The sequence below is a fragment of the Chenopodium quinoa genome, unplaced genomic scaffold (genome assembly GCF_001683475.1).
Source record: "Chenopodium quinoa cultivar QQ74 unplaced genomic scaffold, ASM168347v1, whole genome shotgun sequence".
NCBI classification, from domain to species: Eukaryota; Viridiplantae; Streptophyta; class Magnoliopsida; order Caryophyllales; family Amaranthaceae; genus Chenopodium; species Chenopodium quinoa.
Window position 1 is genome coordinate 1,860,593 of NW_018743196.1, and position 69,894 is coordinate 1,930,486.

The 69,894-nt window shown below is 37.5% G+C and overlaps 8 protein-coding genes and 1 long non-coding RNA gene across 13 annotated transcripts in view; 5 read left to right on the plus strand and 4 right to left on the minus strand.

The window, feature by feature from the left end:
• Positions 1-9,478: 9,478 nt before the first annotated feature.
• LOC110733101 (serine/threonine-protein kinase 19-like) lies at positions 9,479-16,843 on the minus strand. 2 transcript variants are annotated; one of them, XM_021913117.1, is made up of 10 exons: positions 16,644-16,841; positions 16,350-16,423; positions 15,616-15,696; positions 14,039-14,131; positions 13,687-13,806; positions 13,166-13,237; positions 12,751-12,828; positions 11,225-11,612; positions 10,302-10,424; positions 9,479-9,888 (listed from the first exon to the last, which is right to left on the minus strand). In XM_021913117.1, the coding sequence occupies exons 2-8, from the start codon at positions 16,380-16,382 to the stop codon at positions 11,421-11,423; spliced, it is 669 nt and encodes a 222-aa protein (XP_021768809.1). In that variant the 5' UTR covers positions 16,383-16,423; positions 16,644-16,841; the 3' UTR covers positions 9,479-9,888; positions 10,302-10,424; positions 11,225-11,420. The 2 variants fall into 2 exon arrangements, with proteins under 2 accessions (XP_021768809.1, XP_021768810.1); XM_021913118.1 differs by lacking the exon at positions 15,616-15,696 and having other exon boundaries at positions 16,644-16,843.
• A 636-nt stretch (positions 16,844-17,479) lies between these two features.
• Positions 17,480-19,047, minus strand: LOC110733102 (H/ACA ribonucleoprotein complex subunit 3-like protein). Of its 2 annotated transcripts, none has more exons than XM_021913119.1 (4): positions 18,907-19,047; positions 18,691-18,763; positions 18,346-18,388; positions 17,480-17,815 (listed from the first exon to the last, which is right to left on the minus strand). In XM_021913119.1, the coding sequence occupies exons 2-4, from the start codon at positions 18,742-18,744 to the stop codon at positions 17,718-17,720; spliced, it is 195 nt and encodes a 64-aa protein (XP_021768811.1). In that variant the 5' UTR covers positions 18,745-18,763; positions 18,907-19,047; the 3' UTR covers positions 17,480-17,717. The 2 variants fall into 2 exon arrangements, with proteins under 2 accessions (XP_021768811.1, XP_021768812.1); XM_021913120.1 differs by having other exon boundaries at positions 18,911-18,985.
• Positions 19,048-19,717: 670 nt separating this feature from the next.
• LOC110733103 (protein CHROMATIN REMODELING 8-like) lies at positions 19,718-26,508 on the minus strand. 2 transcript variants are annotated; one of them, XM_021913121.1, is made up of 7 exons: positions 26,192-26,508; positions 25,089-25,643; positions 24,512-24,908; positions 22,688-23,540; positions 21,771-22,380; positions 20,995-21,462; positions 19,718-20,633 (listed from the first exon to the last, which is right to left on the minus strand). In XM_021913121.1, exons 1-7 carry the CDS (start codon positions 26,279-26,281, stop codon positions 19,950-19,952), a joined length of 3,657 nt encoding a protein of 1,218 aa, XP_021768813.1. In that variant the 5' UTR covers positions 26,282-26,508; the 3' UTR covers positions 19,718-19,949. The 2 variants fall into 2 exon arrangements, with proteins under 2 accessions (XP_021768813.1, XP_021768814.1); XM_021913122.1 differs by lacking the exon at positions 20,995-21,462.
• A 2,435-nt stretch (positions 26,509-28,943) lies between these two features.
• On the plus strand, positions 28,944-30,550 carry LOC110733106. Its single transcript, XR_002513560.1, has 3 exons — positions 28,944-29,185; positions 29,636-29,689; positions 30,360-30,550. It is a non-coding gene; the product is annotated as an uncharacterized LOC110733106 (long non-coding RNA).
• Positions 30,551-31,240: 690 nt separating this feature from the next.
• LOC110733104 (programmed cell death protein 2-like) lies at positions 31,241-37,387 on the plus strand. Of its 2 annotated transcripts, none has more exons than XM_021913123.1 (11): positions 31,241-31,605; positions 31,822-32,052; positions 32,145-32,228; positions 32,359-32,492; positions 32,591-32,685; positions 33,398-33,486; positions 33,568-33,664; positions 34,988-35,133; positions 35,223-35,293; positions 36,676-36,790; positions 36,893-37,387. In XM_021913123.1, the coding sequence occupies exons 2-11, from the start codon at positions 31,828-31,830 to the stop codon at positions 37,058-37,060; spliced, it is 1,224 nt and encodes a 407-aa protein (XP_021768815.1). In that variant the 5' UTR covers positions 31,241-31,605; positions 31,822-31,827; the 3' UTR covers positions 37,061-37,387. The 2 variants fall into 2 exon arrangements, with proteins under 2 accessions (XP_021768815.1, XP_021768816.1); XM_021913124.1 differs by having other exon boundaries at positions 31,241-31,597.
• Positions 37,388-37,797: 410 nt separating this feature from the next.
• On the minus strand, positions 37,798-44,047 carry LOC110733107 (uncharacterized protein At1g03900-like). The gene is made up of 3 exons (XM_021913125.1): positions 43,258-44,047; positions 38,949-39,233; positions 37,798-38,095 (listed from the first exon to the last, which is right to left on the minus strand). Exons 1-3 carry the CDS (start codon positions 43,783-43,785, stop codon positions 38,027-38,029), a joined length of 882 nt encoding a protein of 293 aa, XP_021768817.1. The 5' UTR covers positions 43,786-44,047; the 3' UTR covers positions 37,798-38,026.
• A 12,843-nt stretch (positions 44,048-56,890) lies between these two features.
• On the plus strand, positions 56,891-66,442 carry LOC110733108 (biotin carboxyl carrier protein of acetyl-CoA carboxylase 1, chloroplastic-like). Its single transcript, XM_021913126.1, has 8 exons — positions 56,891-57,275; positions 58,480-58,524; positions 58,606-58,772; positions 59,246-59,546; positions 59,668-59,739; positions 60,369-60,434; positions 60,530-60,634; positions 66,286-66,442. Exons 1-7 carry the CDS (start codon positions 57,129-57,131, stop codon positions 60,551-60,553), a joined length of 822 nt encoding a protein of 273 aa, XP_021768818.1. The 5' UTR covers positions 56,891-57,128; the 3' UTR covers positions 60,554-60,634; positions 66,286-66,442.
• Positions 66,443-67,561: 1,119 nt separating this feature from the next.
• LOC110732906 (auxin-binding protein ABP19b-like) lies at positions 67,562-68,504 on the plus strand. Its single transcript, XM_021912893.1, has one exon. The coding sequence runs from the start codon at positions 67,797-67,799 to the stop codon at positions 68,427-68,429; it is 633 nt and encodes a 210-aa protein (XP_021768585.1). The 5' UTR covers positions 67,562-67,796; the 3' UTR covers positions 68,430-68,504.
• A 1,121-nt stretch (positions 68,505-69,625) lies between these two features.
• LOC110733109 (E3 ubiquitin-protein ligase Hakai-like) overlaps positions 69,626-69,894 on the plus strand; it is a 6,155-nt gene continuing 5,886 nt past the window's right edge. The window contains exon 1 of the mRNA XM_021913128.1: positions 69,626-69,894. This exon is cut by the window's right edge and continues 12 nt beyond it. The gene's annotated coding sequence lies outside the window, so the exon portion shown is untranslated.

Sequence of the window (69,894 nt, forward strand, 5' to 3'; positions counted from 1 at the left end):
TGCACAAATATAATGAATCGAAGGTCACTTCTAAGTTCCTTTTAAAGAAAAAAGCAGCCAAAAAATATATTTGTTGAAAGATATGCTCTTTTTCTAAAAGAAGAAAATTGCCTTTGATTGCTTAACAGTAAAGTTCAGAAATTCAGGTTTTAGAATAAAGTGTAAAATGTCGTGACTTCTTTTTAAAATTTTTTTTTTATAAAAACCCTTTTGTTCAGGCTTTAATTAATTTGATTGTTACATGATTTTATCCAAAAGGACAAATATCATAAAAATGATAATTAGGGGCTGGAAATTGTTTCACAAGCTTAAGGAAAATAAAGTAGGACGTGTAGCTCATAGCTTAATCATAGGATTATTAGGATCAAGTGAAGGCGTCACGTTACCATTATGAATTTTGTGACCCCTCCTATTTTTCACACTTTAATATAGTTAAGAATAATAGTTATATATAATGTTAATATATACTTTATTCCAACTTTTTAATAAAAATTATATAAATGTAACATATATGGTATAAAAAAAATATGAATGAACATAAAAAAAATAGTTTAATGGGTTCATGGTACACCTAGGTTTGCCCTTAGTTATTGCTAAATAATTATCCTATTAGCCCTTCCCCGATTAATTCTTGTTTGATTTTGTTAAATTCGTTTTCATTATTGTTAATTGTCAATTGTAGATGTTATATGGCTGTATTTAATGAAATTTAATGTCCTTTAGGACTTCTTTCAAAAAACAAAAAAAAAAAAAAAAAAAAAAAAAACTATTTTGCAATTTATTTACAACAAATTATTAAAATCCAATAATAAATTAAACCATAGGTATCTTATTCATGTAACAAAATTTTCTGAGACATCCTAGCATATCTAATGTAACAATATACAATATTACTAGTTAATACCAGTATATCTCACAAATTAATAGTTACACTTTTCTATTTCAGCGGTTGAAATTGATTATACTCTACTTTATGTTTTATTGAAGACACGTACCGTGGCTACATAATTAGTTCATTATCTTAATTACTCTTTTTACATATATCATTACACATTTAATTAGGTAGTACAATTTTTCTAATTTTTTTATTTCAACATTTCACCTTTTTCATTTCTTTCTTTTAATTTTCTGTCATTTCCTTTATTATGTGATTGAAAGTCTTGTTTTATATAAAATAAATTATAATCATTAATTCAAAAGAGTAATTTTAAACCGAATGTATACATGATTTATGATTATATCCCATCCATCTCTACAAACGCGATCAATTTGTATCATTCATATGTGAATTACACTATTTATAAATCTTTTTCAATCAATTAAGGCTTGATGTGAAAAAAACTAAGCTTCATGCTCAAGATGCTTTGTATATATATTATTAATGGTTTACTGCTCACAAACATTATAGTAGAAGATTAGTATCGTAAATAGTTACACATAATATACAATAAAAAGGATATCCTAAAAGTTGAATTGATTTGGCAAATAAAGTTCCATTCTTTGAGGATCACAAGATTCCCGCCAAACTTAACTGTATAAATGAAAAAGATTTATGTCATTTTCAATATCAATTTAAATTATTCGACCAATATACTTTAAAAATACAATTAATTGATATCCATAAGCATATTATATAATTTATGTCATAAAAAAGCATATTATATATTTATTGTAGCATATATAGTGTGAAATTTTAATCCAATCATGCATGGTTGCAGTGATATGTATGAGCTGTGACAATCAAGGCAGTTGTACAAAACCAATACTAATTATTAGTGTTATCTTGATAAATTATTAGGGACATATTGATGATCACAATGACATTACTAGCTAACACTTGACAACAAGCTAAGGTTGTGCAAAATTATCATCAAAAATATTTGAAACGTTGATTAATTGATATGATGTTAAATGAGTGTGATTAAGATTGGTATAAATGAGTTATTAGGTAAATTATTTGGTGTAATTTGGAAATTATTTATTTTGAAGAAGACACTTGCATGATAAAAAATATGAATATATGATAAATAATTTAAGATAATTAGATTACTGGTAAACAATTTTTTTTTGGTGTAGTTAAATTAAGTTGGGATGGTGTTCAAATTGAAAAACCTAAAAAATTTGTTTGTTCAATCATTATTTATTTCTTATTATAATTTTCAAAGTCATATGCTAACTTTTTATTAGGCATAATTAAATGGCTATTGACTTTTATTTTTTATTTGAGTACTATATCAAGCATGAAGTACTTTGTATGTGAATCCCGATTCCCTTTAAAAAAAAAAAAACACGGAGTACTTAGTGATAGTTTGTATGTGATTAGGCTTGACACCATTATTATTAGGTTAGGCTCCCACCACACCGTACCATACCAGGCCAATTCCCTTCTTGGCTAGGCACAACACATGAATGCGTGATTGTATGTTGCTAGCCAATTCTCAAAACCTCGACCACGACCATGTCTCATCCAATTATGTATGCAGTAGATTTGTGAACCATATCTTTTTTTCTTTTTTGTCTTTAGTTCTATAGGTCGCCAAATAACAAAACACCCATGCCATACTAGCTATACATACACTCAATTACAGAATTATTGTGTTAAGTCTTGCTTTGGTGGAGGTCATGCCTCCTTGTACTAATAGTGTGACACGTACCCTTCTCATCGTGAATGGTAGCCTTAGCCATTAAACTATGTCTTTATTATCGGACCAGATAACAAACTTTTAATTTAACGATGTAATACTAGCTAGCTATATAGTTAATTGTAAATATTGATAAACACCTATTCCTTAAATATATACCAAAACCGCAAAACCCTAATATACAATTTAAGCACTATACTCACCCATCTTTTTTAACTATACCAAATTTCACTACCCTACTAGTTCAATCATCAATATGCAATTAGTATAAGGAACCCTAATTTCACAAGCTAAGACTAATAATAAGGACTAACTATACGTTAATATCAATTCTCTTGTTGTTTGCATTGTATAATTTGACACATCATACTATGTTGACGAAGCATCATGTGGCACTATTACACAATTGACAGCTGTCCAAATGGGAATGATTTAGGTAGAGAGAGAAAGAGTAAGAAAGAGAAAGTGAAGATTTTAGTGAGTCATTCACCAAATTAAAGTGAAGAAGCAAAAGGCTGCCTTAATACACTTTGGCACGCCAATTGCAAAAATCTCAATAATGTTGATGTTGCGCCGCAAATATACGTGTTTGTGCATGTGTGGACTTGTTCTAAAATTTAGCTATCCACTTAGAAAAGGAGAGTGTGAAATGATAGAGGTATCTCCCATGCATAATTATCACATGATATCAACTTCTTTAATTCTTGAGTAATGATTTGTACAAAAAAATTGTAGTGTCCAAGGCCTCCTTTCTTATTGTTACTTGTCCCAATTAACTTGCCGCGACATAGAGCTTTCTGAGAAACACAACGAGTAAAAACGACGGTTGAATCTATATTTAGCTAGTACAATAATGAAAATTTTGAAATATAAGCATGTTATTATTAGCTCACTGTATCACATTAATACATTAAAGCTATTTTAGATTAGAGTTCAAGAATCAGAAAGTGAAAGGGTTGCAATTACAAAGAACGTATAATTTAGTAAGATTTCTAATCCTTCAACTACAAGTTTAATGTATTTCTGAAATTTCGAAATTTGCATGACCTGATTTTTTTCTTTTAAAAAAAGTTACAACATGGTGTGTAGATCATTAATTTATAACTCTAATACGTGGAATGCATGCTAATCCATTATAATTAGTTAAAATATGGAATGACCTCGGCCTTATTTTATTTGGAGACTTTGCTTATAATTCTGTTTTAAGTATAAATTATCTATGACGTATATGCAATCTACTAATTTGTACTTCTTACAATTAAGGACCAACATTTACATTTTATTAATACTGATAATTATCTTCCATAAACTTTAGCAAATTATTAGTGACATAATGTTAAATTTATAATATAGTAGAGTGATCCATTATATAAATACTAAACCCTTGTCATCAAATGTAAGTTATTAATCATGTAATATATACATTATTGAACCCTAAGTCCTAATCATCATTAAAGCACATCCAACATGCTTTGAATTTTTTAAGCATACGTGATGCCCATGCGTTTGAGTCCCACATTTCCTCTTTTCATTATTTTCCTTTTTTTTTAAAAAAAAAAAACATAAATATTATTTTTTTTTGATAAAAAAAACATAAATATTATTAAAAGACCCTTAAATTTAAACAAAGGAAAAAAAAAAATAGGATAAAACAAATTGCGGCAGTCCGTATCGTTATATAAGCCAAGGTTTGGGTAGGGTTTGCTCCTCTTGATTGGGGAGAAAAATCCAATTAGCAGCCAATTATCTTAATACTGGCAGAAGTTAGCTAGAAAATTTTATAATATTTAGCTATATAATTTTAAAAACGAAATAATACCCAAATAAAAAAATAAAAAAATCATCATAGATATTGGATTTCCCATAAGAGCATAAATTAATAAACAAATCATCATCATTATTTTTTTTTACTGAGTAAATTCCACTAGAAAAAATAAACAACTTCATTTGCACATTTCATTATAATTTCTTTAATTATTTAACGTATTAGGTTTGATCTTTATACCAGTATAATTTTAAAATGAACATCGACTTCTTAAAAGATTGAGACTCCTTTACCCGATCCCGAGTTTTGCTTTTGATCTCAATCATTTTGGACGGTCTCCATATGGTCTCATGTTGGTATATGGGCATGCAAATAAACAACCATTGCACCAAGCCACCAACTCATCATAGCTACGTAAGTATAACAATAATGTGGAGCAAACAAGAACAACTAAAAGTAATTATGCTTCTTAAATTGACACAAGAATTAGGCGCTTTCATTTATTGACCACAATCAAGCATCAAATACAAATATATATAGGAGGACTAATATAGCCCCACATTTTTACGAATTCAATAACTATCAAATTCCCATTTATGATAATAGTGATAATTAAACATCAAATCAACTTAGCTATCTACAACCCGTGATCAACAACTTATTAGTGGACCCACCAAACCCTAATCTAAGGTTTGCATTTTTTTGAAAGGTAGAAAGCAAAGTATAAGCTACCTGAAATGGGAAATTTTGAGATATTATACCACATTTAACTTCAATTTACTCATAGATAAGAGTAGTAATTTTTTTGTCATATGCATATTATTGATGATTATACTATGTGATATTTTAAACGGTCATCCTCTTGTTTTATCATCCTTCTCATGTTGTTTTACTTGATTGTAACTTATCTGAACTAAATTGAACTTATTTTAGTTGTAATTTGTATTTGCATAACCCTTTTTTTTTTTCCTTCTTGAATTTACCTTATTTAAATAGAACGTACCCAATGAGCCGAACTAAGTAATACCCTCTTCATGTTTATTTACCTTATAGTTAAGCCCAAGTTGGCTCAACTCGTTTATTAGCTAGGATGTTATAGTGCATTTTAAATTATACAAAATATTGAACAAGAAACTACAAACATTATATTGTTTAAACTCGGGTAACTTATTAAATTAAACATCATACATGAACGAACACCAACGAGGAGTTGAGTTTTAGCCGGTTTGATCTATCCTGGGTTGTTTATTGAAAATTACAATCCATCTACACTCTAAAAATCATGGTAATACATTGATTCTACCTCAAACAAGGGCATTCCTTGTTCATGACTAAATTCTACTCCGTATTACCACTTAAATATTTATCATCTATGAAAGTGACAACTTTTCTTTAAAATCTTTACACGAGTTTTTGCAAAGAAGAGGAGTAGATACGCAATTAAATCATTACACTTAAATTCATTACCATTACTACTACTCGTATTAATTATCACCTAACCAACATACTCCATATTATAAAATCTTTTATTATACCTAGTCCAGTGGCAGACAAGATCTATAATGGTATTCATTTGACTATTGAGCAAGGAATAAATTCCATAAATTAAATGAGCTAGTAGTTATAGAAGAGACAATATTCTAAAATTCCGCTTTGCTTTAATGACATTCAATTCATGTAACACCATTTTAATGATAACTGGGTCATTAAAACAAATATGCAGATTGGATTGCAACTCATGTGCTTGGAAAATGACATATCAAGCATTTATAAGGGCTACATATAAGAAAATATAATTGAAAATGTTAAATTAAATTAGACATTAATATTAATATTCAAGGACTTATGGTGTTCTGTTGAGCTCGCTTTGTTGTTTGACAAAGCATATGTGATCTCTGCTCATCCGTCCATTCTCTAAGTTTAATGGAATATGGGGTGCAAAGCCGACAAAGATGTTGTATCATATCTCATGTAGCATGTTCAAAGGCAAATAGTTAAATTTTCAAATCAGTTGTTTCAAGACGTGAGCTGAGATGACTGAGTCATATAATATCGATATCATTTGCCCTTTATGACTCTCTCTATACCAAATAATATATATACTAACAGTAAGTCTCTTTTATCACAGGCAACACACTACGAGAGTATGAGCTCATACCATATGTCCATATCCATACTTTAAAAGTGGGATCTTTGTAAAAGACATTAAGCTCCTTTTCATAAAGTTTATTTTGTTGGTTTGCTTTTGGCTGATCGTGCACAACGTTTTGAAAGATTTACTAATGACTAATATTACTAATTAGCTAGTATTTTTTCTGAAGAAATTAAAGTTTCACACATGTTATTTTCATTAAAAAAAAGTCTATGAAGTGTTTGTGAATACCAACTACTTATAATTAGCTTTTAACGAATAATTAAACATCTTAATGAGTGAAATTTAGCTAATTAAGCCATTAAGATGTGTGTGGCAAAGGTTCGTTCAATGAGTATGAAATTATTTATCAAAGTGGACATTCAAATAAACAAAATTCGAATTAAAAAGATTGACAAACACGTACTTTAGGTAAGATAGATTGATGATATTATTGGATTACAGTATTGTAAGTCAACATCACGCTTAAACATGGGACCTTTAGATACAACACGTCAACTATTAGACCAGTCTAATTCAAGCTCCTTATGAGATGTACTCGTAAGGTATGTATCTTAAATCAATGGAATGACGAATAAAACTCTGAAAATGTAGACATTTCCTCTGTCTAATGTACCTTCAAAGAGTGTAGCCTTGTCCAACCAAAATTGTTACCTCATGCATATGCAATTAAACATCATTCATGCCAATGTCGAAAAAATAAAATCCTCATATATAGATGGTCCTCACATTATATGTACTAATGTACTACTAGAATTAGTTAAATTCAGCAAATAATTGCATGAATCAAGCTGGTTACAATTTGGATGAAAATACTGCTATATTGAACATTAGTGAGTTAGTGTAATTCCAGCAAGAAAGAGCTACAGTTGTAAAGCTAAATCTTTTGTGTATGAAATAGTTAAGAACAGCTACATTTGTATGAGGCTTCAAACCTAATCCCATCATTTTTTAAGCCAAACTTAAAAAGAAAAAAAAATCGATTTCTCTTCAATCTAGCAAATACCACACTAAATTACCGATTAAGAGGAAAAGATTATTCCTCTCACGTACGTTAAAGACGATTTTGCTAAGATTGGAAAAGAGTTTCTGTTTTAAAAGAAGGAATGTCGTTTCTCTTAAGAAGCGTAAATAGACAATTTCTATAACAGACAGGTCATTTCTATTATTTGTAAACTATTTCTATTGTCTTTTTATGGTTGCTTAATAAAAAGAAAATTATCAGAAGGGTAATCCTACTAATTGAAATTAAGTAAAAAAATTTCTAACTAATCATCTAAAAACAACTTAAACACCAATCAACAACAATTTATGGATGTCAGTTATCTCCCTAACTAACCAGTGACATGAACAACAAAGACAGAACAATCAGTGTAGTTAAAAACAGTCTAAATCTTACATGTATATATTTATATTTATATCTTCTTTTTTTTTTATTTAATCTCTTAAGTAATATTCTGATTTTCTGAACTTTAGCAATTGACAGGACTACACGCATCAATTGGCTGCTGATAACTTGCAAAGTTATACATCTAATAGTATTATTTGTGATATTGTTTAATTAAGAGAAACAAAGGATAAACGTGTTTAGCTTTAGGATTATAAAATCAACTTTTAACGGATAGAAAACCAACTTTATTGAAATTGACATCCGTACACTTATATGAGATAATATTATTAACAAAAAGCAATTAATTATCCTCTCAAGTAACTAACTACATCCTACAAGGTTACGAAAAAAAGAAATCGAATAACTTTTATTCTCATTTCTTCATAAAGATTTTCGTGAAACTAAAATCATACTACGTATTTGATTTTACTAACAATTATTATCTAGAACGCGTAATAATGAATGAGCAATGTGATTCAACTAATACTCATTATCCCTCCATTTCTATAAGTAGGGGGTGTGGTACAAGGGAAAGAGGTAATTGCGGGGTTTGGTAAATTTGTTGTTTATATCACTTAACTGTATTTCTTATTCATATCAAAAATGGGATAACAATTATTTGTTCTATCCCATATAGGTTGAGAAAGTTTATACTACCTCCGTTAACTTTTATTTGCAACTTTTTTTGTGAGATATAAAATATTATAAAGTTGCAAATAAAAGTTAACGGAGGTAGTATATGATTTTGCGAAACACGTTCCAACTTCCATATGAGTTATGACAGTGTACTATGGGTTATGCTCCATATGAGTTATGACAGTGTATTAAACACGTTCCATTTTTTATTTTATTTTTTTTGGGTAAAAAGAAGGGGGCTCATTTGAGGAGGGAGATAAGGGAAATCCCTCAAATGAGTCCCATAATACTTGATCCCTAGTCCTCAGGAATGCGAGATGGGAGCGATGCCACTACTCCATCACCTCAACCTCTTAAACAAGTTCCATATGATTTATGCTCCAACTCTAAATTTTGGGTTACCACTCAATATAACTCAAAAATGATTTAGAGTTGTATCAAAATGGGCAGTAGTATGCGACTTCCCTGGCATAATTTGAAATAAGCCTATTGCCCTAAAGAGGCTTACCAGTTACCACCACCAAATACACAATATTCTGATCATCAGTCGGTGTCACAGAAATCTGCTTACAATCCAATAATTGCACATTGCACATTGCACCTATAGAAAACAACCTATGCTGTTATAGTCTATCGGTTTCCATGTCAATATCTGAGAATTTTCAGAATAAAAACAGTTACATGCACTATCACTTGCAAAGATCCACCACTTCATTTATTTGATGTGAGTGACAATGGTCACCTTCAAACTAATACATTCATGCTAATCATGCATACATTACAAAATATAACTAATCATATGATATAAAAAGCCTTCACCGAGATTCCAATAAGCTTAACATGAAATCCTTTGAACTTATCAGTCTATCACCACTGCAATGCGACATCAAATATAGAAAGCAAGAATCCAAAATTATGATTGTGTCTGACAGACCCCAAGAGGCCCTGACACTTCTGTGGCTGTCATTTATGTTTAATCAGGAATTAAGCACATCCTAATCTATCTATTACAGGCTAATTCTGTACAAAATTGTTATATGACAGTTGACAAACAAGTCTGAAATGACACACCTCCGTGAAAAACAAACGAGAAAAAATCTACCCAAAGATTACAGACAAGATAGAAAAACAGAGCTTTACACGGCATGCTAATTGCTAAATAGCACTCCCCGCCAAAGCTATCATCTACATGACAATCTCCTAAGAGGTAGCAAAAGAGGCTTCCCAAGTACTTGACCAGATGTTCATGAGATGAAAAAAAAAAAGTGTCTTGGATAACTTTAGACAGGAGATAGATTGGTCCCTGTTGCAGAAATCGTGCATAGGCTTAAAACGCAATGTTTATAGAAAAAGAAAACATCTTTGCTAATAAGGACAGCCCAATTAATAAAGTTCACAAGAAGGTAGATCCTCTAAAACCCACAGATTAATCATTCCTGGCGTAATGATAAGAATTCTTATGATCAGCTAATAGAGGTAGGGGAGTTGATTCTAGATAATTTTCCAGCAGGAAATGAGCAAAGTCATAAAATTATAACATAAAGAAAAATATTCATGTGCATTCCATAAGTCAGATTGTTAAAGTAGTAATAGGAAGAAGGGGGAAAAAATGTCACTATTCATTCTACATGATTAAGATCTTGTGTCTGAGACTCTTCAGTAAATTACGAAATAAGCCCAAGACCAAAGAAATAATGGGTAAGCTATAGGAGTCACCTCTATTAATAAATAGTGTTCCAGTATGTTATGAACAAACATACATGCCTAAACCCTGAACTCTGATTCCAAACGGAAGCTCTGTTGTCGGAATTGAGGCATCCCTCAGCAAAACGAGCCCACCTGAAATTGCAAAGCACAGAATGCATTGGTTGCCTAATTCATAAACAATTAAACACAGAGCAAAGACAGTTTAGAAGGAGAGATGAACAAAAAGGTGAAAGAAAATACAGGACGATGACTACAATGCTTGCCTCAATAAATTTCAATGCATAACAGCAACTTTGGTAGGCAACACTGAATGTTGGAAATGGTAATGAAGTTGTTTGTATTTAGGAAAGTCCCATGCCAATGTCCAAGTCAAAGCAACTCTTTCCTAAACATCCTCCAAGCATATTATATCTATAAACTTCTATTTAACACTCTTTACATTCTAGAGGAGGCAGTGTGGTAATGGAAATTAGGAAGAACAGGACATTCAATACCCCTTCAAAAACACCCCATCTAGCAAAATTACATATAAAGTCATTACCATCACCACCAGTCCACCACTCATTAACAACTACCAAATGAGTATAAAAAACTATAAAAGAGTGGAGTTGCTGTGGAACAAGAAGCTGTGACTTAAAGCAGCAAAAATTGCATAAATCTAGATACTTAGCCTCAGTGGCAAGATGGATAAGAAGAATTGTTTTACTCTATAGGTTACCATGGCAAGTTATCATGAAATCGTAAGGTAGTAAAGCACAAAGGCTTACTCATTGGTTTATTATTGGTAAGGATGGTAGAAAAATCAACAATGGCATGTGCAAACCACCAGAGTTTACTCAAAATGCAACTCAAATAGTAAATCTGAACTATAATAAACTATCAACAATTTAAAAATTTCCACTAAATGTAAAATGCTTATCAACTAATGCTACCTGTCCCAAAATTGTTCAACCAGCCAACATATTTGAGAAGTCCAAGCGAAATACACAGCAACATTTTGTGATTCATCATTATATCAATGGATTGCCTTAAAACTCGCCTTTGCCATCATTATAACAGCTTAACATTCTGGCCCACCGGATCCAGTGTTCTGATAGGGAAAATGTAAAAATGTACTTTGCCTGAAATCTAATCCTTCAAAACTCGAACTACTACGCCAGTTGGAGTCTGACATGTCTGCAGGTGACCTGAGCCAATTAAATCGCGAAGATGAAATCTCATATCAAGTGGAGAAAACCGAAGGCGCCTTTTCTCAAGTAATGCCAGCATCATTTCCTTGTATTTCCTGTGATTCAAGAATGACAGAAATTCCTTTCTGCCCTGGACAAACATCAAGCAAAAAGTCATTGGAGTCTATGTCTCTAATACAAGAAATACATGACCTTGTGAAGAGTGTGGAGTGTGGAAAGTTGAAAATAGATTTAGAAATCACTAAAAGTTCTATAACGTAAGACCTAATATATATAACAATTAAACAATAACATCCAAAGCCTTGTAATCATTTTTTGTAAAAAAAAAAAAAAAAAAAAAAAAAAGTTAATAACATTTTACAAAGTTAAGGGTTATCTCGTGTATGATATATGATTTCAATGGCATGCTCACTGGATATTTTTCCAAACCATTATAGTTTATAACTTGATTAGGATAAGCAAACGATTGATGATGAAAAGCAGAGACTCAAATATACAGATGTCATTATACAGAGAAAACTCAATAAGTAATACCAGCTAATAGAACACATTTTATTTTTCACCATTTTGGGAGATGCATTAAAGATATATGCAAGAAACCAGTTAATAACCATATTCAAAATGTATATAGTAAATAATGGTATCATAGCATAGAGTTGAATTAGAATACAAGATTGCAAAGACTAAGGCTCCATTTGTTTTGGTGGAAAACATTTTCCTGGAAAATGATTCTCCTTTATTTCTCCATGTTCATTTGTTTGTTTTGTTAAAGGGTAGAAAACAATTAAACCATAGGTGAAAAGTTACTTTTACAGAAGGAAAACCATGTTCCGTTTGTGAAAAAAGCATGCCACAGTTTCCTTTACTCCTCACTCCTCTATCCTCCTCTCCCATTTACTTCCATTTTCCTTTTTCTCCATAAGTTTCCTATAAACAAACAACAGAAAATGCTTCACACAATCATGTTTTCCATTGCAAATTGTTTCCTTCAGAAAATGGTTTTCCATTGAAAATTGTAACCTTTAGAAAATGATTTTACTTGAAAAATGTTTTCCATCAAAACAAACATAGCCTAAGGGTTTTCTACAATTTCAGCTGTCTTAACTTTAGAAAATACATCTCTTATTTTATAATCAAATGTCCTCTAACCAAGTAGACAACTATTATTAGTTATCCTAGATGGTACAAATGATTATCTAATCATATTGCATACTAGAAGGCTTTATAGCTCTACAATTCTAGGATGCAGGGAAAACATCGTTACATACCTGAGAGATCCCCTTTAGAATCGAGCCAATATTTGGTATAGCAAACCAGTACACGTTTGGATCAATAAGTTGTCGAGTCTACAGATACAACAATAGTGTAAAAATTTATGAAGTTATATGTAAGATTGCATATTGCACCATAAAATATACTTGCTACTTTCTTAGCTAACCCACAGCAGGAGAGTTCATCTGGAATTTTAATATATATATATATATATATATATATATATATATATATATATATATATATATATATATATATATATATATATATATATATATATATATATATATATATATATATATACACATATATATATATACATATATATATATATACATATATATATATATATATATATATAAATATATATATATATTAAAAAATAGGAAAAGAAAGAAAGAATTTACATACAATAATGCCTGCATTAACCAAGAGAGATACATATTCGTCCTTCATTTTTCCTCCTGCTGATAACAGGGAGCACTGCAACAAGCAAAAGGCAGAAAAAGAATGTTTTATGCAAATTCAGAAGTTAAAATAACAGTTTTGAGATTAACATAACCAGGTAATACTTCACTCAGGAGAAAATTATTATCAGAGCAGGAAAATTATAAGTCACTGATAGCTGAACATAGAAAGAAATGATTAAAAAGTCTACACCCACTCACTCGATAAATGAATAATATAAAAAACAAGTAATAAACATCATTTACACTTACACACACACACACACACACACACACACACACAAAAAAAAAAAAAAAAAAAAAAAAAAAGCACTGTTACAAAACCACAGAGAACATATAGAAGTAAAACTAGATACTCGAGTTGCTGACTTGCTGGCATTCACAATTAGTCAATCACTTAGAGCCACATACACCTTCAACTGAAAACAGCAACAAAGCAAATTATCACCAACAAACAGCACTTACAAGCTCTTGATGTGAAATGCTTGGCTCTAACTTGGATGTGATAACATGAGACTTAAACCAACTGAACACAGAAAAGTCACTTTCCTTCTTAGTTCCTATCTTCTTTGAAATATTATCTATCTACAAACAAGAAATCAATACAGAAAAATTATTAGAATAACACAATTATTCTAAGTTCAATAGTCGCCTAGTCAGTATACCAGATCAAGCCTAGGGGAGGCAAAATTCATTAGTTCACAAGATGTTTTTACAAAATGTTAAGGTTCATTGGTTCAACTCTTGCACTTCATAAGGCAACAGTAGTTACAAATCAAAAAGGAAAAACATTAATATGCAGAAGTAGAAAAATAACCTGCTGTATGTAGTCTTCAAAAAACATTACTGCATGATCATCCTGCCCTGTATTTAGTTTAAAAACACGCAGAACTTTATCCCTCTTCAACAACTGCAAATGAGATTTAAAAGGCTCGTTAATAAAAAAATAAATAAATAAATAAAGGAAAAGTTGCTATATCAAAAGCAGCTTAAGTCCTGGAAAAACTTTTATCTCTAAGTTCAGAATTGTTGCAGTGACAACATATGAGACTAAAACACCGAATAATAATCTTCGCCGCGATAGTCATAAAGCTATACAATGGACGTAATGCTTACATGAATATAAATATAACAAGTAACAAAGTCCAGGTGATTGATAATTGACTTAATGTCTCTAATTTAAGAGGAAGTATGTAAAAAGTGCCAACAACTGCTTACTTGACCAGTAAGAGATAACAGACAATTGACAAAAAACTAGTGGGGCTGGGTGATTTTCTTCCTCTGTTTTGTAAGAAGTAGGACTCCTTAAAAAGTAGATTAGGCAACCAAAAAACTTTCCAGTGCTCTACTTCAGAAAAAACAGGCAAAAATGAGAGTACTTAAATCTGAGACTGCTTTAAAATTGTTGTGAAATTGTAGTCATTCTAATACAAGGAACCAACTCAATCACAGAGAAGCAAGAATATGGACCAATACTAAGCAATACGAGTGTATACTAATCTACACATATTCCTACCGAGGCAAAAATTTCAAGAAAATGATACTTCTCAAGAACTTGAGAAGATCATATCACCAGGGAGGTCTCTTTAAGTTGTATTCACATGGCACTACAAAAATTCATCTGCCATAGCTAGAAAACCAGTCTACAACAATTAACAAAACTAAGATTAAACAAGGTTGTAACTAGTAGCATTATATCAAATTATTGCATGCCCTACAGACCCTACCAGATATCTTGGCAACCTTGCAACTATGACTACTCTAAAATTAATGTCACAACTAACAACTCATAACTTGTGCTCCCAGAACTATAACCATTCCACAAGGAACCAGAACATAATTGCAATAAAATAACACCCTGTAGACTTAAATTGCCATCATTGTACTACAATTAGGTGTCCCTACTTTGCTAAAGTTAGTTCTAATATCCCCACCTTCGCACCATAATCACTAGTATAGTACAGAGGCTAGCCACTAATATATTACAGAATAATTGGCATTGAACAGGCATTTTCTAATGTACTCGTCTGCGGCATTTTCATTATTGCAGTAAATAATATGAGTGTATGGCTTTTCTAATCATTGTAAATGGATATTTGAGAAACATCCTCTCTAGTAGTAATTTTCAAATTATTTAGAGTATTTCATCTCAGGCTGCAACTATTTGGACCTCCCCACATCCTATATTCATGCTAATATACTAGAATGATGTTATTGTTGTTGTAGATAACTGAACAGAGACATAGAAAATTAAAATTGATACATCAAGCACATCTTCCGGATTGCAAAAATTAAGACATCTGCTTGGAACCATACAACATTATGTGATCCAGAATACACAGGAGAATAAAATAAAAACAAGTTAATAAAAATAAGATAATCAAGGAATCAGACCTCCAATTCATGATCAACCTGAGTTCTATCTTTCACGCTACTATACAGTTGCGAACGTAAGATGAAGGGTTTGACAGTTACCTGAACATAAGAAAGCATAAAGTCAGTTAGCAAGACCTCTAAATCAAAGTTTGCTTCACCATTACAAGAGAAAGGGAATAACTTCACTTTCAACTTTCCCCTCAAGTACATCAAGAAACTAAAACTTTACAACTCCTATAAAATTTCATTAGAAAGTGTATCCTTCAATAAAACTTTCTACAATTTCAAGCTTTACATTGATGCAATGACTTCACAAGCATCATACATGTTTCTGTAAAATAATTCCAATTTACACATTCAAGAGAGTCCAGACCACTAAAATATTCGCAGCAGCATGCCTGCACTGCAGGTTCAATTTCAAATCATACAATCACAATCAATTGAACATATCATCAAGATAGAGAAACAGACATTTGAAAGCCATATCTTTCAGCACAAAATATAAATTGAACAATGAAACTCAATAACACCGCGAAAAATCCTAGAATAAACACTGCATATAGCATGAATAACTCTAATTAAGCAACTATCAATCTAACACAGAAAATTACAATCTGAAGCACATAATTTGGATTTGTTGCAATCTAAAGTGCGTAATTCGGATTTGATCATCAACGCATACTAATTAAAATGATTAAACAAAAATCAATAAGTAGAACAAAGCTTGAAGTTGAAGAATCATAATCACAAACCTTCTCAAGCTTGGGGAATTGAGCCCGCATCATCCGAAGAGCAACTTAAGTATCGCTAAACGTAAGACTCTTCTCTGTAAAAATCAAAAAAAAAAAAAAAAAAAAAAAAAAAAAAAAAAAAAAAAAGATTTCCAGAAATCAAATTGTAGAAAATTAGGGCTAAAACCTAGGTCAAAATCTGCGAATTAATCGTAATTCAATTCAACGGAAGATATGAAGATGAAATTGCGATTACAAATAAAAATTTGACAACAAGTGAAGATATTGAAAAGAGGTTGGAAATTGAGAACTTGCCAAGAGAGAGAAATTCTTCGTCATCGTCGTTGAGTTGCGAGTCGGAATCGGAGTCTGTGACTCGTTTTCGCTTCTTTTCGGCATTGGAAGAGGAAGAAGAAGGTCCAGCTTTATCCTCCATTGTAGTATTTCTGCGAGAAGAACACAAACTAAAAAGGACTAAAACTAAAGGAGATCCTACTATAGTCTTCATTTTAATTGGGTTTTTACAAGCCTACGCTACTCCGCTAAGGTCCGCTAATAAAACGGTACGAAAATCCTTTTAATCGTTTTGAAGAGTAATTTTTTTATCCGAATTAACCCCATAATTAGCTAAGTTAGTCAATCTTCCATTGCGAATGGCATCTCTAAAACAATAGCTAATAGGAATCTCACACTCCCTATATCATGAATAAGAGATTTGCATTGACATATTATGTGAATGTATAAGCTTGATCAAAACCTTATAATCCACCATAAGATGAACTCGCATATGTCCTACCCATACCAATAGACCTCGCAAGGTAGCCATTCGTATTTGATATATTAGTAGTTGTAGTTAATTACTTTAATGTTAAATACTACATGGTACATAATTAGAAGGTCTAGTTACGTACTGTATTATTTTTGTTAGGTGCACAATACACTTATCACTCAAAATACGTGAATGGTATGGACTATAATGTGGTAAAAAGAATGATCACGACGTACAAGCTTTACCTCCTAGCTGCAACTCCCAATAGGTTACAACTTGTTTGAATCCAATGTTTGCATTAGTTTAGCCTTCAATAGTCAACACTACCTTCTCCACACAACCAAAAAGCAGAGCGAGGAAGAAACAAATATATACTCTAATATGCAAGGAAACAAGGAATTAAAATTTGAAATATATCATGGTAAGACTTGTTCTTCGAATTACATCCTTAAAACGTCTACATCTCAATAATCTAGCATTCAAGATCGCAAAACATACTAGAGACAACGGCCATTCCATTACATATTTTACTCAATAAACTAACAATTCCTAATGCTCCTTGGCACTCATAAGCTGATTTGCAAGAGTCAAGCACCAAATGCACGGCATACAATCCATTATCAGTACTTTTGAGGAGCTTGTTGGGTAGGCAAGAGTCCAAAACGCTTCTTTAACAGAACTCTCTGCCTCGAGAATTTGTCATCAGGGGAAAAGCGAGCTGCATAGTCAATACATAACATAGTCAGGGGATGAATCATGAATGCATTTCATAAACAGTAATGAAAACCCAAAATGCTAAAGTAAATGATCTATTAGTTTAAAAGCCTATAGCCAACTTCAGGTATACGAGAGGTACTCGAATTTAATTAACTAGAGAGCATCACAGAACGCCCCATTCAGATGAACAAATGGTAACAACTTAAGTTTTCAAAGACCAATCAAACCATCCAGCTACTAAAACAATGGCAGTAATAATGATTAACATCTCGAAATCAACCTTGAATTCCATCAACAATTAAGAAACCAAAGCACATTCAAGCATAACAATCGAAAGAAGCCTCATCAAGACTACACATATGCAACAATACAAACTTCATCATCAACTAAATGTCAAAATTCAATTAAATTCCGTTCCGTGTTCTTCGAAAGTACCTTCTAGGGTTTACTAGCACATAACAATAGCAATAACAACACAAATTGTTCAATTATACAGACGCAATGTGTTTAAGGTGGTAGCAGCAATTTTACCTGGATGAGCAGATTGTGTAGCCTTACCAACAGGCGATTCCTTCTGAAATATCACATGAAATCAAATCAATACTTAGAATTAAGAACCCTAAAATGAAAATTTCATAAATATAATTAACTACCCAACAAGGATGCTCCAATTACAATGTGATACTATCATATTATATTCAATCCATACTTCACTTTTCATCAAAATTTTTAATATAAGAAGCAACATATCATCAAAGCACCAATATTAATTTACCCACACTAAATATGCAAATTAAACAAACAAAAACAAAATTCAAATTAAAAACGATTTGAGCTAATTACATGAAACAGAAAACAAAGAGGTAAACACAATACCTTAGTAGTGTAGACTTTGTCGCCATTATCGTTGATGTAGAATTGCAAATACATTTTTGATAATTTCTTTAACCTACTCAATGAAAAAAAAAAAAAAATCAAAACACACAAACAAAATATCAGGAATTAGATAAATTAAAAAACTAAAATTAATGTTCTTGAAAAAGAAAAAAAAAAATATATATATATATATATGAAGAAGAGAAGAAAATTCACCGACGAAGTGTTAGTTTTGTGTATTTGACGACTGTCCTCTGCAATTCTACACAACAACAAAGAGAAGCCCTAAAATGGTTGATATATTTATATGATTTCAAGTTTCAGGATTTTTCTATTCGCGGGACAATTATGGGCCTTATGCCCTTATCTATACTTGGGCCGTCAAAGTATTTGGATGGCTACTGTTAGGTCCGTTTGGAAACGTATAAAGGTAGGTCTACGTGTTATGCTAGCGTGTCTCATGTCTAGACGGCTAAGAAATTGTCATACTGGGTCAAACACGTGTCGTCCCAACCAACCAACTCCCCTAATCATCTCTCCATTTTTGTTGATTTGGTTAGAATAAACAAACCAACATCGAGACAGCCTATTGTGCTCATGTTCGATTCTTGATGAATTTTGAAATTGATGTCCACACATGGCCCACACCCCATCGGCATGCCTCTATTACCATGTTGGGCTAATAATGGTCTTGTGCTTGGTCGAGCTATGTAGGAGTAGGACTAGGAGTCTAGGAGGCACCGGTTGTGGCTGCTTAAGTGCTTATGCCTAAGACCTAAGGTGTTGTTTACTAGTTTTGCTTTTATTTATGTCTTTTTACCACCTCTCTTTGTCGCTCAAAATTTTTAAAAATTAAAAAATCAACAATAAGCCGACTAACTCAAGCCCTTTTGACCTTAATGGAGTTCTCTTTATCTCCAAGACAATTTTTAAAGCAAGTGAATGCTCTTCTCCTCCAAGATTGAGATTATAGAGCCCCTTCTCAATCGATTATTAGTTTATTACCCTAAAACTGAAAAAGGTAAAAGGCAACAAAACAATGCACTTCTTTATGATATGTAAGGATTTATTCTTGTAAACAATTATTATTTACAGATTACAATGAATACATCCGTCCAATAATTCTATAATTCTATGGCTAAAAGAATGCACTTCACCTAAAAATTTCCTACCTATAGCCAAAATTGTGAAATACATCAGAGTAGCTCTCTACTTCACAATCTTCTTGCTCCATTCCAAAGGATATCCATGTATGCAGCTCAAGAACGTGACAACTGATATTCAGGCTTTAGAACCCAAACTGAGCTATTCCGGTTTTTTTCTAGTATAGCAATTTCTTTCAAAAGATTTTTGAACAAGGGCAAATCTTTAGAAGGAATTCTATCTCTAAAATGTTCCACTATAGTGGCAGAACTGGTGCTCCCACCATTATTTTGGATGAATGTGCAGATATTTCGGATTAAAACTTCTGGAGGGACCCCACTGAGATTCTGAGATGCCCGAGAAGGCCTGGTTACACTGGAACCTGCCCTGTTAGAAGAGCTGGAAGCCAAACTAAACTGATGTTCGAGCCCATCACCGACTGCACTAGCCTGATTCCCTCGAATTTTGGCTAGCAACTCAGAGGAAGACAATGCTTTACCAGAAGCAGCTCCTGCAACAAATCCATTTGTACCAGTTTTGGGTGCCTCATCTTCTGATTTGGAGTTTCTTACCAACTGAGAGTTCACTGTTGACCCAAATGTCCGGCGAATAGATGAAGGCGCACCGGCAGCCCCAGATTTTCCTGTCCATGTCGGAACGGCTATGTTCTCCCTGCTTCTAAGCATTCGCGACTGACGAAGTGCTTCTGCTGCTCTCTGTGCAACTTGGGAAGCCTGCTCCTCGAGCCTCATTTTTTCCTCATCATGGGCATCCATGATAGCATCATGATTTATAGCACTCTGAAATAGTAAAAATAGGATGGAAATTACTCAAAACATATGGAAACCACACATCACAATGCAGCAATGCACAGATCCAAATGCAAATTGTTTTATATTTTAATAAAGGTAAGAAAAAAAGAGTGAAAGCATAAATGCAAAAAATTGCATACTCTGTATATCAAAGATAAAGGTTTAGAAAAAAAGATAATATAGCGTAATACCAGCATGAATCAGATCGGACACATGTAATTTTTTGGACATACATATGTCACAGCCTAAAACTCAAACATGTATGGCAAAAACATCACAATTCAAAACCAAAAGTATCCACTAAACGATTAGACATACAGAAATAGCCTAACAGGTTTATAAAACTTCCATGTATCCCATGTGTGTCAAAAAGATTCTTTAAGAAATTTGTTTCTTCGTCAGCATTTCGACCATTTTCAACACCTTCTTTCTCTTTGTTTCCGCATAAATCCTGCTGCGGGCTATTTTCTCTGTCCAACGCTGTGTCATTGGCACATGCAATTGTTGCTCCAGAGCAATTATCTTTTTGCTGGTCTTCTTTATCAGTGCTAATAACATTCAATTGCTCAGATAATTGACCAAAAATATGTGAAGTCTCAGTTGAGCCAGCATGTTCTTCATCAGTTAAAACAAAAAGATCCTTCAAATCTCTTGCTTTAAAGAATCTTCGCTGCTGCGGGTTTTTCAAGATCTTATTGGTCAGAAAATGTTTGTATATCTGCCTATGATACACTTTCTCTTCTATAGTTCCACGTGTGATTAACCTAAAAATGGTTACATCACGTGTCTGACCAACACGCCAAGCACGCTCCCTGGCCTATTATGAGTAATAATGTAGTCAGACATCATGGTTATCAGCATTGAGAAAAAAGAGTCAGAAACTTTTCTATTTGACATGAAGGGGAAATTTCATTGTAGTAAAGCCATACAGAATGGCATACACAAGCAGCACAACCAATCAGAAAAATAGCATTAGGGACAATGTTTTCAAAAACTTCCCTGAGCAAACATATTTAGAACAAAAACCAATGGCAAGAGCAACAAATAAGTCAGTGTATGAATGAAAAATATCACGAAAGTTCTTAAACGAGCAAGTATACATAACATGAAATAATATACACTGACCTGCATATCTGTTGATGGATTCCAATCTGGATCAAAAATTATCACCCTGTTTGCCCCAGTAAGATTTGTCCCTAAACCACCAACTTTGGTTGTGAGTATGAAAATAAATACATCATTTGAATTATTAAATTCATCAATTAATGCCATCCTCTGTTTTACTGCAGTAAGACCATCCATTCTCCTGTAGCTATACTCATTGGCAATTAGAAAATTTTCAAGGATATCAAGCATCTGCTGAGTTTGTGCGAAAAGAAGAACACGATGACCCTGTTCTTTCCACATATTCAGTACTTGAGCAACAACCTTCATCTTCCCACTGCGTTCAGGATTCCCATAGTCTGGATTATGTGAAGAGTGCTCTCTTTCAAGGAGATCAGGATGGTTACATATCTTACGCATCACATCAATACCATAGAGAGAATTTCTATTTCCATCAAATATTTGCTCCACCTCAGAGCTGGCTAGGAAAGCTTTATAAACAGAGCGCTGCTCGGGAGTCAGACTGCAGAAAAGGACATGTTCAGTCTTCTTCGGAAGATGGGCATTCACATCAGCCTTCATACGACGCAAGAGATAAGGCATGATTAGATCACGCAAGACAACTGCACACCTGGTCAATGAGAAATCAAGGACTTACATTAGTTACATTAAGTCAAGGATAGACTTTTCATTGCTCTGTGGTGACATGTAAATATGGCAACTCTAAACAACTAATTCTTTATATCTTAATTCCATCAATCCATCGTAATTCATAATATAACAGTTCAGGATAATTCATACATCAGCCAACACCAAAATCTACACCCTGCATTATTGGATAAGTAAAAGGTGAAACATCAATAAGTGCTCCATGTAAATTAAGTCAAAAAAGAGACAGATAAGTCATTAGTCTTCAAAATTACAGAGAAAAAACAAACCTGTAAGCTGTGGAGACTTGCAATAGAGATGCATTAGCATAACCCCCAACTTTTATGGGCACAGCGAACTCTGCTTCAAAAACAGGTAAGACTCCTAATTTTCCAGGGAAGACAAAATCAAACAAAGACCACAATTCCGACAGTTTATTCTGAATTGGTGCACCGGTCATTATGATACGATGAACTGTCTGCAGCTGCTTGCACACAATAGTAACTTCTGCATTAGGATTCCTGATACGGTGACCTTCATCAAGTACTGCATAACCCCATTCAACGTCCAGTAGTTTCTCCCCCAGTATACGAAGTTGTTCGTATGTTGTAATAAGCAATCCAGACTCTGATCTCAAAACCCGATTTAACAAGGCATCCCACTTCTTTGCACTTCTTGAGGAGGGAACTTTATCCTGATCACTTTCAAATGACCCTTCACTTTCATAATCACTCTCGTCAGATTCAGATTGCTTTTGTTTTCGACCAACATCAACAGCAGAATCATGAAGTATCTCAACATGAAAGCTACGATACCATTTCCGGGCTTCTCTCTTCCATTGCCTTAACAGTGTGACAGGGCATACTATAATACTTGGTTTGTACATATTACTAAAATGCAATGACCCAAGAAATGCTAATACCTGAATGGTCTTGCCAAGACCCATCTCATCCCCAATAATTCCTCCAGCTCTTTGACAATGCAGCTCCCACAGCCATTGAACCCCAACTTTTTGATAATCAAACAGGTTGACAAATATTGTTTCAGGGATCTTTAACCCACCTTCAAGTGTCACAGATGGAGTCTCGCCACCACCTCCATTCTCAGCATCCTGGGTTTCTGTGATTAAGTCATCCTGTACATCTGCTTTTCAAGGAAAGAGAATATCAGCGCAAAAAAATGTTAAGAGTTCAAATGCTTCAATATATCCTAGCACCATGTGGTTAAATATAAGAATCGAACAGACCAGGGAATTCACACATCCAATGTTGAGCATAACTCAATTTCAAATCTACTCTCTCCATCCCATAAAAAAGTTTTAACTTCAAATAAGCACAGAGATGAGAAAAAATATTATATGTAAACAAAAACATATAAGTAGTAAATAGAGAGAAAGAAGTATAACAGCATTGAAAGTAGATAGAGTATGGTGTTGGAAAGGCAAGTGAAAAAAATTACATCGAAAGGTCAATTTCCCTTTATCCCAAAATAGTAAGGGGTGAAGTTTATTACGGGACAGGTGGAGTAGCTAAACTGGGGGTATCCAGAATTCCAGATAAGATGTTTGATTGTTTGATAGTCAATAGTTTTAAGCATAAAACAGCAACATGGTTGAGTTTCAGCTCCCAAGCCAATCACACAATAGTATGCATTAGATGTAATTTAATCAACTTTTGCTTGCCCTGCCAAAGGCTTCTTTGTTGGTTGCCAAAAATGAAACATATAGAGTAGTCACAAGTCCACAACATGACATGATGTCGATTATACTCAAAATCATGCATGTGGCCAAGAGTCCAACAATGTGTAGGCACGATTTTTAAAAAAAATTAATTAATTAAATTAAAAAAAATATATATTATGAAAAAACCTTAAAAACACAAATCTTATGGACTCCATTTACTCTATTAAAGAAAATCCAGTAAGATTTCTTCAATTCAATGTTGAATTTCGAGGCTGCAAACAAGCCATTGGGTATAGCAAAATCCAGGATAAAATCCTCAAAATCCAGGATAAAAACCACTAAACACATGGAAATTTTCAGAAGTACAGATTGTTTATATATATAATATCACATAAAAGCACAAAGCAAGGCAACACAGCTTACACTTACATACCAGGTTCTTCTGCCACAAACTCCTCCTTAGCAATGCGTTTCCGCCATCTTTCACCAGGCAAAGGCCTTCTCTTCTTCCTTTTTGCATCATTACTCTTTTCTCCATCACTGTCTAAACTTTTAGGAATTTTAAAAGACTTATTTAATCTATTAAAAGCATGAGGTGGTGTATCAAGTCTTGGCAAATCTTTTGGCTCAAGCAGCTTAGACGTTGGACGAGCTTGCCGAGCATCTGTTAGTGACCTAACTGCTCTGGCAACACTCTCAGAAGCATGGTCAGCTGCGTCATTCCTGTCCTCCGGCAGGCTTGATGTCCCTGGTTGCTGTATTCGGCGTTCGAAGCCCTTAAGCTTATGAAAAGGTGTAAAAAGTCCTTTTCGCACAAGCTCGTCCCTTTCCTACGTCATAAGAGTAATTGGAAACCAGTTAAGCATAGCCTTGAATAGTTATGAGGCGAGTCACTGAAAACAAAATAAGGTTAACATGCACCACTATATAGAATGAAAAGATGACATTTTCAATGACCACACCCCCTCTCCGCAGAGTGAACAAACATTTGTGTATATTTAACAGCTCACCGTTTCAACAAATCCTCCAGATGCAGCATTCAGAACAGCGTCAAATTCATCATCCTCTTGGTATGAGACAACCTTCTTCTTCTTTTTGGACTCTTTGTTAGGGCTCTGTACCTCTTTCAACTTCCGCTTTGACTTAGACTCTTCCCTGACCAAATAATTCAACAACTTTTCCTCAACCCCAACAGCTTTGCCATCTTCACATATATTTGATAACTCATTTCGAAGTTCAGCCCTTGTCTTTTTCAGGCTTTTCAATCGATCAGCAGCCAAAGCATGCTGAAGGGTAGAACCATTAGGCATGGCCTTGTCAAAACCCTCATCATCCTCTTTGTTTCCACCATGACTCTCAGGTTCAATCTCGTCATTCTTTCCCCCACTTTTCGTTTGCTCAACAGAAGAAGCCACAGCATCTATTTCAACCTCTATGGCCCTTAATTTCTTCAAAAGTTCCACTTGGCTGGAAGAAGAAGCTTGAGTTCCCACGGAATCAGTGAAATCTTCTACTTCCGAAGTACCCCTCCCGCCATGAGAACTGTTTTCAGCATTAGTTCTAGCCTGCACATAAACACACAAAATCAATATTTTCCCCAAATTCAGCTTTTGTAAGATATAATACCCTTCTTCACTCCCACTCTCCATCAATCCATAATTTCAACAAAAATCCCTAATTCCAGGTACCCAATTGTCCACCCCGACCACCGCCCCCATAAACAATTTTGATCACTAAAACCACCACAGAACTACGATAACACTTCCCTACCTTCAACCCTTGATGTATCACCACCCGATCAATCGAAGGTGACATTGTGAAAAATTATAACCTCAATGAATAATTTAGCGGTGTGTGATCATCAATTGAGGATCACTATACATAAATTTTTAACTCGAATAAAGTTTTCCCATAATTAAGGACAAACTTAGCAAAATAATGTTGGCTTAAAACAATAAATTGTACCTGAAATTGATAGCTAAATGTACAAATTCAATCAAACATTCAGAAAATAGTAAAACCCCACATTGTATAACATCAAAACATAACATAATCAATCCAAATTAAAATTAAATTTGACAAAACTAAGATCGATTCAATAAAGAATTGTTACCTTATGTAAGATATCTCTTTCAATATCCTCGGGATTGACAGAGGTAACCCCTAAACTATTGAGCAAAATCGTGTCTTCTTCTTCCTCCATTGTATGGAATTTGATCGATTAAGTTTCAAATTAGGGCCAAAAGATTTTGAAATCAATTTCAATTTGGACAATTTTATCGGCAAAAACCCTAATTTATACTCTCTCTCCGTGCGCGCGAATTCCCTCTGTTCTGTTGAGCGACTTGCTTGAGAAATTGAAGCAAAGAACAGTAAAGGGTGATGCAGCTATGGGTCCCTGTCCATCCTTGTTTTTTTTTTTTTTTTTTTTTTTTTTAGAACATCCTTCTATTTTGCAAATATTCTTATTTTTTGTTTCAGCGACTTTTTTTTTTTTTTTTTTTTTGAAAGCATGATTCAGCGATTAAATATAAATAATTTTTATTTTACTTTTATTTTTAACAAAAAAAATAAATATTATATTACAACGAGAAGTTTTCAAAGAAAAATAAAAGTAAGAATTACAACGAGATAATTAAAATATCTTGGAAATTCCAAATTTGTAACTAAAAGAGGGCTCTTATGTTGTTGGACTTGTTGAAAAATACAACCATGAAACCAACCTGATCCATAGAAAGCAAATAACTATGAACCAAGAAAAGCAAAGACAAAACTAGATAGATAGAGGTCGGCTTTCATTGTTTATGGCAATGGTGTTTGCCAAAACCTTAGTGTAGGTTGGTGTAAGTGGCGGTGGAGAGTAGAAATGGAACACTAGATTATCCTCTTGCCTTCTTCTAATCTCAGCTAAACCATGAGCGATCTTGTTTGCACTTCTTTTTCACATGAAGGATAGTGACGATCCATTCCCTTTGAAGTAACTTTGCAACCTCGTTGGCAATTTTAGAAAGATTGTGGTTTATATAGTAGGAGGGTTCTGCAACATGTAAATGAGAGCTTGAGCATCTGTTTCTAGCTCCAAGGTACGAATTCCTCTTTCCCAAGCAGTGTTCAGGCCCTCCCCAATTGCGATCACTTCAAAAGAAGCAGGGCAAAGAGTTTGGATTTTGATTATACACTGATTTTAAAACAAACTAGTGTGTGATTCGGTCACGGTTGTCTATAACGCAATAGGTTCAACAATTTTCATTATACACCGATTGAATTTTTTTATTTTTTTTGAAAGAATTATAACTTATTGCTACTATGAAACATAATACTAATATTAAAACAAATGCAAAGAAGATTTAAAGAGAATAATCTCTATTGTCTTGAAATTGTTGAGCCTATTACGCTTACATATTTGTAATTTATTTATTTATTTTGCTTAATGAAAAATATATATGTATAGGTGTATATAGAGGACATAAATTACTATTGACCAAGATGGCAAAGAAACGTGATCTCGTATCCCTGAGGTCAAACTTGTGAGATGTTTTGTCAATTAACTAAGCAAACATACCAGTTATTACAAAAATGCGGTCTCTTTTACAAGCATTACGCCACGGTGTTTTCAATAATCCCGCTATTATTACATTAGAAAAATAGTAATTGGTATCATTATGAAGAAGTTAAAATTATAATCCATACATTTACTTTCATTAATCAACATCTACTTAAAGCATTTTCAATTGAGAATATGTGTCATGTGTTACTCATGAGTCATGACTTTAAACATGTTATAATGGATGCAAGAAAGATAAACAAAATCAACAAAAACACACAGACATTTACCCAACAATGTGCTGGCTACGTCCACAAGCAAACAAGGGGAAAGTTTTATTACTCTTGAGAAAATACAGATTATATATTCATACTACCTCCGTTACAGGTTATGTGTAACGATTAGCCATTTTTCCTCTCTACTTTATGTCAAATCGTTACACATAACCCGTAACGGAGGTAGTAATAAAGGTAAAAATAATTATATTATGCCAGCCTACTTCGGATGCTTGGTGGAAAAAGTTGTGGGGACTGCCTATACTTCCAAAATTGAAGCTGTTTTGTTGGAAGATTCTCCATCACGCCCTGCCTCTTTTAGATTCCCTACATTTGAGAGGTGGTCCGGTCAATCCCATTTGTGTTTTCTGTAGGGAAGCTCCTGAATCGACTTCTCATCTTTTTTGGGATTGTTCCTTTGTTCGACACCTTCTTACCTGCAGATTCCCATCGTGGGATGGCTCTTCCTTTTTTGGGTAGCCTTTTGAATTATGGTTCTCGGATCTGATTACAGAGTTCAGACTTCTTAAGCAGTGGAGGGGATTACGCTCTTTTTTATGCCTCTTATGGGCTATTTGGTTGTCGCGAAATCAGTTCATCTTTAGGCATGCGCTTTATTCTCCTACCACCATCTTTGCATTAGCAGATGAGTGGGTTTCTCGTAGCGATCATGTAATACCCCGTATTTTTAAGTCATTTACTAATTATTAATTATGGATTTTTCCGAAATATTTTATTATACAAAAAAAATATTTATTTAAGTCCATACATGATTTTACAAAAATATAATTTTGTTACGCGTTGTAATTATATGAGTCAACTCAAAGTTGTCGGAATTTCAACCTTCAGTATTTTACTTGAGTCAAACTACCAAGTACCAAACTATCCCTCCTCCCGTAATCAAGGTCAACCCTTACTACTCATATCCACAACATTTATTAGGCCGACATCATTTATTGGGTCAGCAGCATTTATTGGGTCAGCTGCATTTATTAGGCCGGCAGCATTTATTGGGTCAGCAACATTTATTAGGCCAGCAACATTTATTAGGTTGGCCGCATTAATTGGGTTGGCAGCATTTATGAAATCGGTTGGAATAGTGCCTGAGTTGGGGCTATATATAGCCATGAAACATGAGCTATTCCATCACACCTCCTACTTCTCTTCTTACTTTCCTTCTCCTTTCTCCTTCCTCCTCCATTTTCACCTCCTTTTTAAGCTTTTATTTTGTAGTCTTGAGCTCCTCACGAGCACCTCCTTGCCGCCACCTCCTTCCTTGCGTTGAACCGTAAATAAGCCATATATTTCTCATTTTAGTACTACTACTAAGTACTAGTAATACTACTACTACTATTACTCTCAACTTCTACTACTACTAAGCACTAGTAGTATTACTACTACAACTACGTCTACGTATTACTACTACTTCCTATATTATTATTATTATTATTATTATTATTATTATTATTATTATTATTATTATTATTATTATTATTATTAATATGACTACTACTACTCACATGTACTACTACTACTTACGTAGCATTAATACTACCTTCTTATTATTATTATTATTATTATTATGAATTATTAAAGATTATTTTATAAATACAAGTGTTAATTTTATAAAAGGGTTATAATTATAAGTTGTTCATGCACAACTAGTCAAAGTCGATAGTCTAAGTCCTTGTATCTATGGGTTGAAAAGTATTTGATTAGGATTATTGGTTTGTTGTAGGAGGTATTTCCGGTTCGTAACTAGGAACCCCGTGTTTGTTTTGCAAAGATCAAGGTACGTACACGTGGCTAGATATTTTATAAAGTGACTTTTATATGCGACGTGATTTATATGTTCAGTGATTTCGAACCATGTTTAAATGATTATGATATAAATTTCAGTGAAGCATGTTTTAATTGCTTAATCTCACATGTTTGAATATTTTATATGGTTGATTATAAACTTGTATTGATATTCATGAAGGAAGTTTTGTTGTTTAAATTATCCCGAGTATGGGATATTGGGAAGTTTATTTATCAGGATTTATTCCTTGGATCCTTGGATTTTTAACTCCCACTGTGCGGAGTAAGTTGAAGACTATGGACTTTGTATGACCTAGTCTTTCCCCTTGATAGCACTACGTAAAGGAGTTACTAGCTTGGGGGGTGTGCACACTTAGGTGGTAAAATGATTTTTGAAAATATGGACTGATCCATCCTATTTGGAATTATTTTTGGAAAGTTGGTTATTTCGAAAATTGGTTCTTTTGACAAGCTTTTATACGTGAATTTATATTCAGGAATGGTTTGGATAAATTATGATTTAATAAAGTTAAATCTTTTCGAAAGCATGTTTAATTAATTAAATTGATTTTACATGTCTAGCATTTGTATGTACTTAGCATTTTGGCTAATACGTATTTGTTTTGTTTTGGCTTGGCCCTACTTATCATTTTGATAAGTAGATAGGTGATGGCGATCGAACGACGTGAACTATATGCTGCATGGGGAGTGATGGGCGGTGATCACCTAGCTTAATCTAGTAGACATAGTATTAGTGGTGTAGTTTTTTTGAAAATGTATCAAACTATTATTACTACTATTATTATCATTAATGAAAGTTAAGTACTATTTTCCGCTGCAAAAAAAAAAAAAAAAAAAACTCTGTTAAGCCTTACGTAATCACGTGGCGGTAATACTCCCATGTTACTCCCTAAAGTTGGATTATTATTGTTAATATTAGAGAGTAATTTGGGGGTGTTACAGATCAGGCTGGTCTGTTCTCTATTCAGTTCTTTTCTGATCATCAGAGTCGGGTTAACCCTACTGTGCCTCGTTCTATTACTTGTCTTCGAGGCTTTTCGACTGACCCTGTGCAGGTTTGCTTGATTTTGGATGGAGCGTGGACTGTTGCGGATTGTTCGGCGGGAACGGGTTGGATTTTCCGTAGGTTTGAATCGGATGAGATTTTAGGAGGTGGTTCTAGGGCCCGTCGTGCTGCGTCCGCTTTCCAAGTTTCCAGGCTGAGCTTCATGCTTGTTTATGGGGTCTCCAGGCGGCTATTCATAGAGGGTTCCATAATCTTTTTATTTACACGGATAGCGCTACTATGGTTTCACTTCTTCAGCATGATCGGTCAACTGATGTTTCTTGCTTATGGTTATTGAGTGATGTTCGCCGGCTTCTTGGGGGACTTTCGGTTTACAGGATATCTAAAGTGCCTCGAGATTGGGTTACACCAGCCCATTGGCTGGCCAGACGAGCTGTGAGCGTAGGATTCTGTTTTGGTTCTTTTGATTTTTTGTGTGTTTGTTGTTTTTAGTTTGGTAGTTACTATTGTAAAAAAAAAAAAAAACTAGAAAATAATTATATGGTACATTGGTACTCCCTAAAATAGAATTGAAATCACACAAGCTCACTCATGTCCACACAACATTCGCAAGTCCCTTAATTAAATCACGTCTACAAACCCATATACGGAGTAGCCGATATAGGGCATAGACCAAAGTCTAGACCGTAGCACTATACTTCGTAGTTTTTATGTTTCGTAAAACTGGTACGAGTAAATGCTGCTCATTTGCACAGAAATTTGTAGTTTTTCAAGTGCACCCCTCTACTTCTCTCTCCTCTATTGAACCGTACTTTGAATTCTCCATTGAAGTGCCTTTCTGAGCTTTTTCTCCTCCATTGAAGCAGCTTCGAGGTATTGAGGTAAATTGATTTTCTTCATCAACAAACATCTGTGTTACAGTGTAATCGTTAATTTAATTGTTATTACAGTCAATTTAGGGTTCTTCTAAGGTTAAGTGATTATCGAACTATTGGTTATAATCTGTAATTTTGCTATTCATATTCGTAAGCGAGAGGAATTAAAATTGATAATTGAGTAAAATTGTTTATTTTCGTGTTTTGATTTTTGATTTTTAGGGTAAAATGTGTTTAGAGGAGTTGGAAGTTGATACAGGTGGTGAATCAATGCCAGAGCTGGAAAGCCATGAAATATCGGCTTCCGGCGACCGAGTTTTTGATGATGTTAATGATTATGACGATAATGATGATGTTGAACAAGTCCCTGTATGGCTTGGTTTTGTTGAAAAGCCTAAGAATAGCCGGTTGCTTCTCCGTGAAGCCTTTCCGAGCAAAGCCGGAGGTGTTCCGGTGTGTCTAGCTAGCTCTTTTGAACTCTAATGCTCTTATTTATTGTGTTTTGATCTATTTTTTGATGCAAGATTATATCCTTACTTGTTTAGGCGTGGTTGGATCCTGTGAATTTACCGACCGGGAAGTCGTGTCTTTGTGATATGTGTGGGGAGCCTTTGCAGTTCTTACTTCAGGTTTGTGTTGTGTTTGTGTTTCGTATTCTAATATGCACACCGGTTTTTGATAGGACATTGATTCGGTTTGCTTAATTGCACAACATTGAGTATGTTTTGTTCAAATGTGTTTATTTTGGTGCAACTACAGGTGTATGCTCCTATCTCAGAAAAGGAATCAGCATTTCATCGAACTTTATATGTGTTCATGTGCCTTTCTATGACATGCCTTCTTAGAGATCAGCACGAGCAATGGAAGCGTGGACCACAAGTGCCATCTCGAAGGTATCTTCTGTTTTTATGGAAATAATTAGCTGATTCTTTTTAAAGTATTTTAAGTAGTTCTTTCATCACTTAAGTTTGGGCGCAATGTTTATTTCTAGTGTGAAGGTTTTCCGCTGCCAACTCCCGCTTACGAATGCCTTTTACTCAAGTGAGGCGCAGAAGGATGGGAGTGCCAGACCATTAGGATCAGGAGGTATCTTGGTTTATGTTTTTATTTTGAAAATTCTGAACTATCTTGATAATCACCCTTACAATGCTCCAATATTTGATACACTGATTTGGAAATATGTTAATGTTCAATTCGAATGGAACATGTAGATTGTGAACAATTACATGATGTTGATTAATTGTAACATGTGTAGTGATAGGAAATAAAGGGGGCGAAGAAACTATGCCGTTTTAATATATTATTAGGAGGATATTTCATTCTTAAAAAATAGGGGTACAAAAGTATATTTTAATTAATGAAAGGTCACATAATAAAGTTAAATTAGACTTCATGGTTGGGATGAAAAATTAATGGATTGAACCCTATGGTTCAAAGTCTTCAAACAACAATTCAAAACAGAGATGTTTAATCTGAAATGTCCTTATTGAAAATTACTTGAACTTTTCTGATCACCATTTTGCTGTAAACAAACTTGGTAATCCTTATTTGAACTTATGTCAAAGACTACCTTGAGGATAAATTCAAAGAGTTTTGGACTTTTGGTCATGATGAGCCTACAGTATAGTAGCTTACTTCTGCTGCTTGTCACAATAATGCCTGTACTTTGTAACTGACATCTGTTCCCCCCCCCCACCTCAAAAATAAAAAGTTCTATATTATTCACTCTTTCGATTTGCTCTGTCCCAACCCTCCCAAGTGATTTAAATGTCTTCTGATTGTCACTTATGTTGTTTAGCTCCCCTTTGTGCTTGGTGTGGCACATGGAAAGGAAATAAATTATGTAGCAACTGCAAAACAGCTCGTTACTGCTCTGAGAAACATCAGGTAATTGCAACTTAATCTTTTTTGAATTTGAGTGACTTTGTAAGCTTAACCATTACTAATTTTTTCTCTCACTGCTTGTAGGTATTGCACTGGCGTGCAGATCATAAAGTCAAATGTCAACAACTAAGTATTTCTTCCAAATCATCTGATGATACCTCTTCAAATGAGGCTGTCACAGGTTTGTCAATGATCATATATCTAGTCTTCTTAATATGCAATTTCAAAAAAAATCAAAATGCTTTGTTTAATTTCTTAACTTAATTTGAATGATTTACCTGTAACCCCATGTGGCTATGATATATTGGATTCTGTGTGGTTGCTGGATTATTTTGTGTTATTTAAGTGCCGGAAAAATGTTGATCCTTGGAATTCTCTTGATTTTGGTGAATTTCTTGTAAATGCATATACCTTGCTGCGTCACTTGCATGGTTTAGAACAAGACTGTCTTGTAGTCTGACACTGCTGCTTGCCTGCACTGCAAGCTCTGTATCTCTGATCATATTTCAGCATAAAAAATGCTAATAGTCAGTTTATGCTCTAATAGCTAGCTAATTTCGTGCCTCAAACTGAAATAATGGTGGGAACCTGGGAGGAGATGAATTGAGTCTTTGTAGTTATCATTGAACTGAAGTGTGTAAATGCTGTTTTACTTGATCTCTCTTTGACCATGTTACTGTTTGTATATGTTTTCTCTGTTCCGTTTATTGCTATGCCTCATCTATGAGCCCACTAGCTGCTAATTGTGACCCGTGGGTTAATATGGGAGATTTGTTATACCATCAGATGGACAGATGCTTTAGAGGTGTTCACATTTATATTAAATTGCTTCTGGAATGCAGTGTTTTCACTTTAATGAAAGTCTTTGACTAGTGCACTTTGTATTTTCCTGATCAACTTTGAGAAGTTATTTTTGTAGAAAGGGCAGTTTAGAAATAATAGTGAAACTTGTAGTTGAATAAGCGGGGAAAATCAAAACTGATAAAAGCTGCTAAACCAAAAGGAAAATATGTAATATTAGGGCAGTAAAGAAATACGAATGATAAAATTATATAGTCATAGAAGGGGATGGGGAGGTTGCCAGACAGTCAAACAGAAGATGCATGCATGGGCAGGAACTTAACTTGAGAAGCTTATCTCCTTTCCATAATTAATGCCCTTCTGTCTTCACCATGGTGGTGGAGAACTCTATAAAGGAAGGACCGAGTATGGAAGAGAGAGAACAAGGAGAATATAGGGAAAGGGCCTTTGAGAGGAGGGCTATCGGGAAAAGATGGAAGATACAAGACAGCTGCTCATTTTTTTTTTATTTTTTTTTCGTACAACCAATTTATATGCATCTCACCATGAGGGAAGAAGGGGGGGGGGGGGGAGGTGAGTGGGAGGTCTCATAACAAGGTAGTTTTTGGAAGACATTCTTAACATATTTTTATTTGTAAGTTGTGTTGATATAGCATTTGTTGGATAAGGCTGTATATGATAATTTCTTGTTGATTGTGAACAGCTGCAAGCAAAGCTCTTTGGCCTGAGTTTGAGATCATAAACGAACATGAAGATAACTTTTCATTTTCTGATACTGATGAAAATGATTCATTGGTCTCAAGGCAACAAGTGGATGAAGCAGCTGACTCACTCATGGACAGCTTTGAGGTGTGAGCTAATGCTGTGTACGACTTTCTACTTTTAGGTGGTAAATGTTTCCCTGGAGTGGTTATAAATTATTCCTGGTTTCTGAACAGGGTGATGATGATCGACAGAGCTGGGCGACATTTCAACAGCATCTTGCTAAAGCCCCTGAACAAGTATTGAGGTAATCTATATTTATGTAGTACAGTTATTGCTTATGTACATTTTGAGTGTGTTACAATATGTATATTCTTATGGTTTATGCATTATATGTGATACTTAGATTTCTATCTGGAAACTTTGTTATCTTGTGACTACTTGTTTTCAGTAGATTACTAAAAGGATTTGAGTTGGGGTAAATCAGATTAGGTCATGATTAGCTTATGCCGTTTTTGGACCTCTGTTTTGATTCGCCGATTTAGCTAGCCATACGCCCATACCTATACCCATACCAGAAACTTATCTGACGCCTAGACTTTGAGTATGATCTTTAAGACATAATAGGAAAAATATCACAATATATGAGGTTTCCTCTAATTTTTTTCGTTTCCTAGGATTTGACTGTTATAGAGGACAGAGGATTTGTACTGCAGTCCAGTAACACATGCGTGTAGCCATAATCAGCTGGAAGATTGTTATGAGGAAACCCTCAGAAGGGTAAATATGTACTCCAACCATCTGGAGTATTGTCACTATGATATTCTAACAGTTATAAAAGTGTGCCCTGACAGAAATGATAGAAGGGTCAAGGGCTCAAGGCTATAATGAAAATAAAAAATAGTCACATATATATATATATTCCTTTTACTGGAAGATCAGAGTACGCAATTACAATGTTACATACAAGACATCACTTTTACTGCTTTACCTGGCTCTTGGGTTCTCTCTCGTGAGTAGTATATCTCTCATGAGTCTCATCTCCACACAGAAGCAAGTTTACCTTGTGTTGTAGTTGCAGGTGCATTTTAATAACCCATAGAAGCTGCAACTTCATTTATTTTGGAATCTATCTATATTAGAGTCAGTTGCTTTTAATTTTTTTTATTTTTTTAAATTTTATTTTTTATTTTTTTTATATTATTATTATTATTCAGGTGTAGTTTGGTTGCTCATGAATAACCAAAATGGGTAAGCTCGAATCTACCTCCCCATTCCTCTTGCAGGAGCCTGTCGGAGTAATGTGTTGTATTGTAAATTACCAAGCAATCACAACTTCACAAGCCTAAGCCTTCCCGTCATGTAACCTCTCCCACACACACATCCCAAAAGGCCCAAACAAACTATGGTCTCCTTTTTTGTCATTTCAACCACCTCTGAATATATATGTAGCTGATCAAACTGTAGACTTGTTTATACATCATGGAGAGATTCATTGCATATCTGATGGTTTAAACTGCTAAAGTGTAATGAAGACCTGACATTCTGGGCTGCATTACATTGCTCTGTGACATGAAGTTTTTGAAATCATATTTTCTCTGGGAAATATTGTTTGCATCATTGCATGCCTATTTTGTGGTTCAAATGATTGATGTTACAACTTATTTTCTTTTGTTTGCCCAAAAACAGATACTCTAGAGATGAAGGGGCAAAGCCTTTGTGGCCTACATCAAGTGGCCGACCATCTAAAGCTGATATACCAAAGTGCTCTTCCTGTGGCGGCACAATGAAATTTGAGTTACAGGTTTGTTTACATTCACTTAATTAGCCAAGAGATTCTCATGCTTGAGGCAATTTTTCCCAACAATGTATTTAATTGATAATATATCGGATGCTTTGTTTGTAGATCTTGCCTCAATTGCTGTACTACTTTGGTGTGAACAATGATGTCAACTCGCTGGACTGGGCAACAATAGTGGTGTACACCTGTGCTGACTCTTGTGAAGGAAATCCATCTTACAAAGAAGAGTTTGTTTGGGTCCAACTTACCTCGCAATCTTCAACTGATGCTTGATTACCACAATTAGAAGCTTCTTCCCCTCCCCAAACACAGACACACCCTTTTTGTAGTGATATATGTAGGAAACCTATGTGGCCGTGTGATGCTTGTCAAAGCAGTTAAAGTCCCTCAATTTTGTTAATTCCTTGTCTTAGTGATTTTATAGTTGAAAATCAAGAGGCTTATATTTTTGCTGCAAGGTTGCAGGTTGCTATATAGACTAAAACCACAAGATGTATTATTAAATCTATTCCAAACTACTGTAGCTATCAAGATTTGGGCTGTGCAAAATTTGAGTAGATACAAATTGAGTATGAAATTTTATATTGTTCTATTTGTGTATGTATTGATTTTTTTGGAACTTGACAATCCTATTTAAATCAAATTTATACTCCGTACTGAATAGTACACTACATGCTTTCATTGCCACAATTTGACATTCACATAATGCAAATCATTGACCCTTAAAAAAATTTCAATTCATAAATTAATTTATTTTAAAAAAAGTCATAACAAAATTGTTTTTTATTTTATATACAATTTATAAGTTATGTAAAAGTGTAAAAGTCAAATTGATGCCATTATTTTGAAACTTAAGACTCGCGGAGTAAATATTTCCTTTTAAAATTACACATACAATAATACAAGTATACAACTCTTGAAAATACAAGGAGCATTCCTACAAACTAGCTATTTTCTCTTATGCCATAGCACATTAGCAGATATACTCATCAAAAGGGTGCATCACAACATTCACAAGTAATCAAGTATTAGTAGCCATATAATAGGGTTCACTGAGGTTTATAAACATATATTTTGATGTATTATTTTGAAGAAATTGGTAAAAATTCAATAACTCAATAAACAACCTCCGGGTTGTAAGTCTCTCCCTCTCTCGCGCGCGCACGCATAGGCGCACTGTTCTCTCGTTTTGTAAACAACAATCTAATAGTACATATGTGGGAAACCAATGGAGTACATTTAAAACGCAGCCCATCCAGCAGCACTGCCATTTGTTGTCCCAGATCCAGCTTTAGAAGGAAGATTCCTCTGCAGATTGCATCAAGTACATTTAAATAATGCAGAATAAGCACAATGAACCAGCCACATGCTCTTTCAAATATGGCAACATACATCAAAAGGAATGTTCAACCATTTAAGATTAAAAAAAGTAAAAGGATACTTCTTACTCGTATATCATAAGAGAATGAAAAAGTTCAGCTACACCATCAATTCTCACTAGTAAGTTGTAAATATGAAGTGTAATCATGAAATTGAACAAGTAGTCTTGATGCTACCTTAAAACGTCAACACATACATGGTTGCTCTAACACCTAATGTTCTAAATTGACTATGAGATCAAGGTCCTATTAAGTGTCCAAATCCAAAAGAAAAGGTTTGCACTAAAGCCTACAGCAGAAACAGAACTCTTTCAAGAAAATTTTCACTCATATGACACACGACCTATTAATTTGAAAGTATCATGTCCTATCAATAATTCCACATAAGTACCAGGAATTTTGGAATTTAGCTTCACTCAGACATCATCAACATATTACAGATTTATCAACAAAATAGCCTAGAATAACCCAAATGAAACTGATTATAAAGGTCGATGGTAGCTTTAAGTCTAAGGAATTACAAAACCTACAAAGAAAGAATTTATAATTAATAATCAGAGTACCTGAATGAAAATTTTCCCTTCTTTCAACAGTGTCAATGTCATTTATTTTCCCACCAAAAAAAAGTGCGCGTGTGCACACACACACTATTGCAACATGTACTTTAGACATTTTTGGTAACTTGATCCAAGTGGAATAAGTTAAACGATGAAGTCAACTGTGAAACATAATTTTGGTAATTTGATCCAGTTAAAGAAGCACATCTATGCTGAGGGACTTACCTCAAGTTGTGAAAAATCAGACAAAGGATCCACAGCATGTCTTGCACTGTCTTTTGAGCCTTTGGGATTAGAAGTAAGCCTAGTGACTGCAGGGTCATTGGGTGGTGGTGGGAGTACAGAACGAATCTTCCCAGACCCACTTGGAGGTGGAGCAAGGCCCAGAGGTTTTGGGTTCCCAGACCCATTTGGAGGTGGAGCAAGCCCCACAGACTTAATCCCAGAAGAAAGCATACCTGATCCACTCGCTAGTTTGTGCTTCACATTTATCCGAATAGTTTCACCTTCCTGCAATCATGTATACACAAAATAAGAAGAATATGGGGTTTTGTCACACAACAAAAATTGCTGTAAGTCACCATTGCATATTGTAAACCCCCACCAATATCAAGGACTGCAAATTTCAAGCTTAAGCATCAAGCATTGTATCTGGTTAGCTAGTTCAGCACAAATTTTACAGATACGTTTGAAAAGATTGTAAGCTTGCAAAACTACATGGCCAAAACATAGTTGTGGGAAAAGGTGTTTAAATTTTCACCATATATTGCAACAAAACCTTTGAAGATTAAAAGCTTAATATGCTTAATAACTAAAGAGTTTTAATCTCCATAAAATCTTATGGCACTAAACGCCATTTACCATTATATCATGCAAATTTATTTATTACTGATTTAGTTCATAAGTTACCGAGCACATGCGCCATGAGAGCTGCCTTAAAGTACAATTCCTATCAAGCGGCGGGTTGAATCCTTTGCAAACGACTTAAATACACGACGGGGTATTGTAAGTGGCAGAGTGGCCTTGCTGCCACAATCCACTGAAATTCAGCCCTATGTCACTTCAATTCGTCCCTCCCCCCACCCTATTCCCTAAAAACACCTATAGTTTGGAAAACTACACTAAAAAATGCTAAGTACAGGTCTAAGACAAGTAACAAAGCCCAAGTGTAGGGATGTTGGATGGTGTAGGGGGGGCGTGTGGCATGTGCACAAGACATGTGCACCCAAGGACAAGGCATACATATAGATGTTTTTGTTATTCAAGGGTATGTCGACTTTGCCTTAAGACATGATGATTAAGAATGAATGAGATGGTTCCAGGTACTATTTACGACTCCCAAGGCCCTTTGGGAACTCATGGAAGTACCTAATCTCGCCGGGTGAAAAAATAATATAGTGATATACGGAAGCCAAATATAAAGGCTATTATACACGAAATTTGAGCAATTTAGGAGGTGTCGGACCCGGTGTCGGAAATTCATGAAACACTACGAGATGCATCAAGGGGTCATATAATATTGTTTCGACCCATATACTATGTTACTTGGATTCGGATGAAGTGTCAAATTAGCCACGGGTGTCCAAGTATCGGACTCGCCGATTTTTTTGAAAAAAATTGTGTTTTTAGTTAAAAATGAAGTGTCTAAGTGTCGCTGTCGGTGTCCGACACGAACATGTGAGGTAAATGAAAGAGTCCGAGTAACGTAGCCCATATATGACCATTATTTCGGCTACATAAGGCCCCGTGAATAACCCATAAAAGAGGCATGTACGAAAACAAATAAATTGGATGCTTAAAGGCAAATCGGATAGTTCCACCCACCCAATTGGACTCCAAGAGGATATTAGAGTCCATGGTAAACATCTCGACAATTTTTATTTTCGAGCCAAAAATAGTCAAATTTTCCAAAATTAAAGCTATTATCCACGCTTTTTGAGCAATTTTGGAGGTTTAGGGAACTGATGTCGAAAAGTCTTGAGAAATTAGGGGGATACATCCAAATGTCATATAATGTCATTTGGAACCATATAATCATTATATATGGTCATAAATGTCCGTGGTACGCTTGAGTTTATGAAATCAGTACAAATTGTGAATGGGTAAATTGGATGCTTAAAGGCAAATTCGATGGTTCCACCCACCCAATTGGACTCCCGGAGGGTATTAGGTTCCATGATAAACATCTCGGAAACTTTTATTTTAGCGCCAAAAAAATTCAAAAATTTCTAAAATTGAAGGCTATTATCCACGCTTTTTGAGCAATTTGGAGGTTTTGGGACCCGGTGTCGAAAAGTTTTGAGATACCGGGGATACATCCCGAAGTCATATAATGTCGTCTGGAACCATATATAATCATTATATGTCGTCATAAATGTCCGTGGTTGGCTTGAGTTTATGAAATCGGTACAAACTATGAACGGGTAAATTAGATGCTTAAAGGCAAATTGGATGGTTCCACCCACCCAATTGGACTCCCGGAGGATATTAGGTTCCATGATAAACATCTCGGTAACTTTTATTTCTGACCAAAAAAAGTCAAAAATTTCCAAAATTGAAGGCTATTATCCACACATTTTGATAAATTTGGGAGGTTTCGGGACCCGGTGTCGAAAAATCTTGAGATACTAGGGGATACATCCCGAGGTCATATAATATCGTTTAAAATCATATATAATCATTATATGTAATCATAAATGTCCGTGGTAGGCTTGAATTTATGAAATCGGTACAAATTGTGAACGGGTACATTGGATGCTTAAAGGCAAATTGGATGGTTCCACCCACCCAATTGGACTCCCGAAGGGTATTAGGTTCCATGATAAACATCTTGACAACTTTTATTTTCGGGCCAAAAAAGTAAAAAATTTCCAAAATTGAAGGCTATTATCCACGTTTTTTGAGCAATTTTGGAGGTTTCGGGACCCGGTGTCGAAAAGTTTTGAGAAACTAGGGAATACATCACGGGGTCATGTAATGTCGTTTGGAACCATATATAATCATTATAAGTTGTCATAAATGCCCGTTGTAGGCTTGAGTTTAATCTCCATAAAATCTAATAGCACTACATGCCGCTTACCATTATGTCATGCAAATTTATTTATTATGGATTTAGTTCTTAAGCTAACACTTGAATCCAACATAATACAATACAACAAGAGTATCAAGTTCTCCGTATTGTTGGTTCCAACATTTCCAAGATCATTTAAAGTCAACCATTAGGATTCACAATTAATAAGGCGACAATGCTTACGTGCATGCATGACCAACAAGAAAGTAGGGAGTAATTCATCCCTCTGAAAAAACACACGCTTGGCCCTAGGGAAAATCACCAGATAAACACTCTTCATATGAATTAGTTCACTGCTATCAGTGACTATCCCTTCACACATAAATAAGACTTGATAGCTTCCTACCTAATTTACTCTGTATAAATTATAAACTACCTAAGGAACATGACATGAGGTCATTAAGTAAGTGAGATATTCAAATCAGCCTATATCTAATGTTTTAGCAAGACTCCTCCTCTACTTACAAACCGTAAATTTTAAGCCAAAAAATTTCTATCCTGGCAACACAATAGGTTAACTGTAAAACCTAACTCCTAACTAGCAATGGGAACAGAAAACTATCACCTAACATTTATCATTAAACTACTGCTCTACAGCCAAAATAAGAGCTTTCATTTCAAAGTTCCCAATTATAATTTGCATAACACTAACTAAAGCATAATTTAGATTCAAACTAATAACAGAAAAATGTTGCTTGACCTGAATAACATCCTATTCCTTTCACATATCATAAAAGATAAAGTTTTTTGCAGATTTACGCGTGTTTAAGTAGCAACAAGCTTCAATATTACCTCTGATGTCCATGCCCCTTACCATCGATTTTCAAAAATGCAATTGCAAAGTTTATTACTTTATGTTATCCTACCAGGGCTACCACTGGCACTCTAGCAGCATTTCTTCATTTCTATAGGATTTACTAACTGAGCATCAATACACCTCATACTTCCAAATCTGCTATTGCTAACTGAATGCCAAACTTTTAAATCCACCTCCCCTCTATTCCCCATTCAAATCAGCCATGATCAGCATCCTCAAGCATCGAGATCGAGAGACCATCACATCTTTGATTTATCTCCATTCACAGATCCTCATAATAACTTATTAACTTACCAATCCCCTCACTTTCTTAATTTCCCTGCACCTATCAATACTAATACATTTTCCATCGCACAACAATCAAAAACATAATTGACCAAAGTAAAATCCAATCTTTGCTTGATCTCTATCATCCGAATTTCTATCATCTCAAGTTTAGACTTCAATCGTACTTTGCATTCACTCAAAAATATGAAAATGTGATCACACATAAAGACTCACAGTTGATCAAGCACCTTAAATCTATAAAACCTACTCAAATTGCTAACAATAAACCAATGCAATCAAATTAACATCACATTTTGCAATCAATCACAATTAAAACAATATAAGCTCAAAATTCAGCCAAATTAGAAGATAAAAAATACCTTTAATCTATGATTAACAGCAGGATGAATATCAATAGAATTCTCATCACCACCATCAGTAGCAGCAGAAACCTCTTTCTCACTCTCTCTCTTAACATGCTTCTCATGATCAGACAACGCAACATTGAAATCAAAAGCTTCATTTCGCTCAGCAAACCCTAATCCAATGAAAGCATGTTTACCAGTACCATCCTCGATCTTAAGCACAAAGTATCGGCTAGAATCGAGCGCAGGTTCAACCGATTGATCGCGAAGTCCAGGATAAACGAAGCAAGCAGCAAAGAGATCGCCGGAAATCGGATCTTCGAGTCGAATTTCGGCGCGAGACTTGCAGGAAACGACGCGAAGACGACCGGACCAGATCTTATCGGATTGGAGCCATTCGCCGCATTTGTAGCCGCCGGAGGTGGAGCGAGGAGGGATCTTGAAGACGGAGACTTCGCGAACAACGAGGAGAGTGTGTTCGAAGGAATCGTCGTCGAATTCGTCGAAGGAAGAGGAGGTGGAAGAGCAAGGAGAAGACGCCATTGATGAACAGAAATGGAGGTCAGTGGATGAAAGTAATAAAAATGGTGGAGATAGAGAGGAGTAGTGGTCTGAAGTTGGAGGAGAGAGAAAATGGAGGTTGTTGTTATGAAAATGAAATTTGGTCAAATTGATTGGATTTTGCACCCAAGTGGCTCAATTTTTACACTATTTTTTTTGTTTTGAAGGGTAGATTACATAGCTAGGTTTTACCAATTACGGAGTACTTTTTATTTCATGGTTTCCAATTCCCAACTTTTATGCATCATAATAATTTACTCGTATGTTAAACTCCGTATGTACTCCATATTTTATTTTATGTTAATACTTTCGGAGTATTATTATTACTAATTGTTCAAGCGCCCGGGAAGTATAAATGCGCATTTTTTTTTATCAATATCATTAATACGCATTTCAATATTTTCTATATAGCCTAGGCGCCTACCTCTCATTCTCTCTTAGATTCGACACAGTTGCTATATTGTCTGGTTAGCTTGGTTAACAATGGTCAATTGTAGGAAGTATCAACTATCTCAATGTGATAAAATGACTAAAATACCCACGTTTCTTTTATTGGGAATGACAAATATAAGGGCCTAGATAAACAAACTAAATTTATCATGAGTATAAACTTGATTTCTCTCCACAAAATTGGTCGACAAGTTGGGTTTGACTTGCAAATTTACGGGTTTAATGCGTTTGGATTAAATTTATGGCACACTAAATGTCACCCTCAAATCTCTAAGTAATGCCCGCATTTATAACCTAAAAATACGTTCCAATCATTGTTATAAGGAACAAAGGGACTACTTTTTTGTACTCTATGCTACATAGTACATAGATAGGAAGCTAATAAGTGCGTTAATGAGATAAAATTTAATCCTTTAGCTAACTCTTCTAGGCAAACTACACCACCTTTTCTTTTTCTTCTTCATAGGTGTAGAGTTGGGCATAAGTGAAACTCGCATAAGAACCAATTGGCATAGTGCGAATGACTTAACCAGCACGGGCGTTGCACACTGATGGAACATGCACATGATTTTCAAAATTTGACACCAACACAACATGTCGATTTGCTTATCTTTGACCTATTACGAAATATCTGAAGTGTCCACATACATGGGTGTTTTCTTAAGAAAGACTGTTTCGAGTGAAAACAATGGGACCTTGTCGAAGGTCCGATGAAGTGGAGAAGACTAGATTCGATCCAAGTAATGTTGGGCCGAAGGTTTCCTGCACAGTAAACACACGTAAACTAGCCTCGGGGGTGTTGCCGAGGAAGGCCCCTCCGATGCTAAAGTCAGTACAGTGTGTAGAAAGAGAACACTATGCAAGAGAATTAATTGCTTGAGGCTTTGCTTGAATGAATGTACAAATGTAATATTGATGACTTTTATACCTCTGCATACATGGAGAAGTTGGGCCTTAGCCCAATTGGCTTGCCTTGAGGACTGATCTTTGACTTTAGCACAATTGGAGAGATGAACCTTGACCTTGGGCTTTTAATTGGATCATTTAATGCCTAGGCCCAATTGGACTAAATTGGACCCAAACAACTTGCCCCCCAGACCCGATTTGGAAGGATGACGGGTCGGGTTTGATTTAATCAGAAAAGGAGGGAAGTGAATGATTTAATTAATCCAAAAATTTGAATTTAAACCGTAATTAAACCGTAATTAATGAGATAACAACAGTTAAGGTGGATAATTGTGGAAGTTGGACGGATAATGGGCAGTTTAATCGCAAGGTCGTGTGTTTAACGGTTACTTAGTGGGGTATTTAAGAGAAATTGAAACGCGGACTCCCCGTATTCCCATTTCTGGAGATATAATTAGAGGCGCGTCATCTCTCCTCACTTATTCACCAACACAAACCCAGAATTCTCGAGAGAACCCAAGAACCCGCATCAAAACTTCGCAAATTCCCCGAGCATTAAGCTTAGAAACTGAGACTCGCCACTACCAATTCGTAAATCGGCAACTTTCGCTTCAGATTAAGGTAAATTCCTTTGATTTTAGTTTATTTTTCTTCGAATTTGAACTCCTTCCCTTTTTTTCGACTTTTTTCTTCGAAATTATCAATGGCGAGAGAAGTTAGGGGTAGAGCCCGTGCTCCAAGAAGAGCAAGGCCAATTCCCGATCCCAGGAACAGGATTGGGACCTGGAATGGACAAAGAGCAGAGTCTGACCCTGCTGAAGGGATTAGGGCGACTCCAATTTCCTCGGCTCCTCCTCAGAGAACGGAGGGGCCGAGCGCTTCTGGGCGGGACGATGAAGTTCCCGCTGTCCTTTGGGATATTCTTCCCGGGTTTTCAGAGTGGGAGGATGCCGAAGTAGCTTCGGCCATGATAAAGAACCGCCCCTACTCATGGTGGGTGGAGAATGTCGAACAGTATCGGTTTGCCGAATAAATTGAGTTGCATTACGGCATCCTTGAAGCTGATGGGTATTGGTGCCGAATGCCCGTGGCATCCGATAGAATCCATCGTCCACCCCCGGGGTATGTGGGGGTGTACACAAGACAACTTCAGTATGGGCTGAGGTTCCCTTTGGACGTATTCGTCCGAGACTTGCTGATCCGTTACAATATTTCCCTATGTCAGCTAACTCCTATAGCATCCGAAGGTTGATGACATACTTATGGGTCAGCAAGTTCTTCAGGTATGTGCCGAACCTGCACTGCTTCAAAAAGCTTCATCGGCTAGTGCCAAATATTCAAAGTGGGCACGGAAGTCATGGTTCTGGGTGGTACCGGATTGAGTCTCGGCCCCAGTACCTAACCATGTGGCCGAACGACTCTTCAGACAAGGACTGGAGAGGTCAATGGATTTGGGTTAGGGCACCCACGGACCCGGGCCACCCTTGCGTCTTCAGCGCTCCCCGGTACCTTGCTGAGCCTGATCCCGACAAGGGAAGTTTAGGTCCCCCCGCAGATATCGGCCCAGATCCAAACCTTAATCAACAGAATATCTTCGGCAAGCTGTCGAACCGGGGGGGCAGCGGCCGAATGCAGCATATCCCGGAGACTTGGCTCCCCGATACGCATTATGTTTTCCAAGAGAACATGCTAGCAGCTGTCGGCCTCAGCCGAAAGTTTAAGGATGGTAAGCTTCTTCGGCTGGGGCCGAGGCTTTTTAATTATCTCTTTTTCTCCTCTCACTTCGCTTTTTTATGCTGTGCCAACCTAACTGAACTGACCTTTCCCCTTTTCTTTTTCAGAGCGGGACGAGACCAACGTCGGCATTAACTACGCTCGTCTTGGCGTCAACCGAGAACGAGTTGTAACTGATCCGGCCCCCTCTATCACTGAACCGCGGCATAGAGAAGTTCATCTAGACTCTTCCCACTTTCAAATTGAGGCTGTTGCTCTGTATCAGAGGCAGAAGCCTTGGTGGAAGAAGAGAGATCCCTGGTTTCAGCTGCTGGACGAAGAAGCTGAAGCTGCCCGTACGGCCGAAGAGGTTGCACGGGTTATTGAAGCTTGTGAAGGAGGAGAAGGGTCCTCCAGGGCTGCTGAAGAAGAAGCTGCAGCTAGGGCAGCTGAAGAAGACGAGGCTTTGCTGAAGACCTCGGTGAGCTTTCAGACTTAATTTTGTCTGTTTCTGTTTGTTGTTTTGTTGTTTTTTTTACTCACATTCTTCCTCCCCCCTGTCTTTTACAGTCTGAAGAGAGTAATAGACACAGAGAAGGGAAAGCCCTTGTTCGTCCCGAAGACCAGATACAAGAAGAGTCTTTAGAATCAGACATGGACGAGCAGCCGCTTCAGAAAAGGCGACGAAGAATGGCCATCATCGGCCCGCATGACTTTCAGCGGAGGCCGATGACCATCGGCGTCGAAATAAGGGAACCCGAGGAAGGCAATGTATCGCCGAGGGTTCCCCGGCCACCACCTCAATCACCTCCAAAGACCCCTCCGCCACCTCCCGGGATGGAGGTGGATCAGAAAACTCCCGAACCTAAGGGAGGGGTCCAAGAGGAAGTTCAAGAGAGTGCTGCTGAGCACAGAAATGAGGATGCTGTGATGCCCAGTGCTGAGGGGTTTCACAGCAGACATTGCAAGAGAGGTTGAGGCTTTCGTCCTCACACCTGAAGAAGAAGAAGTCATAATAATTGACTCTTCTGAGAAGAAGGGGGATGCCGAGCCATCCAAGATTAAAGAAGCTCCATCGTCATCCTTCCCTTCCTTCCAGACGCTGCAGTCTGGGGAAATGGGTTTCTCGGCCCCTCGAATTCAAATCCCAGATCACATCTGGGACCTCATATGGGGTCAGAACCGAGAAGGTGCTGCAGCCTACTTCGGCGATTTTGCTGGCATGTCCGAAGTAGATAGGGCAAGAATCTGGTCGCTGAAGGCCACTGCTGGGATGGGCGAATCCAGCAGATCAGTTCCGGACCCAGCCAGGTCTAACCAACTGCTGATGATGCAGGTGATTCTCCTTGCCTTTATCTCTTTTTCAATTCAGCTCTTCAATTCAGTTTCAGTTATTATTATTATTTATTTTTTTTTCTGTTGACTTGTGCTCCTGTTTCAGTTCGTGCACAATCAGACTCTCATTGTAGAGCTGATAGATACCCTACAAGATAGGGTAGATGCTGCCGAGCACGATAAAAAGGTAGCTGAGGAGGAGTTAAAGCTTGCTAAGCTGAAGCAAGCAGCAGCTGAAGAGAAGCAACAGAAGGGTGAAGAATATGAGAAAAAAGCTGCTGAAGCCTTCAAAACCTTCTGCGATGCTATGGAGAAGGAAGTTTTTCCCCCACTGATGGAAGGGGGAAAATTCCTCCAAGAGCACATGGGAGTTGACATCTCCAAATTCAAGGCTACCATTGAGAGCCGAATCCAGGAAGGAGCTGCTGCATAAGCTGAAGTGCAGCAACGGCTAGAAGCTCTTGAAGCCAGCAGAATAGCTGCTGAAGAGATGCTCCAAGCCAGGGATGTCCAACTCTCAGAGGCTGCTGCTGCTGCTGAAGCACAGAGAGCTAAGCTCCAAGAAGCTGAGGATCAACTGATGGCCAAAAAGGAAGAAGTGGCCCAGGCTCAGACAGAGGCTTCCCAAGTTCAGCAGGAGCTGAATGAGCTGAAAGGTTCCTCCTCCAAGCTCGCCGATGAGCTGAAGAAATCCAAGGAAGACTTGGAGGAGACAAAGAAGAAGTTGGCTGATGCTGAGGCTCTACTCAAAGTCCGTGTCTATACCCAGGAAGAATATGAAATGGGTTTCAGAAACGGGTTCAGAGTGTGCCGAAGAGTCTGCCTTCATGCTGAGCCGAAGTTGGACTGGTCCAAATGTGCTGAATGGGTCCAGGATCCCGAAGACCCTCATATGAAGTATGCAACTCCAGTCGAAGCTGAAATCCTTAAGGCTGAGGAAGCCGAAGAAGAAGCTGAGAGAATGGAGTTGGAGGCTGAACAGAGAGAAAGGGAGGCTCGGCAGAGTGCAAAGCCTGCTTCTTCTGCTGTTGGGGCTGAGACCACCATGGGGCCCAACAATGCTGACCAGTCTGATCCTCGGGCTGAAGCATAGGAACTCGGGCAGTCATCTTCAGAATCTTGCGGTTCATCATGCGCTCAACTTTAGACTTGCCGCTTTCTGAATTTTTGCCTTATTTGTTTTTTGCTTCAGCTTGCCTTGTCGTACAAAACAGTTTATTTTTTTGCTTCTGTACGTATTTCGGCAGCTGTTATTTTCCGCTTGTGGGCGGCTGCCGATATAGTTTCTTAACTTATTTGAACTTGTAGCTCAATTTCTGAGCATAAATTATTAATTTGATGTTCTTTTCCTCAGCTGCTTTGTTTTTGAGTGCTTTACTGTTTCTTCAATTCTGCTGAACATAAACTTGCACTGGTAGTGCTTCTTGCCCCCCCCCCAGAAATTGAAGTATGGCTTCAGCTGAATAAACAATTTCTTTATTTCTTAAAAATGGGTATTCGAAACACAGGGCCAACTGAAGGCAATGCTTCGTATAATGGCTTTCTGGGATACAAGACTCAGTTAAGGCAATATCCCAGAATTGTCCATGGACTCATGCCTTTGGAGAAAAAATCTTACTGAAGCTTGACTTCAGCTGAAAGACTAGAGTTCTTTAAAAAGACGAGTTTGCCAGCAATCAGAAACCCAGTTACCCGAAGGCGAAGGTTTCAGACGAGGCTGAATAAACAATTTCCAACAGTTGTTGTTATCCTTGATTTTCTGTCTATCATTGAAAAATGGATATCCGAAACACAGGGCCAACTGAAGGCAATGTTTCGGATAATGGCTTTCTGGGATACAAGGCTCAGTTAAGGCAATATCCCATAATTGTCCATGGACTCATGTCTTTGGAGAACAAGTCTTACTGAAGCTTGACTTCAGCTGAAAGACTAGGGTTCTTTAAAAAGACGAGTTTTGTCAGCAATCTGAAACCCAGTTACCCGAAGGCGAAGGTTTCAGACGAGGCTGAATAAAAAACCCTTAAAGAGTAGATAGAACCGAGAAAACTTTGAAAGGATAAAAAGTTGCGAATATTTATATAAATGGCGGCTCCAAGGCCTTTCATTAATTCAAAATGTACTTACAAAGATTGTTCTGCCCCGAAGGGTTTACACATGATATTTTTTCAGTACATCAGCGTTCCAGTGATTTTTCAACTCAGTTCCATCCAACTGCCGAAGTCGGTATGTCCCTGGTTGAAGCTCATCACAGATTTCATAAGGCCCTTCCCATGCAGCTGAGAGTTTCCCATGGATTCGACCTTTCTGAACTGCAGCAGCATTCCGAAGGACAAGGTCTCCAATTTTAAGAGGCCTTGCATGGACCCTTCGGTTATAAAATTTGTTGATTCTCTGCTTATAAGCGGCCATTCTGTCTCGGGCTGAGTCTCTTACTTCGTCGAGGAAATCGAGAGATTCCCTCATCAGTCGCTCATTCTCAGCCGAGAAGTGGTGCACTCGTAGGCTCTCAGAGGCAATTTCCACTGGAAGAACGGCTTCGGCACCATACACCAGTTCAAAAGGTGAATAGCCCGTTGCCTCTTTTTCAGTTGTCCGAAGGGACCAAAGGGTTCCAGGGAGCTCCTCCAGCCACTTGGACTTTTGATCTTCCACCCTCTTCTTGAGGGCATTTAGGATCTGTTTATTTGCAGCTTCGGCTTGTCCGTTACTTTGCGGGTGGCATACCGCTGAATATGCCAGTTTGATGCCGAACTGATCTGTATACCGCTTCAGTGGTAAGTTATCAAATTGCCTCCCATGATCGAAGACAAATACTCTCGGGATGCCAAAACGAGTGTGATATTCTGCCAGATAAATTTTCTGACAGTTTGCTCTGTAATGTTCGAGGCTGCTTCGGCCTCGATCCATTTACTGAAGTAGTCAACACCAACTATCAGCCATTTTTTCTGGTACACAGCCTCTGGAAATGGTCCTAGTATATCCAGTCCCCATTGGGCAAACGGGAGTGGATTAAAGATCGGCTGAAGATCCCTTGCTGGCTGGTGGATAACTGGAGCGTATTTTTGACATTTTTCGCATTTCCGGACCAGCTCCTTAGCATCTGCGATCATGGTGGGCCAGTAATATCCATCCCTCAATGCCTTGTGGGCTAAGGTCCTTCCCCCAATGTGGTTCCCACAGATGCCGAGGTGAATCTCCCGTAGGATATAATCTGCATCTGTTGGTCCTACGCATTTCAGCAATGGGGCTGAGAAGGACTTTTTCAGAAGTTCCCCCCTGAAGACAATGAACCTTGAGCTGGTTCTCTTCATCTTGGAGGCCAAAGCTTTATCTTCGGGAGTTTCTCCCCAAAGCTTGAAAGCTAGGATGGGGTCCATCCAACTAGGCTCTGGGTCAGCGCAGCACACTTCAGGTGCTTCGTCGACACTTCTCTCTCGACGCACTTCTACATATACAGATCTGTTCAGCTCGGTAAGAGTTGAACTAGCAAGTTTGGAGAGTGCATCGGCTTGAGTATTCTGACCCCTTGGGATCAGCTGAACCTCAAAAGTTTTCAGCTCTGCAATGACTGACTTGGTCTTGGCAAGATAAGCTATCATGGAGGGCTCTTTGGCCTCGTAGCTGTCGCTAATCTGATATGCAACTAGCTGAGAGTCTGTTTTCAGGCAGACATGATCGGCTTCCAGGGAGATGCACAATTCTAGGCCGGCGATTGCTGCCTCATATTCGGCTTCGTTGTTCGAGGCCTTAAAAGAAAATTTTAGTGCATACTCGAAGGATTTGCCTTCGGGAGAAGTTATCACTACTCCTGCCCCCGAACCGTTTTCGGTGGAAGATCCATCCGTAAACACGGTCCAGACTTTCTTTTCATTGTCTAGCGCTTCTTGGTATGAGCATTCAGCCAAGAAATCCGCTAGAGCTTGAGCCTTAATGGCAGCCCTCGGACAGTAGCTTATGCTGAATTCGGTGAGCTCAAAAGCCCACTTGGCTAGCCTACCAGATTTTTCAACCTTGCCAAGAACTTTTTCCAACGGCTGATCAGTTAAGACCACTATCTGATGGCAATCAAAATAGGGCCTCAGCTTCCGAGCAGCTACTACTACCGCGAAAGCGACTTTCTCGAGTAGAGGGTAGCGAGTCTCGGCATCCGTCAGTGTATGACTGATAAAGTAGATCGGCTGCTGACTTTTACTTTCTTCCTTCAGCAGTACTGCACTAATGGTGGCTGGGCTAACGGCCACATACAGGTACAAAGTTTCTCCTTCTGCTGGGTTAGCCAGCGTTGGGAGTTGAGCCAGATGCTCCCGAAGCTGTTTAAAGGCGTCTTTTTGCTCTTCCTCCCAAACGAGCTCTTTTGTTTTCGGGAGTTTAAGGGCTTTGAAGAAAGGTAACCCCTTATCCGAAGCTCTGGAAATGAACCTCGAGAGGGCTGCCATTCTTCCGGTGAGCCGCTGAACATCCCGCTTTGTTTTCGGCTCAGGAAGGTCGAGCGCTGCTTTGACTTTAGAGGGATTGGCATCAATCCCCCTTTTGCTGACTATGAACCCAAGGAATTTCCCTGACTTCACGCCGAAGACACACTTCTTCGGATTCAGCTTCATTTGATGCTTTCTTAAGGTGGCGAAAGTTTCAGCCAGGTCCTTAACATGGTCCTCAGGTTTTTTGCTTTTGACGATCGAATCGTCGACATAGACTTCCATGTTTCGGCCCTTTTGATCGGAAAAAACTTGATCCACCAGCCTTTGATAGGTTGCCCCCGCATTTTTCAATCCGAAGGGCATCATTTTGTAATTGTACACCCCAGCGTTCGTGACGAATGCTGTCTTTGCTCGATCGTCGGGGTGCATGAAGATCTGATGATACCCCGAGAATGCGTCCATGAAACTAAGCAAGGCATGGCCACTTGTCGAATCGACTAGCTGATCGATCCTCGACAAGGGATAGAAATCCTTCGGACAAGCCTTATTTAGGTCCGTGAAGTCAACGCACATCCTCCAGGTACCATTGGCCTTCTGAACCATCACCACATTTGTCAGCCATTCTGGATATTGGCAAGGCTCGATGAAGCTTGCCTCCAGCAATTTTTTGACCTCGGCTGCGATGTCTCGGTTCTTATTAGCGGAGTAATTCCGCTTCTTTTGCTTAATTGGTCGACACGTTGGGTCAACATTAAGCTTATGGGAGATGAGGTCTGGACTTATCCCGGGCATATCAGCTGCCGAGAAAGCAAACACATCTCTGTTGTCCCGAAGGAGCTGAATAAGTTCACAACGGGTGTTCGGATCAAGGTCCATCCCGATTGTTACACATTTCTCAACGTCTCCTTCGGCCAACTCAACTGTTTCAGTCTGTTGGTCCATGTCCATTGCTGATGGACTGGACTCTTCAGAATCTGGCCTGCTGCCTATGTCAGCAGGTGTCTCAGTCTTTTTGTTCTTCGGCTGGCTCTCTGAGTCTTGCTGTTCAGTTGAAGAGCTAGCCTTTTCCCTTTCGGGCCCTTTACCTCTGGGTACAGATCCTTGGGCCGAAGCACTTAGGCCTTTCGGCTTTTTTGTGCTTGGCTCTCTTTCTTTTTCTTTCTCCTCCTCATCCTTGTCGTCATCTGGGCGACTACTGGATGGCTTTAGGTAGTTGCACCTTCGGGCGTCCTTTTGGTTGCCCTGTATCCTTTCGGGGAAGCCAGCGTCTGAGACGTAAATCATCAGCTGATGATAAGTTGAGACGACCCCTTGGATCTCATGAATTATGGGTCTCCCCAAAATCACGTTGTACACTGAAGGAGCGTCAATGACCAAAAATTCAATCATGACGTTCTTGGCTGCCTCATCGCAGCCGATGGTGATAGGAAGTGTCACCTTCCCATCTGGATAAGTTGAAGCCCCGTTGAACCTGGATACCGGGTAGGGTACCGACGTAAGGTGCTTGGGCTTCAGCTTGATTTGATTGTAGGCCTTTCGGAACAGAATGTTTGCTCCGCTGCCACCGTCAACAAGGACCTTACTGACGTCGTGGTTGGCCACCGTGGCGATGATCACCAACGGATCCTCGTGAGGGAACGTTATCCCCCGGCAGTCGGCGGCTGTGAACGTCATGTTCGGCACCGGCGATTGGGGAGACTAAATGTCAGCGTTGTTCACCTGGTGAGTCAAAGCCCTAAGGTGTCGCTTGTGCTCCCTCCGAGAGCATATTCCTCCCGAGATAACATTGATCGGAGAGAATTTCCCCTCCGGCTTTTTACTGTTCTTCCGGGGGAAGTCGAGGTCTTGCCGAGAGTCCTTTGCTGACTTCTCGGACTCTTTTTTCTCGCGGTGATCCGCGATGTATTTTTTCAAATATCCCTTCCGGACCATGTCCTCTATCTGGTCCTTCAGTTGGATACACTCCTCAGTGTTGTGTCCCGGAGATTCGTGGAACTCGCACCACTGATTTTTATTTTTTCGCTGATACCACTCTGGGAGTGGTCTCGGCTTTCGGTAACTCTGCTCCTCCTTCGTCACGCTGTAAATTTTGGCGCGTGGAAGAGAGAGCGGAGTGTAGGACTCGTATCTACCTGTGTATGAGGCAGATTTTTCCTTCTTTGGGTCGCTGGCCGAAGATTGCTCCGAGGCCTTTGACTTTCCCTTTGCCTTATGGCCTTGGACTTCAGACAAGGGTATTTGTCTTTGTTTCCCTCCCCCGAATTCAGGTTGGGTTTCGCTTTGTTCCATTCTTCGGCTCGGATGAACTTATCCGAGGCATTCAGAGCTTCCTCCAAGGTCTGCGGGGTATGCATGACCATGAAGTCTAGGAACTTCCCGGGCTGAAGGCCATTCTGCATTGCAAAAACGGCTAGCCCTGGTCCAGCTGAGAGACGCTGGATGACTCGTTACTGAAACGGGTCAGATAGTCTCGGAGGCTTTCGGTTTCCCCCTGTTGCAGACTCATGAGTTCTGCAGTAGTCTTCTCTCGGCGGTTTGCCGTGGAAAACTTGCTCCTAAATTTGGAGGACAGATCATCCCACCCTGTTATGGAGCCTTGCTTTACTCCCTTGGAGATCCACGCTTGCGCGACCCCCTTGAGAGTGGTTGGGAAATATTTGCACCAAGTCGCTTCGGATCTGGGGCAAAGATGCATATGAGTCTCATACGAGGCCACGTGGTCCTTCGGATCCGAGGTCCCGTCATATGTGATGTGCGACGGTATTTTAACCGTGGGCACGTGCTCTTCCAGTATCCATTGCTCGAATGGCGAACTGGCGGGTAGCATAACGGCCTTGCCCTTGTTCCTGGCCGAAGGGACCGCGCTCCGCCCTCTTAGAGAGGTAGGAGTGGTTTTCGTCCCTGGCTGGGAAGTCTGGGCCTCGGCCGCAGGGAACGAGAGGCGACTGTGCACGCTCGGTTCCTTGCCGCCGAGTCGGTCGAGGACGCTTCGGCGAACAGTCTCAGGTCGTTCTCGGTGAGTAGATTCTGGCCGAGAAGCTGAGCTGCTGCTCTTGTGCGTTTCTGGTCGGGAGGATGAGGATCCTTTGAAAAATTGAGGGTTCTTTTTCCTCTCTTTTTCAGTTTTCCAGGTATCCTCTTCCCACTCTCCCAGTTCCCGGGAGGAAGGAAGCTTCCCACCATCACGGTCTAGCTTCCTCCGTTGATGCCGGGTATGCGGAGGAGTTCGATCACGAGGTGGTGGCATATTTTGTGCCCTCATTGCCTCCATGAGCACTGCCAGCGCTCTTGCCACCTCTTCCGAGCTGGGCCCCGCCAAAGGGGTCCTCGGCCGAGTATGGGAATGAGAGCGCACAGTCGATGGTTGGCTTTGGGGCACTGAATGTGTCCTATGATCGGACTCACCCCTGCTAGACCGAGAGTGACTCGGCCTATGATGAGAGTTATGAATTACGGGAGAAAGGGAATCCTCCCTGTATGATCCTCCCCCCGAGCTGGCACCCTTGGGAGAGTTCCGGTCCGGCGAGGGTGATGGTGTAGGGGTTTTAGGCTTTTCGCCTGCTCCTTGACGGAGGCCTTTGCTCTTGCGGTTCTTAGCCATTGCTACTAAGATTATTGCAAGATGATCTTGGTTAGAAATTTGGCTTAAAGATTTTTGAAAGTCTTCCCCACAGACGGCGCCAAATTGTTTCGGGTGAAAACAATGGGACCTTGTCGAAGGTCCGATGAAGTGGAGAAGACTAGATTCGATCCAAGTAATGTTGGGCCGAAGGTTTCCTGCACAGTAAACACACGTAAACTAGCCTCGGGGGTGTTGCCGAGGAAGGCCCCTCCGATGCTAAAGTCAGTACAGTGTGTAGAAAGAGAACACTATGCAAGAGAATTAATTGCTTGAGGCTTTGCTTGAATGAATGTACAAATGTAATATTGATGGCTTTTATACCTCTGCATACATGGAGAAGTTGGGCCTTAGCCCAATTGGCTTGCCTTGAGGACTGATCTTTGACTTTAGCACAATTGGAGAGATGAACCTTGACCTTGGGCTTTTAATTGGATCATTTAATGCCTAGGCCCAATTGGACTAAATTGGACCCAAACAAAGACCAACACAATCGTTAACAACATAATTCTTTCTTAGCCCTTTCTAGACACGACCCATTAAAGTATCAGGCCCAATAATATTGGGTTTGCCTAACCCGACCCGTACCCAACTCTATTCAAGTTTGTGCACATTCGGGTTAATGCTAGAATGCGACACATAATGGATGATTAAACTTTAAACTCTTACATCGGTATTATCGGAGCTCCCTCACTAGAGGCTCACCCATCTGCTGCTGCTGCTTCTTCGATATCATCGACTCACATAACACAAACACACCAAACAAACAAACTACTACAAACTTCAACCATTTTATTAATTTGTCACCAACTTTTAATCAAATTCAACCACTACCCTTTTCTTCATTCATTAATTTTTGCAAGAATTTCAGAAGAATCTCAACAATGGCGATCTCAATGTCAGCTTCTTCTTCTTCTCTGAATTCAGCTATTTCTGAAACACCCACCTCTAATTTTCATAATTATCATCATTCTACTTCCAAAGTATCATTCTCTTTCACTCCTAAGCCCAAGCTTGGCCTCATTTCCAAGGTTAATTCTTTTCTTTCTCTTCTTTTAATTGGTTGATGCAATGAATTTTTCTCAACAACAATTCATTTTTTATGCAAAATTATTGTATTTGTTAATTAAGTTCAACTTGATTTCGGGTAGCAATATTGCTGTTGATTTTTGAGCTTGAATTTTTGTGGGTTTTGTTTGGGTTTTATGATTTAATTTGATTTGCTGAAATTTATGAATTGTTGAAAAATAAGAATAATATTAACATAGAATGTTGTGGTTGATGAAAAACCCAGGTTTTGTTATTTTAATCGGTAGTATATTATAAAATAAATTTTGAATAGTTAGCTCATGATCTTTTGCTGTGTATGTAGTCACACTGACTTTGTTATACTATTTTTGTTTCTTTAAATAATAATCTGTACTTCTGTACAAACACGAACACGAACTCAACACGACCCGTTTACTTGAAATGCCAGCACAGTGCAATGCCTATGTAGGCTATACCATATTTAAAGAGCTAATAGTATTGAACTGTATTAAATAATATTGATTAGAGTGTGACATTATATTAGCTGATCCTCATCCAAGTAGTGTTTATCATTCATTGAGAATGAGGTCTGTATATTTTGTTTCAAGAAGTGTGATGTGATGCCCTTTTAGGAATTTTATAGAGTAATTGATTGTGATTTGCGCGTTGAGTGAATGAGTGGCCTTATAGAGGTGTAAAGTTTTATTACATGGTCATGTTTACTGGTATCTTTTGCTTTATCCTAACTTCTAGAAAACAAAGTGAGAATTGGAGATGAAAGGGTACATTGCATATTCTTGTACATTATATAAATGACCTTTTGTCAAGTTAAGCTCAACTATGTCTAGAAGGGAAAGAGCTCTAGCACGAGAAGTTCAAAGCATATTTACATATATAGTTGTATCATTGTAAAATCAAATGATTTTTCCAATAGTAGAGGAAAGTTTTTAATGTCATTAAAATATACTGTATGTAACTATGCTAAGGTGTCCTGTTCTTGATAGTTGAGAAATTCGTGCCTAGAAACGAGTAAATTATAGGAGAAAAAGGTGAAATAACTAAGAGAAACAATTTGAACAATAAGATTTGGTTAAGGACTGTTGGTATATTGTTTTTACAAGTTTATTGTTGCTTGGTTTCGGCTGATCCAAATCATTTTTAATATGAGACTTATTATTGCAATAAATTTTTGTTGTCACCGTGTAGACTCTTTCAAACCGCATTGTTGCCGTTAAAGCCCAATTGAATGAGGTGAGTCTCCTTATGTCATATTGATTTAATGATCTCTTAAGCAAGTGTGAAGATCCTTTTTTGACTAATTTGTCTTTTAAGGTTACCTTGGGTGGCTCTAACCATGCTCCACCTACACCACAAGCAAAATCTGGACCAGCAGCCCAAGAAACGAAGAATGATGAGCAGCCTAGGGAAACTTCCCCGACTGTCTCAGCTTCAGAAGAAACAGTTTCTGATTTTTTAAGCCAAGTTGCCAGTCTTGTCAAGTATATAACTTTCTTCTTTCTCACTGACACTACTGACACAGTCATAGAGAATATGAGATGGCTTTAGAGAGGTTAGGGAAACCAGGGATAAATGAAGAAATAGTCAGGAAATAATCCGAAATATGGATGTGATAGAAGAAAAAATCAGCATTAATAGGAAAGATAGTGATAATGAACTACACAAAGAATAACCATCATAAAAATTCCATATCAATGTGGAAAGAATTGAATTGAAATACAAAAATAATATTAATTAATACTAAGTACAATATTTGTGTACTATTTTTTTGTTATAATATTATTGTCAAATTGAAAGGAAAGAAGGGAATTAAATAAAATGATAAAGAATAATAATATAGAATGGTTACAGAGATTTTTCTTTCGTTTATTTTTTTTAATTTTTTTTTTGTTATTTTCATTTTCAACCACTAGGTTTCTGAAATTAATTTCACCTTCTATATTTTGTGCTCTAGGCTTGTGGATTCTAGAGACATTGCAGAGTTGCAATTGAAACAACTTGACTGTGAGATATTGATCCGTAAAAAGGAGGCTATTCCACAATCACAGAGTCCTAACCCTACACATATGGTTACAGCGCAACTGCCTCCTCCAGTAGCACCTTCCCCAGCTCCTGTCTCCTCGACACCTACTCCTGCTCTACCAGCCCCGGTTCCTGCTGCCAAATCAGCGAAACCATCACTTCCACCTCTTAAGAGCCCTATGTCAGGCACATTCTATCGTAGTCCAGCTCCTGGTGAGCCGCCATTTGTGAAGGTGGGTGTATACCTCTTTTGTGCATGTGCATCAGTGCATGCACACGCAGCGTATTACTGTATTCCTATACCCTTTTATACTTTTATCAAGTAAGGTGAACAATTTTTTAATGTTGCCTTAGGTTGGAGATAAAGTTCAGAAAGGACAAATCATATGTATTATTGAGGCCATGAAGTTGATGAATGAAATTGAGGTATGTCATGAAACAGTACGAGTTGTGTTTATGTGAAGGTATTATAGTTTTTTTATTGATGCAATGCAACAAGATGAATTGGCTCTGGTTTTTGTATTTGTCATACTTATTGATCATGTTATATTGAAAACAATTTGGTATCGGATTTGGTATCTGACATATTTTTACTCAATCAAATAATGCCAATTAGGAATTGGAGCTCTGAAGTGATGTACTTGTAAGAGTTGTACCATAGTTTTCGCTTTTAAAATATTAATTTTTTAAAAATCACGTATGATGTGTTAGATTGGAAAGAAGATTGGTTCTTTTTTCCTTCTCTGTAAACATTATGCATGGGTGATGGACTACATACACCATGCCTTCTATTTACTAGTATTTATTTGAGTTTATCAATATTGGTACTGACCATCACTGAACCTGGCACGCCAACGTGTGTGATTATGCTGCCTTCTTGAGCCCTGCTTATCCCGCAATGGCCACATGTGCAAACCAGAACATTGTGGTCTGTGAGGATTCCTAAATTTGTGGAAACGTTCATCTTTTACCCTGTGTGTCCTAATGTTATTCTTGAAAATCTTCGAAGATTTCAGCTGTAATTTGTTGCATTTCTTTCTGTCTGTTCTGTACAGGCTGATCAATCTGGAACTGTGGTTGAAATACTTGCTGAAGATGGTAAACCCGTCAGCCTTGATACGGTAAGCTCACTAGTCACTAGTACCAAGTTATGTAGATTGCTGTCTTTTGTTGTTCACTTAAACTTATTTTGACCTCATTGGTACATGCATTGCAGCCCCTACTTGTAATTCAGCCTTAAAGAGTCATTGGTTGCTCGAGCTCCACCGTTTGCGTTCATATGATTTTCTGTCAGATATCGACCTCGTTAATATGTACTATTATTAGTGTTGATAAGTATTAGGTGACTCGTACTTCGTTGCTTTGTCCGCCCGATCGGGCGGACATTGCCCGGTCTGACCGGGCGGAAGAAGAAGAGGTGCCTGGCAAATTCGTTGAAGAAGCTGCTCTCGCGCGCCCGATCGGGCGAGCTTTCGCCCGACCGGGCGAGCCTTCGCCCGACCGGGCGGACATTGCCCGGTCTGACCGGGCGGAAGGGGTTTTTTGGAGTACTTCGGTTGTTGGAAAAGACGTGTTCTCGCGCCCGATCGGGCGGGCCTTCGCCCGACCGGGCGATCTGGGTTTTTTCAGCGATTACGAATTTAATATTTATCATATTGTGATATTGTAACCTAAGTATATCTTAATTAGGAATCACTACTATATAAACTTCCTATTATCATTATTAGGGTAACGGAGAGAGAAACACAAGAGAGAGAATACTTTGAGTGATTAAGTTCTTCATTGTAATCTTTGTAATCTTTGCCAGTTTATAGTGAAATCATTCGATCTCGGTGCCCGTGGACGTAGCTATCACATCGATAGTGAACCACGTAAATTCTTGGTGTTGTTCTTATTGTTTGCATTGAATTTCTTTATTGTTTTCTTGTTTGTTTACGACCTTTGCTTCCGCTGTCGCACAACAATTGGTATCAAGAGCTCAGGTTCAATCCTTGGAGAGTTTCTTGAAGATAACAATGGCAGGAGATTCAACAATAAGAATTGAGAAGTTTACCGGGAAAAATAGTTTCGGGCTATGGCAAATTAAGATGAAGGCTCTGTTAAAACAACAGCAGATATGGCGTCCGTTGGCTCCAAAGAGTACTACTTCGGAGTCAGGAGACGGACCGACTGACTCGCAGTTAGAAGTTATGGAAGAGAAGGCACACTCTACCATATTACTTAGTCTTGATGATCAAATCATCACGGAGGTTGCTGATCAGGAAACGGCGGCTGGATTGTGGCTGAAGCTGGAGTCATTGTATATGACTAAGTCGTTGACCAACAAATTATTACTGAAACAGCGGTTGTTTAGCCTCCGGATGCAGTCAGGTACTTCCTTACGGGAACATCTAGAAAAACTTAACTCTATTTTGCTTGATTTACGTAATTTAGATGTTAAAATTGATGATGAGGATGCTGCGTTGATTTTACTTGTATCTCTACCGTCTAGCTTTGAGAATTTTGTAGAGTCTTTTGTTGTTGGTAAGGATTCTATAACCTTAGAAGAAGTGAAGGCAGCACTTCATACTAGGGAACTCAGAATGAAAGCTACGAGTGATAATGGGGATAATGGTAGTGGGTTATTTGTTAAGTCCGGAAAGTCTAAAAAGAATAAGGGGTTTAACAAGGGGAACAATGCTGGGTCGGGTGCTGGAAACGGCAAGGATGGATCTAGTAAAACTACTACTAAAACATGTTATTACTGTAAAGAACCGGGTCACTTTAGGAATAATTGTCCGGTGAGGAAAAACAAGTCCCAGGCTGCTGTAGTTGAAGAGAAACCGAATGAGAGCTATAATTCAGAGGAAGATTTAGCATTAGTCAGTTCTGCTAGGTCTGATGATTTATCTGATAACTGGGTTCTAGATTCGGGGTGTTCGTTCCATATGTGTCCACGTCGAGATTGGTTTGATACATATGAACCTCGCAATGGGGGTATGGTTATAGTCGGTAACAATGCTCCATGTAAGGTCACAGGTATTGGTTCCATGAGGTTGAGGACTGTTGATGGGCGGAGGTTAACTTTGACTAATGTACGGCATGTTCCTGCTTTAGGAAAGAATCTGATTTCATTGGGTACCCTGGATGAATTGGGGTACAATGGTGTGTTTTCAGATGGGGAGTTGTGTATTTTCAGAGGTTCTGAGTTGGTACTTAAGGGTATCAAAAGGAACACCCTCTATGTTTTTGAGGGTGTTACACTGCCTAGTTCTGCGGTTTGCGCATCTGTATCTCACCAGGAGATGACTAAGATTTGGCACATGAGGCTTGGTCATATGGGGGAGAAGGGGATGCAGCTATTGTCCAAGAGGGGTCTTCTATCCGGGGTCAAGGTTGCCAACCTTGAATTTTGTGAGCATTGTGTGTTTGGTAAGAAACACAGGTCAAAGTTCAGCAAGGGTGCTCACATTACTGATGCAGTGCTCGATTACATCCATTCAGATTGCTGGGGTCCATCTAGAGTTGAAGGTATGGGAGGTTACCACTATTTTGTGTCATTTGTTGATGACAAGTCCCGATACACATGGCTTAGGTTGCTTAAGTCAAAGGATGAGGCCTTCAAAGTTTTCAAGCAATGGAAAGCTTTGGTGGAAAATCGACAAGGAAGGAAGATCAAGAAGCTACGAACGGACAATGGGCTAGAGTTTTGCAAAGACGAGTTTAATCAGTTCTGTGCAGATGAGGGTATAGGTCGGCATCATACTGTCAGGAAGACACCACAGCAGAACGGTGTAGCAGAACGGGTTAATCAGACACTGCTAGAGAGAGTTCGATGCATGCTCTCTAATGCAGGGCTTGGGAGGAGGTACTGGAGTGAAGCTGTGTTAACAGCTTGTTATGTCATTAATAGGGGTCCTCATTCTGGAATTGATTCCAAGATTCCGTTTGAGATCTGGAGTGGTAAGTTGCCTAATTTTTCGAATTTGAAGATTTTTGGTTGTGTTGCTTATTATCATGTTATTGAGGGTAAGCTGGATCCACGAGCCAAGAAGGGGTGTTTTGTTGGGTACGGGGATGGTGTGAAGGGGTTTAGAATTTTTTCACCTTCGGAGGGTCGGGTCATTCTTAGTAGGGATGTTACTTTCGATGAAAACACCATGTATTCAATTAAAAATGCAGAGATTTCAGATTTGAGAAGGGAAGGAGACAATTTATTACAGACAGATGGGGTACTTGAGGTACATCAGTCTACCATTGCTGATTTACCTCGGGTACAATATATTGATGATGATGCTGATGTTCCAGTGCCGGGTACTCCTGAACCTGAGATTACTCCTACTCATTCTAACTCTGGGGATGAGGTGGAGCAATCTAATCAGGGGTCATCTAGTCAACCTGACACCATTCTTGAGATGCCTAAACGAGTTATCAAGAAGCCTGTTAGATTGATTGAAGAGATGGAGGGAAGAAATTGCTGTGTTGATGCGATGACAGGTTATGCATTGAGTGTAGCTGATGATGTAGAGTCATTTGAACCTGCCACATATAAACAAGCAATTAGTTGTAGTGAGTCTGCGCAATGGCTTGCCGCAATGGGTGAAGAGATGCAGTCTCTTTACAAGAACAGAGTGTGGGAACTGGTAAAGGTACCGGAAGGGAGGAAGCTTGTGGGTTGTAAATGGATTTACAAGAAGAAAGAAGGGTTGTCGGAAACTGAGCAAATACGTTTTAAGGCTAGGCTAGTTGCTAAGGGGTTCAGTCAGGTAGAAGGGGTTGACTTTGTTGAGATATTCTCACCTGTGGTTCGACATACTTCTATCCGTGTGTTATTGTCAATTGTAGCACATTTTGATCTTGAGCTGGAGCAGTTGGATGTTAAAACGGCTTTCCTTCATGGCGATTTGGAGGAGGAGATTCTGATGAAGCAGCCCGAAGGATTCGAAGTTCCTGGAAAGGAACACTATGCCTGCAGATTGCTAAAGTCATTGTATGGACTTAAGCAATCCCCCCGACAGTGGTACAAAAGGTTTGATTCTTTTATGGTTTCACAAGGTTTTGACAGGAATTCATATGATTGCTGTGTGTATCATAGTAAGCTGGATAATGGTTCCATGATTTATCTTTTGTTATATGTTGATGACATGTTGGTTGCCACAAAGAATAAATCTGATATTGCTAGATTAAAGGAGATGCTTAACTCGGAGTTTGACATGAAAGACTTGGGTGCAGCTAGGAAGATTTTGGGTATGGAGATCTACAGGGATCGGGCTAGAGGTAAGCTTTTCTTGACTCAGAAAAGCTACATTGAAAAGATTTTGTCTCGTTTTGGGATGGAAAAATCGAAGCCTATAAGTACGCCAACTACTGTTAGTTGTAAGTTGTCTTTGTCTATGTCACCTCAATCAGAGGAGGAGTTGTCTTATATGTCTAGAGTTCCATATGCAAACGCGGTTGGTTGTTTGATGTATGCTATGGTCTGTACTAGGCCGGATATTGCGCATGCTGTTAGTGTTGTAAGCAGGTTTATGGCTCGACCTGGGAGGGAACACTGGCAAGGGGTGAAAAGGATTTTTCGCTACCTGAGAGGGACAACTGATATTGGTCTTGTGTACGGGAATGGTAGGGAATGCTTGGTCACTGGGTACAGTGATTCTGATTATGCAGCTGATGTGGATACCAGGAGGTCTGTGACTGGTTATGTGTTCACTTTGGGTGGTTCTGTGGTTAGTTGGAAGTCTACATTGCAGTCATCAGTTACGTTGTCAACTACTGAAGCTGAGTATATGGCTCTAACTTCTGCAGCTAAGGAGTCTATTTGGCTCAAAGGCCTAGTAGGTGAACTGGGTATTGCACAGGATTTTGCTACAGTGTATTGTGATAGTCTAAGTGCGATTTGCTTAGCTAAAGATCAAGTACACCATGATCGGACGAAGCACATTGATGTCAGGTATCATTTCTTACGTACTGACAAGAGGATTAAGGTGAAGAAGATTGGGACTGCTGACAACCCGGCTGATTTCTTCACTAAGCCTGTTCCGTTTAGCAAGTTTAAACATTGCTTAGACTTGTTAAATATTGATTACTACGTGATGTAGTAGGCCCTGAGGGGCGAAGTTGGGGAGCTCCTGGTGTAGGTGTGTTGGCCTTAAGGTGGAGCTTGCCCGGGGCTTGTGATGCAGGTGGAGCATTATGAGTTGTTATACTTGGAGACGAGTATGTGATGGGTCTTGGTTGAAGACTTATCGGGATGTATGGCTTATGCATGAGTCTTGCATCGGGTTTGGCTTGAGATGTTTTTCACTATGTCTTGATGGGGTCGTTTGCTGACTACGAGTTCTCGTCAAGGTGGAGATTGTTGATAAGTATTAGGTGACTCGTACTTCGTTGCTTTGTCCGCCCGATCGGGCGGACATTGCCCGGTCTGACCGGGCGGAAGAAGAAGAGGTGCCTGGCAAATTCGTTGAAGAAGCTGCTCTCGCGCGCCCGATCGGGCGAGCTTTCGCCCGACCGGGCGAGCCTTCGCCCGACCGGGCGGACATTGCCCGGTCTGACCGGGCGGAAGGGGTTTTTTGGAGTACTTCGGTTGTTGGAAAAGACGTGTTCTCGCGCCCGATCGGGCGGGCCTTCGCCCGACCGGGCGATCTGGGTTTTTTCAGCGATTACGAATTTAATATTTATCATATTGTGATATTGCAACCTAAGTATATCTTAATTAGGAATCACTACTATATAAACTTCCTATTATCATTATTAGGGTAACGGAGAGAGAAACACAAGAGAGAGAATACTTTGAGTGATTAAGTTCTTCATTGTAATCTTTGTAATCTTTGCCAGTTTATAGTGAAATCATTCGATCTCGGTGCCCGTGGACGTAGCTATCACATCGATAGTGAACCACGTAAATTCTTGGTGTTGTTCTTATTGTTTGCATTGAATTTCTTTATTGTTTTCTTGTTTGTTTACGACCTTTGCTTCCGCTGTCGCACAACAATTAGTTTGTGTTGCAGCTGGTTTATTGCACTCTAAATGATTAATAGGTGGATAGAAAGATAATAATTTTTTTAGATTTTAGTCTATCTTTTTCTCCCTTTAGTCTATGTATGTGAATGATGTTATCCATTATGAAATAAACTTTGATTTCTATTTAGCAAGTAAGCAAGGTATGGAATGTATCGTCAACAACTCGATACCCATCTACCGGTGTGTGATAATGACATGAGTACTTCGACTCCTCTCCCTCGTGGCCTTGCCTTTGCTACAAATCAAAATCGAACCTGGATCTTTTCCTTGAAAGTGAGAGTGACGATAAGGCTCGTCGCCTCGTCCCACGTATTAGCTTACCAATAAAATGCTCGATATTTGTCACTTGCAGTTTTAACAGCAAAGAACTAGTTAAGTGAATGAGGTAGGCAGAATATTAATGATCATACAACCATCAATATTTACGGTAGAATTATGAGTGTTGTTTACAAACCAAAGGATCTAGATAAATAAGCAAAGCAAAGTGTAATAGACCACGAATCACAAGTAATTTAAGGGAAATAATGAGAACATACAAACAACTTCATCCCTCAACTAATACAGTGTATCTTCATTAGGATCGTGATACATATTGGTACTAGACCACGAATCACAAGTATATGCATGAAGCGAACAAGCCCTTAGTCATTATTGGTACTCTAATGAGTCCAATCCATCCATTACAATTACTCCCTTCCTTTTCATAATATTAGTCCCGTATACTATTTTGGGTATTTCAAAAAGATCTACCCATATTGAATATATTTAATTTATAACTTGATTTGTTTGGAATTAATTGGTTGTGGATTGATAATATGACTCCAAGTAAAGAAATCTATACTTTAAATTATGCAATTATGAATTGTTTTTTCCTAATAAAAAATCAAAAAAATTTAAATAAGGTACATTAATTATGAATTACGTTGTACTTTAATGTTTAATTCCAAATATATTTCTTTTCTTATTTTATGTGAATGATTACATATGAAACTAACATTATGAAACGGAGAGAGTACAATGTATCTTCATTAGGAATTTAGGATCATGATACATATGATATGGACTGGAATAGAAAAAAAATATGGTCAATAATTCCTACTTCGTATATGGTATAAAATAAACAAATTGATATGAAAATCTTTTTGGTAAGGGAAGAAATTAATGTTTCTTTTCATCATTAAAAAATTTCACTAATTTTGGATGCATTGTTTATTATAATGGAAGTAATTTGTATAATATGATTTATGATTTGCAATTCGAAAATCAAGAAAGATCATCACATGCATGAATTAGCTAGTATACTGTATAACATATTTGTCAAAAAAAATAAAAAACTGTATAAGATATTATCACTCCTTAATTAAAGCTCCTAATTAGGAGATACGTTTTTTTTTTACCACTATATAAAGGAAAATAACTACAAGAGAGCAAATAAACCAACAATACATAATTTTCCCAAAAAAAAAATCATACAAATCATCATGGAACTACAAAAAAATTTCTTCTTCGTTTTTCTCTTTATTTCTCTAACATATTCAACAAGTGTTGTTGATTTTTGTGTGGCGGATTTAAAGCTTCCAAGTGGACCGGCAGGATACCCTTGTAGAAATCCTGCTGACCTTACAGTTGATGATTTTACTTTTTCAGGTCTAGCCACTCCAGGTAACGGGTCAAATATTTTCAAACTTGGGATAAGTGAAGCATTTGATGTCACATTCCCCGCTGTGAATGGTCTAGGTATTTCCGTCCTTAGAGCAGACCTCGGTGTGGGTGGAGTCGTTCCACTCCACTCACACCGAGTGACAGAACTTATTTATATGGTCGAGGGTAGTATGATTACCGGTTTTATAAATACGGATAACAAGCCGTATTTTAAAACATTGAACAAGGGTGATATTATGATCATACCACAAGGGTCTTACCATTTTTCGGTTAACAACGGCACGACTCCGGCCGTCGCTACTGCTACGTTTAATAGTGCAAATCCTGGCATACACATTGCTACATTATCTATTGCAGCAAACAACTTACCCACTGATCTTATTCAGAAGATTACTTTGTTGGATACTAATCAAATTCATGAGTTGAAGAAGATATTTGGGGGTACTAATTAATTAATTAGAGCATAATTATGCCTTTTTTTAATAGTATTATTAAAGTTTTGAGATACACAAGTTGTATTTCATGTATTCTGGTCTCAGCTAGCTAAATCATAAATAAAATTATAATAAAAGGGCATTTTCATGTTTTGAATTTTGATTATTAACATTCTTCCATTTTGTTCAATGTGGGTTATAAATTTTTTTGCATTGCAAAGTAACAAAAGTCAAAGTATTACAGAAGGAAATATGAGTCAAAGTATAACAATAGAGGTCAAAGTAACATATATATACTTAAAAAATTAGTCAAAGTATAACAATCAAGTATTAAAGTATGGAGTAATGATAATATATACGGAGTAATTGGAGAAATAAATATCAAGTTTGACTGTTTGACCACTTTCCTACAGTATTCAAAATTAATCAAAGATACTCCGTAATAAAGTAATGATAATAATATATACTATGTTATTGATCATAATTTGGAGAATGTCCTTTCAAAATGTCATCATAATATTCTTCAAGAAAAAACTCATCATAATAGAAGAAATATGTAATATCTTACTAAATTTGTTATTGGTATTTTATTTTAGAATAATCGCTCATGTCCGGCCTTTCCCCAAATTGAGCCACTATAACCAATGAATCAACAACAATTCCTTTTTTCGCCTAAATGACCATCAAAGTAAGGGACAATTCAACTTATCAACCTTTAAGCATCTCCATTACAGCATTACTAGATTGATAACAATGGACTGACATCGTTTTCTCCATAATTAGTATGATATTATTTGATTTGGACCATTATTTGAAATATGGTAAGGATGTAGGTTTTTGACCGAGTTTGGATTTATTCATATCCTGATCTAAAAATGATATTGACCTAATTTCAAATTTACATCTTTCCAACAATATATTATTTGTCTTAATCCGAGTTTAAGATCAAAAGTTAGGATAAAAAAACAAAAAACGCAAAAAAAGGAAAATTCTCAGAAATTTTGAAACTCCTATGAAATTTCGAAATTCTATGCATTTTTCCCTAAAATTTTGAAAAAATTAGACATTTGGTCTCTAAAAAAAATCACAACATTAACTCCGGCGATGAGTCCGATAACCTTACCCTCGGTTTAAGAGAAAAAAATGTTAGATTAAGTTAGAGGGAAGGAAAACATGAGACACACACCAGGATATTTTTGTCCATTCATATTCAAAAATGGACGTTACCATTTAAGGGCTACATTTAGCTTGTCAAAAAATATACTACGTATTTTTATAAGGTGAAAAAAAAATAAAATTAAACAAGTGATACTCAATACGAGTACTTCATAACATTACAGAAGGCGCGATTTTTCCTCAGAAAAGTAGCAAAAGGAAAATCGTTGACGCCTCCACCACTCCAAACACTCATCCTCCGTCGCTACCGGCGGTCGGTGTCGGTGATATCGGCGTCACTACTCTCTCTCCTGTCGGAAACCCCTTC

Bases quoted from the DNA above. Each gene is read 5' to 3' on its own strand.
- LOC110733107 (XM_021913125.1), bottom strand. From the start codon at position 43,785: ATGGCGTCTTCTCCTTGCTCTTCCACCTCCTCTTCCTTCGACGAATTC. The intron at 39,234-43,257 runs GTATTTTTTATC...ACATGATTGCAG, and splicing joins CTGTTAATCATAGATTAAAG to GAAGGTGAAACTATTCGGAT. The intron at 38,096-38,948 runs GTAAGTCCCTCA...TGCAATCTGCAG, and splicing joins CTGATTTTTCACAACTTGAG to AGGAATCTTCCTTCTAAAGC.
- LOC110732906 (XM_021912893.1), top strand. From the start codon at position 67,797: ATGGAACTACAAAAAAATTTCTTCTTCGTTTTTCTCTTTATTTCTCTA.
- LOC110733102 (XM_021913119.1), bottom strand. From the start codon at position 18,744: ATGTATTTGCAATTCTACATCAACGATAATGGCGACAAAGTCTACACT. The intron at 18,389-18,690 runs GTATTGTGTTTA...GTGATATTTCAG, and splicing joins ACAAAGTCTACACTACTAAG to AAGGAATCGCCTGTTGGTAA. The intron at 17,816-18,345 runs GTAAAATTGCTG...TTGACTATGCAG, and splicing joins TACACAATCTGCTCATCCAG to CTCGCTTTTCCCCTGATGAC.
- LOC110733101 (XM_021913117.1), bottom strand. From the start codon at position 16,382: ATGATGCGGGCTCAATTCCCCAAGCTTGAGAAG. The intron at 14,132-15,615 runs GTCTGATTCCTT...TCTCATTTGCAG, and splicing joins AGGTTGATCATGAATTGGAG to TTGTTGAAGAGGGATAAAGT. The intron at 13,238-13,686 runs GTAAGTGCTGTT...TGCTTGTTGCAG, and splicing joins GCATTTCACATCAAGAGCTT to TGCTCCCTGTTATCAGCAGG.
- LOC110733108 (XM_021913126.1), top strand. From the start codon at position 57,129: ATGGCGATCTCAATGTCAGCTTCTTCTTCTTCTCTGAATTCAGCTATT. The intron at 59,740-60,368 runs GTATGTCATGAA...TGTTCTGTACAG, and splicing joins AGTTGATGAATGAAATTGAG to GCTGATCAATCTGGAACTGT. The intron at 60,435-60,529 runs GTAAGCTCACTA...CATGCATTGCAG, and splicing joins AACCCGTCAGCCTTGATACG to CCCCTACTTGTAATTCAGCC.
- LOC110733104 (XM_021913123.1), top strand. From the start codon at position 31,828: ATGTGTTTAGAGGAGTTGGAAGTTGATACAGGTGGTGAATCAATGCCA. The intron at 32,229-32,358 runs GTTTGTGTTGTG...GTGCAACTACAG, and splicing joins CTTTGCAGTTCTTACTTCAG to GTGTATGCTCCTATCTCAGA. The intron at 32,686-33,397 runs GTATCTTGGTTT...TATGTTGTTTAG, and splicing joins CAGACCATTAGGATCAGGAG to CTCCCCTTTGTGCTTGGTGT.
- LOC110733103 (XM_021913121.1), bottom strand. From the start codon at position 26,281: ATGGAGGAAGAAGAAGACACGATTTTGCTCAATAGTTTAGGGGTTACC. The intron at 25,644-26,191 runs GTAACAATTCTT...GTTTATGTGCAG, and splicing joins AAAGAGATATCTTACATAAG to GCTAGAACTAATGCTGAAAA. The intron at 24,909-25,088 runs GTGAGCTGTTAA...CTTATGACGTAG, and splicing joins CTGGAGGATTTGTTGAAACG to GAAAGGGACGAGCTTGTGCG.